At 39.5% G+C, this 72089-nt stretch overlaps 2 protein-coding genes and 1 long non-coding RNA gene across 9 annotated transcripts; 2 read left to right on the top strand and 1 right to left on the bottom strand.

Moving 5' to 3' along the window:
* The first annotated feature begins 15336 nt into the window (after window positions 1–15336).
* Window positions 15337–28676, top strand: LOC122310221. The gene is made up of 6 exons (XM_043124102.1): window positions 15337–15357; window positions 15994–16172; window positions 16460–16592; window positions 16899–17056; window positions 17159–17279; window positions 26094–28676. Exons 1-6 carry the CDS (start codon window positions 15337–15339, stop codon window positions 26496–26498), a joined length of 1017 nt encoding a protein of 338 aa, XP_042980036.1. The 3' UTR covers window positions 26499–28676.
* Window positions 28677–29124: 448 nt separating this feature from the next.
* Window positions 29125–36377, top strand: LOC122310629. 2 transcript variants are annotated; one of them, XR_006242650.1, is made up of 4 exons: window positions 29125–29582; window positions 34145–34229; window positions 34742–34798; window positions 34881–36377. It is a non-coding gene; the product is annotated as an uncharacterized LOC122310629 (long non-coding RNA). The 2 variants fall into 2 exon arrangements; XR_006242649.1 differs by lacking the exon at window positions 29125–29582 and adding an exon at window positions 29589–32553.
* Window positions 35736–43383, bottom strand: LOC122310628 (phenylacetaldehyde reductase-like). Of its 6 annotated transcripts, none has more exons than XM_043124701.1 (8): window positions 43220–43383; window positions 42614–42793; window positions 41306–41544; window positions 39858–40027; window positions 39247–39438; window positions 38137–38299; window positions 36406–36592; window positions 35736–36124 (listed from the first exon to the last, which is right to left on the bottom strand). In XM_043124701.1, the coding sequence occupies exons 1-8, from the start codon at window positions 43372–43374 to the stop codon at window positions 35980–35982; spliced, it is 1431 nt and encodes a 476-aa protein (XP_042980635.1). In that variant the 5' UTR covers window positions 43375–43383; the 3' UTR covers window positions 35736–35979. The 6 variants fall into 6 exon arrangements, with proteins under 6 accessions (XP_042980635.1, XP_042980639.1, XP_042980636.1 ...); XM_043124705.1 differs by lacking the exon at window positions 43220–43383 and adding an exon at window positions 41874–42028 and having other exon boundaries at window positions 42614–43170; XM_043124702.1 differs by lacking the exon at window positions 43220–43383 and adding an exon at window positions 41874–42028 and having other exon boundaries at window positions 41306–41770; window positions 42614–43165.
* Between the last annotated feature and the right edge of the window lie 28706 nt (window positions 43384–72089).

Below are 72089 nucleotides of genomic sequence, written 5' to 3'. Positions count from 1 at the left end.
TTAGGTGTTGTTTAAATAAGTTTTTGAGGTTAAAATCGAGTTATGGAATATTTGTATTTATCCAAAAGAAAGTTGAACAGAGTTTAGTCAATAACAGAAGATGTTATCATGAAATGTTAGCAGTCCGTCAGAACACATTTTCGCGATTGTTGCTAACCATTAGCAGAGTCCTACTATGACTATAACTCTTTCCAGACTTTCTATTTAAAGGGATTCAGTTTTGTATCTTTTCAAAGACTTTGAGCCACGAATTTCAGAGGGGATATTCTGAGCATTTATGAGAGAAAATTCACTTGATAATTTTCATGGAATTTTTCATATCTTCTTGAGTGTGATCATGCTTTGAGTGTGAAGGAACATCGATTGGATTTCAGCCTCTAGAGTTCCAGAAGGAAAGTCAACATTTGAAGATCGCCGGAAGTTCTGGCTGCTACTGTTGTAGAAGACAAACGGGTCGTTTGTCTTGGCAAGTAAGAGAGTCGAATTACAAAGGTTTTGTAATTGATTATTGCTTGTAATTGTTCTTCAAATAATAATATTGACTTTCTTGGGTTTGGCTGCCCCGTAGGGTTTTACCTTTAAAGAATTCTTTAAAGGGTTTTCCTTCGTAATCAATCGTTGTGTCTTGCAAGTTTGATTATTTATTTTAAAGTATTTGATTCGTTTCATAATCTTGATAATTGAGATCTAACTTATATGTTCAAGAAAATTAGTAGACAATTTCGTTGTCTACAGGGGTATGTTGGAAATTTCAGTAAGATATATTATTAAAAATTTAATTTAATTTTTATATAAATTCTTTATTTATTCACAATTTTTAAAGAACTTTAACTACGTATAAATCTACATACATTTTTTATTTTATTTAATGGGAGATGGTTATCTATATTTTTATATAGTGTTATATTTTCAAATAAATCGAGATTTAAATTTCTATTTTTACAGAGTTTTATATATCAAAAGGTTTTATCATTAAATAGCTTATAGAAGTTGCTTCTCACAAAGAAATTATGTGAAGAAGTCCAAACATATTAGTAGTTTAGCTTATAATCTAAATTTTTCATATATATATCAATCACAACTAGCTATAATTTCAATTTCATCAACTAGCTATACTTTTGATTTTAAATGAAATGAAATCTATTTGTGATTGAAAAAAAAAATACTGAACAAGATTGTGCTACTATTGACAAGACTATTTTAGAAGTACGTAAGAAATTCAAATAGCAATTTATATATATATATATATATATATCTTATATTAATAAGTGCCAATAAGCAATAGCTGTCGTACAACTTTTTTTTTATCAGTTTTGCCCCTGCTTTTTAAACTATTTACTGTCACTCAGTCTGATTTTTTGACAGTTTTAACGTTGTTTTGTATTTATTTTACATTGGTGCCCTATGTAGTCTGTGCCATTCTATTATTATGTTTTACACTTTTATCCTTACTTTTGTTACCGTAGTTTTGGATTTTTCTTGGTTTTTTAAGGTTGGGTTGAGTTGAGTTGAGTTGAATAAAATATTGTTAGAATATTAGTTGTAAATATTATGAGTATGTTGGGATTTAAAAAAGTTAAATTTTTTTATTATATTTTATATAGAAATTTGAAAAAGGTGTAATGATGAGATGAAGTGAGTTGAGAAGGGTTTGTTAAAAAGGGTTACTCGACCCAACTCGTATTTGATCCATACCGATTACCCATTAACCGATTACTTCTTCTTCCTCCTTTTTTTATTAGAGGAGGGAAGGGAAATAGCAACTCAATAAAATATAATTTATCACAAAAAAAAAAAAAAACCTTATTAAAATACAAAATTTTTATCACAAAGTAAAGTTTTTTTCTAATCTTTCCTACAAGCCACAGTACACGAAAAAAAACAATCAAAATCGACATAGGACGTAGCTATGATGCCCATCAATGGGGAAAAGTGGGTCCTAAGGATAGAAAGATGAAGTACAAATGCCACACCCACACTACAACTTGAGAAAAACAAACTCTTCGATGCCCATTTCCCCTTCTCTATTCCAAGCCAGACCCTATGCTTCTAAATCTACAACCAACTTTGATTGAGATCCACTTAATCTTTCGCACTGAGATATAGTATTAGTTCAAGTGCACTCCTCCCTAAAAGTTGATTTGGATTTTGCTAACTTGATAACATGAGAATTTGGGATAATTTGTACTATAAACTTGACCGGGACTCCAAGGAATTTGAAGAGTACAGCTTTGACATCCATCGGAGTAAATCTTCAGAGAGAGAGAGAAATTTTCTGAAACAAATGGACGATTACAGGGTTGGAAATCGAAATAGGTTAAAATGGGTAACAGGTAATACCCGTTTATGATTTTAACCGTAAACGGGCCGGGTTAATTCGGGGAAACAGATCGGGTCGGGTTTTTGGGCTTTTTATTCAGCCACTTTCCTTCTTATCGGATTTCAGTTTGTTTTGTTTTTCCACCGCCTGCCGCTTGGTATAAGGTTCTTTTAAACCGCTTGGTGGATTTCCAGAACTGCTTTGTGAGTTCCATAAGTCTTCCATCTGTTAAATCATGTAATTCGAAAATCACCGCTTGCTCTCACCGACTGAAATCTGGAAACTAAATATTTTCTTCCACTTCTGCTCTTCTCCATTCTCACTTCTCTCACAGAAAAATCTCTGTATGTTTCGAATTGCTCCTCCGCACAGCTTATCTCTCATAGCTTGTCTCTCTGTTTTGTCTTTTGGTTTTGGCAGGCTTGTGAATGTATTCCTAGGTTCGACGGAAACCACTTCTTCATGATCAACGGCAGCCAGCTCAACGGAAACTTGTCTCTGTTTTTTGTCTAATCTGCTTGTGATCTGATGCTCAGAGACACATGAAAATGCAAGACAATATGAAAAATCCTTAAACACGAGGAGATCAATAATTACAATGCAAGCATTCTTTGTTTTCAGGTAAATTACGAGCTTTTCATTGTTTATGCACTTATGCATATGCGGAGTTATTGTTGTTTGGGTGGTTGTTAGTGAGCATTTTAAATTATTGAAAGGGAATTGGTATAACGTTTTTTTTTCTTGTTCTTTGACATTCGTTGTTTTTGGTATAGTGAACTATTATAACATTTATGCATAGGCTTTCCTAGAATTTATAGGTAATTCACTAAAATTCCTTTATGAGTGGTGGATGATATTAATCTCATACAGCTGCAAGAGTTGGATTCTAATTTCTTAACAGATATAAAGCTATTGGCTTGATATCATGGGAAAGGCAATTACTGTTATATGTGTTCCTTAATCCCTTTTCATCAAGATTTTTCTATTTGAGTCGGCTGTTTGCAATACTATGAATGCTTCTCATTTTTTTGAAGGCAAAATAGGTGAGCCTTACTCTGTCATATGGCTTCTCTATCTTTTGAAAATTGCAAACTGGAAAGACAAATTGCAAGGTCTTGACTCTTTTGTAAATTGCAAAATCCTTTTGTCTTTCTGTACTCTTAACTTATGGTGCTTCAACTAATTAGTTTTATCATGCAACTCATATGTTATTTATCTTATTGGAATTAACTTTTTCTTCACCTCTTTCCTTGCTTCTTTTATTACGGTAAATTCAAACTTCAAACATGTAAAAAGAAGCATGGTGGCACCTTCATTTTTTTATTTTGAGCATGCATCTCACCATCTTCGAACTTCAGTTTTATAGCTATAGAGCACATCTGTAGTCTACCAAGCATGTTTATAACGTAGCCTGGAGATTATTATGTGGCTGCAATGTTTATAGAGTAGTTCCTTTTATTACCATGAAATTAATATCTCAAGTGGTACTGTTGAATAAATAATAATTTCAAGTGGTGACTATCACTTCTGATATGTGGTTCTAAAGTGCTTGAATCTGTTGAAATAATGGTAAGACTAATAAATTTTTGTAATTTGAACAAAAATTTTATCATGAGTATATTATGCCTAGAATGCTGAAGAAGATGTTTTACGTTATTCCTTGAGGAATGAACGTGCTTATGTCTGGATTAAATAACATGCAGTACAAGTTTTTATGTTGATGGCCGTCAATGGCGATATGATGAATCCCAACATCATGAGAGTGGCGAATATAGTATGGTCAACACATTACTTTTGGGTATGGATTACATGTATGTTGATAATAAAGCCTTTCGGCGTATGGTGAGTTGGTTATCCCATTTATTTGAAATCTTGGTGACTTGGCTACTTGCTACTCTTTTTGTTGTCTTGATGTCTTGTAAGGATTTTGTTGAACTCAATGTAACATACGAACCTAGAATTTAGGTTAATTCAGTTAGAATTATTTAGTTATGTTCTGATTATATTTATTCTTTTTATTAATTACTTATTTATTTATTTTCAGATACGTATAATTATCTTTTTGTTAAATCAGATAATGAACCAGATTAATTAGTTTTTAGGTGGTTTCCTTTTATCTTGTAATCTTTGTTATTATCGGATAGGTTTAAAAATTTTTGAAAAGATTCTAAGATCAAAACCAAATCAGATCTAGCTAATCCCCTGAAAACTCTAGCTAATCTCCTGAAAACTCTAGCTAATCTCCTGAAAACCCACGTAAAACCCTTTCCCTCACCTTTATAAAATCTCACCAGACCCTCAGAATAATGTTTCAGAAATTTTAGTTGACAAAGAGGGAAAAGAAAAGGATAGCACTCGTGCAGCCCCTTCTTTTCTGTTACCCAGCCACCTCATCAGAGCACCTTCAGATCTACACAGACACTGCCAGTCAACCACTTCGTTGAACACCCCACTATCTGGTAAGCCACTGCAGTCTGTCACCTTTTTCTCTCTCTCTTGTCACACGTTACCTTTCCTTAGCAAGCCTTAGATCCCATCGCTGGCCTGCTTTCTCCAGCAAATGATTATTTGCTTTGTACATATCCTCTTATTTCTTTTACTTTACTGAAAAGCACATGCAAGTTTTGGTTATTACACAAATGCCCTTCAACCCACTGCACCTAACCTTTCCGTAAACTGCCTCATAAAGGAACTTTTGGTGAAGTTACCTCTTTACCCTCTAGTAACTAGGCAGACTTTATATTTTAAACCTGATCTTATATGTGGGCTATTTTTTCCTTGTGGGTTGGGCTTGAGGTTTATTAGACATGTTTCATTAATATGGACTTTTGTTTTAAATTGGGCTTGATTCTAGTATATTTCAGAAACTTGTTTTAATTGATAAGTGAGTTGATTTCTTGTGGGCCTGATTATTTTTATTGGGCTGGTTGTATTTACAGAAACTGTTCTAGTAACCTTAAATGTTTTCTGTACTTGGGGCTGGGCTGAAACTTAAATCAGACCAAAGTTTCACTTAAATAAATGTATTAGTCTCAGACTCATTCTTTTATACAATATATTGAAGGGCTTTTAAGCATATTTTAAAGAATTCTTTTATATTGTTTCAGCTTGTTATCTTAGCTAATATTTCAATTGACCTTTAACTAAGTTTTATAAAATCATTAAGATTATCATATGAGCTTTGGAATAATATTATTTTAGGTAATCTTTTTTTATATTTGAATATTCATTATATTACCTCTATGGTAAGATTTTAAATAATTAGATTGCTACGACAAGTTTTCTAGAAAGATTAGTAACGTCTAGTGCCTCGTATAGGTCACGAGCTACGACGTGAGTATTCGGAAGCAGCGCTAAGAGGTAAATAATATGGTCATATAAATGTATGTGTAATGTAAATATTATAATTGGGTATGATAATATGTTATGGTTTTGATGGTTATCTACGTTGCGCTAAAAGCCAAGTCAAGGTTAGATCGCTTTCATGAACTTCTATGAACTATGATGATTTACATGAAAGTAAGCCTATATATATGTTGAGCCTTTATGGATTGTTGATTGATGGATTGAATGTTACTAACATCACATGGAAGCCATGATATTATCATATAATAAATTAAGATAGGTATTCTATGAATTAAAATAGCCAAATCATGCATGCTTCATTCATGTAGTGCTTAGACCATGTATGCCATGTATTGTTCATGCAATAACTTAAGTCAAGCATGCCATGTAATGAATAGCCAGATCATGTATGCCATATTCATGTAGTTTTGAGATCATGCATGCCATGAAATGTCATAAAATGATTAAATCATGTTAGGCCATGTCATGCTATGCTATACCATGTACAAGAATATATCATGTTATGCCATGCCATGTACAAGAATATGCCATGCTAGAAAAGTCTATGAAGTCCAAGAAAATTATCATGCATTAAGAAAGATAAGCATTTTAAGGTAACACGGACCCAAGCGTGTTTACCATAGTTATGCTAAGAAGGTACCACGGACTCAAGCGTGGTTATCACAAGTTAAGTGGAACACGGACTCAAGCGTGTTTCACTCCATGTCATGCAAGTTAAGTGAACATGGACCCAAGCATGTTTCACTCCATGTCAAGCAAAGATAAGTGAAACACGGACCCAAGCGTGTTTCACTCCATGTCAAGCAAAGATAAGTGAAACACGGACCCAAGCGTGTTTCACTCCATGTCAAGCAAGATAAGTGAAACACGGACTCAAGCGTGTTTCACTCCACGTCAAGCAAGATAAGTGAAACACGGACTCAAGCGTGTTTCACTTCATGTTATGCAAGTTAAGTGAAACACGGACTCAAGCGTGTTTCACTACATGACAAGTTATGTGGTGCCATGGACTCAAGCGTGGTTCACCATGAAATATGTATAATTCAAGATAAACAAGTTACTCATGCATTCACGTTTCAAGTTTGCCATGCTTATGAATGTTTCCATTCATGTTAATCCATAAATGTTATATGGAAGTTATGATAAGGCTTTAAAAATCAAATTTATGCTAAGCTAGATAGTATTTACGGTATGATGTATTATTTACTGAGTATTCGACTCATTTTGTTGTTTGTCTTTTTGTTTTCTTCTATGTTGATTGCCACAGATGGTGATTATGATGATGCAGAGCTGGATGGCCAGGAGTAGATTTAGTATATGGACTTAGAGATGAATAAGTGTCTTTTACACAAGGATTAAGTTTCCTTTATGTCTTTTCAATAACTAGTTTTGTTTAAGACTAGCTCACTTTTGCTTTATTCAGTTTCAGTTTTCAAGACTATTTATTTCCTTTCTTTTAAGTCTATTCCAATAAGTGAGGTATTTCAGAGTAATGAGTCTCTTTACCGGGCATTTTATCATGTTGGTTAGTAACGTCTCTATCCTACGGGAACGGGGTGTTACAATTGGTATCAGAGCCCAGGTCGAGAGATTCTGTAGACTCCTTTTGTTTTTATAAAAAATAAATAAATAAATAAATAAGTTAGGATAGAAATTACCTAGGACAACTCCTGGCCAGCTCGAGGTCCACAAGGATCTTTAAGATTATGTTTTAATTATTGCTTTGCTTGATTGAGTGCTTCATTGTTGATTGATTGTATTAGTTATACTCATTGCATGAACGATGTTTTTAGAATGGCACCAGTTACTAGACATAATGAGCACCCTGAAGGCTCCACAGAACCACCACCGAATGAGCCTGAGGTATTGGCTGCTGCTGCTACCAGACTTCTTCGGTACCTTGCTGATGATCAGGGTTTAGGAGTGAGGAATCCCAGGGTCGGTTGCACCCTAAACCAGTTTACGCAACAGCACCCTCCGACTTTTGACGGCAAAGCAGAAGCACTTGATGCAGAGAGTTGGATAAAAAGAATGGAAAAGATTTTCAGAGCTCTGTTCTGTACTGACGAACAGAAGGTAGAGTATGCCACTTATGTGCTGGCTGATGAGGCAGATGAGTGGTGGACCTCGACCCGGGAGCTATTGCAGCTTGAACTTGGTGAAGGGGTACCCATCACTTGGGACCGCTTCAAAAAGGCCTTTTTGGACCGATTCTTTTCTCCTGCACTCCGGGAGGCAAGAGCTAGGCAGTTTATTGACATAGCTCAGGGAACCATGACGGTGGAACACTATGCCGCCACTTTCGTGGCATTATCGAGGTTTGCAAGTTATCTGATTCCTGATGAGGAAAAAAAGTGTGAAAAGTTTGAGCGAGGCTTGCATCCGAGGATCCGAAGTCGTCTGATACCCCTGAGGATCCGTAACTTCACCGACTTAGTTACACGGGCCACTTTAGTTGAAGAAGACATGAGGGCGAATGCAGAGATCTTCAATCAAAGGAAACGCCAACAACCACTTCCCGAGCCCAATAAGAACAAGAAGCCTGCTCCCAGCCACCGACCACAGTCACTTCAGACTATTCCAACAAACCCGGTCTGCAAGATTTGTGGGAAAAGGCATTAAGGAAATTGCTTAGTGGGTCAGAACGCTTGCTTCAGATGCGGGCAACCAAACCATATGGCTCGAGATTGTCCAAGGAAGATTGTGTCACCTCCAGCTGTAGGGGGTGGCCAGAGGGCTACGGCACCGGCCAGAGTTTTTGCCCTTACACCAGGAGATGCTGAGGCATCTAACGACGTGGTTACAGGTACCCTTCCACTATTCTCTTGTTTTGCTACTGTTTTGTTTGACCCGGGTGCCACGCACTCGTTTATAGCAAGTGCTTATGCATGCTTGGATGTGAAAGTACCTGAGAGGCTTGACTGTCCCCTATCTGTTGCGACACCTACCGGTGAACACGTAGTATGTGACACCATACTTAAGAATTGCCCTATAGATATTAGTGGGAGGCACCTTCTAGCAGATTTGGTAGTTTTTGATATGATGGGGTTTGATGTAATTCTGGGAATGGATTGGTTATCCCGAAATCACGCCTGTGTAGACTGTTTTAAAAAGGAAGTAGTTTTCAAAACCCCGGGCAAAGAGGAATTTAGCTTTTGTGCAAGGAGAGGAAACTCCCCACCTCAACTGATCTCAGTTTTGCAAGCAACCAGATTACTAAGACAGGGATGCTTTGGGTTTCTGGCTAGTCTTGTAGCACCACCTGTAGAGGGACCCAAGCTTGAAGATATCCCCGTTGTCAAGGAATTTCCGGATGTGTTTCCAGAGGATCTTCCAGGGTTGCCCCCAGACCGGGAGGTTGACTTTTCAATTGATCTCCTACCTGGGACAGCACCCATATCGAAGGCACCTTACCGTATGGCTCCAGTGGAGTTGAAGGAGCTTAAGGAGCAGTTGAAGGAGCTGTTGGAGAAGGGTTACATCCGCCCTAGTGTGTCACCATGGGGCGCACCGGTTCTTTTTGTGAAAAAGAAGGACGGTTCGATGAGACTTTGCATTGATTATCGAGAATTGAATCGGGTGACAGTGAAGAACAAATACCCCTTACCAAGAATTGATGATTTGTTTGACCAGTTACAAGGGGCCCAAGTTTTCTCCAAGATTGATCTACGATCAGGCTACCACCAGCTCAAAATCAAGTCAGAAGATGTTTCCAAGACGGCGTTCAGAACTCGTTACGGACACTATGAGTTTTTAGTCATGCCATTCGGTTTGACAAATGCCCCAGCAGCCTTCATGGACATGATGAATAGAGTGTTCAGGGAGTATGTAGATCAGTTTGTTGTTGTGTTTATTGATGACATTCTAATCTACTCTAAAAGCCCAGCAGATCATGAAGGACATTTGAGGGTTGTGTTACAGATATTAAGGAAGCAACAGTTGTTCGCAAAATTCAAGAAGTGTGATTTCTGGTTGAAAGAGATTACCTTTTTGGGGCATGTCGTGTCAAAAGAAGGAATTTCAGTAGACCCGATGAAAATTGAAGCAGTTGTGAACTGGGCCACGCCAACCAATGTTAATGAAGTCAGAAGCTTCTTAGGTCTTGCAGGGTATTACAGGAGGTTCGTCGAGGGGTTCTCTAGTATCGCAGCCCCGATGACTAAGCTGACGAGGAAAAATGAGAAATTTATATGGACTGAAGATTGTGAAAGAAGCTTTCAGGAGCTGAAGAAGAGACTAGTCACAGCTCCTGTACTCACTGTTCCCTCGGGCAATACAGGATTTATCATTTACAGTGATGCTTCTCTTAAGGGTTTGGGATGTGTCTTAATGCAGCATGGGAAAGTTATTGCCTACGCTTCTCGACAACTCAAGAGTTACGAAGAGAATTATCCGACGCATGACCTAGAGCTTGCAGCTGTCGTGTTTGCCTTGAAGTTATGGAGACACTATCTCTATGGGGAGAAATGCGAGATTTATACCGACCATAAGAGTTTAAAGTATTTCTTTACTCAGAAAGACTTGAATATGAGACAGCGCAGATGGTTAGAACTTTTAAAGGATTATGATTGCAACATCAACTATCATCCGGGTAAAGCTAATGTAGTGGCAGATGCCTTGAGTCGGAAATCGTCCTCTAGTACCCTCACTTCTATGTACACCTCTCAGAAGCACATTCTTTTGGATATGGAGAGAGCAGGGATAGAGATGATTATGGACACACAGGCTCGGTTGAGCAGTCTGACTTTGGGATCATCATTAATAGATCGGATAAAAGTTGCCCAAAATAGTGATCCAGGCTTAGTGAAGATCAAAGGAGAGGTACCAGAAGACAAAAGGCTGGAATTTTCAATATCTGGGGATGGCACTCTGAGGTTTAAAGGAAGAATTTGTGTTCCGAATGTTAAAGAGATTAGAGATGTGATTTTGAAAGAGGCTCACCGCTCACTCTATACAGTTCACCCTGGTAGCACTAAGATGTATAGAGATTTGAAGCAACAGTTCTGGTGGAGCGGTATGAAACGTGAGATAGCTAATTATGTGGCTCAGTGTTTAACTTGTCAACAGGTCAAAGCAGAGCATCAGAGGCCATCCGGGCTATTACAACCACTCCTTATACCAGTTTGGACCTGGGATGAAATTGGTATGGATTTTGTTTCAGGATTTCCTAAGGCACCAGGGGGTCAGGATGCGGCATGGGTGATTATTGACAGATTGTCAAAGTCAGCTCATTTCATTCCAGTTCAGATGACGTATTCTACAGACAAATTAGCAGAGTTGTATGTACGCGAAATTGTCAGGTTGCATGGAATCCCTTCAAAGATTGTATCAGACAGGGATACTCGTTTCACTTCAGTGTTCTGGAGAAGTGTACAGAAAGAGTTAGGGACAGAATTGACCTATAGCACAGCCTTTCATCCGCAAACAGATTGGCAGTCAGAGAGGACAGTGCAAATTTTGGAGGATATGCTTAGAGCTTGCGTGATGGACTTCAAGGGCAGTTGGATTAAATACTTACCCCTGATCGAGTTTGCATACAATAACAGTTACCAAGAGAGCATTCAGGCGGCCCCATATGAGGTTCTTTATGGTCGTAAGTGTCGGTCACCCCTTTATTGGGATGAGGTTGGAGAGCGTAGAATCCTTGGGCAGGAAATTATTCAAGATATGTGTGAAAAGATAGCTGTCATTCAGAAAAGGCTCGCCATTGCACAAGAACGACAGAAAAAGTATGCAGATCAGAGGCGTCGAGAGCTGCATTTTGAGGTAGGAAGCAAAGTATTCTTGAAAATTGCACCGATGAAGGGAATCATGAGGTTCGGAAAGAAGGGCAAGTTGAGTCCGAGATATTTAGGCCCCTTTGATGTACTGGAGAGGATTGGAGCTGCAGCTTATAGGTTGGCTCTTCCACTGCAGTTGTCTGCCATTCACGATGTTTTTCACATCTCCATGCTTCGGGAGTATATACCAGATCCGACACATATTTTAGAATACGAACCCCTCCAAGTTCGTGAGGATCTCACCTACGAGGAGTTCCCAGTTGGGATCCTTGCACAAAAGACTCAAGTCCTCCGTAAGAAGACCATTCCGAGGGTCAAAGTACTTTGGAGTAACCACACAGAAAAAGAGGCTACATGGGAACTGGAGGAGGACATGAAGAACAAGTACCCATACCTGTTCGATTGAGGTACGTAATCTCGAGGACGAGATTCTTCTTAAGGAGGGGAGATTGTAACATACGAACCTAGAATTTAGGTTAATTCAGTTAGAATTATTTAGTTATGTTCTGATTATATTTATTCTTTTTATTAATTACTTATTTATTTATTTTCAGATACGTATAATTATCTTTTTGTTAAATCAGATAATGAACCAGATTAATTAGTTTTTAGGTGGTTTCCTTTTATCTTGTAATCTTTGTTATTATCGGATAGGTTTAAAAATTTTTGAAAAGATTCTAAGATCAAAACCAAATCAGATCTAGCTAATCCCCTGAAAACTCTAGCTAATCTCCTGAAAACTCTAGCTAATCTCCTGAAAACCCACGTAAAACCCTTTCCCTCACCTTTATAAAATCTCACCAGACCCTCAGAATAATGTTTCAGAAATTTTAGTTGACAAAGAGGGAAAAGAAAAGGATAGCACTCGTGCAGCCCCTTCTTTTCTGTTACCCAGCCACCTCATCAGAGCACCTTCAGATCTACACAGACACTGCCAGTCAACCACTTCGTTGAACACCCCACTATCTGGTAAGCCACTGCAGTCTGTCACCTTTTTCTCTCTCTCTTGTCACACGTTACCTTTCCTTAGCAAGCCTTAGATCCCATCGCTGGCCTGCTTTCTCCAGCAAATGATTATTTGCTTTGTACATATCCTCTTATTTCTTTTACTTTACTGAAAAGCACATGCAAGTTTTGGTTATTACACAAATTCCCTTCAACCCACTGCACCTAACCTTTCCGTAAACTGCCTCATAAAGGAACTTTTGGTGAAGTTACCTCTTTACCCTCTAGTAACTAGGCAGACTTTATATTTTAAACCTGATCTTATACGTGGGCTATTTTTTCCTTGTGGGCTGGGCTTGAGGTTTATTAGACATGTTTCATTAATATGGACTTTTGTTTTAAATTGGGCTTGATTCTAGTATATTTCAGAAACTTGTTTTAATTGATAAGTGAGTTGATTTCTTGTGGGCCTGATTATTTTTATTGGGCTGGTTGTATTTACAGAAACTGTTCTAGTAACCTTAAATGTTTTCTGTACTTGGGGCTGGGCTGAAACTTAAATCAGACCAAAGTTTCACTTAAATAAATGTATTAGTCTCAGACTCATTCTTTTATACAATATATTGAAGGGCTTTTAAGCATATTTTAAAGAATTCTTTTATATTGTTTCAGCTTGTTATCTTAGCTAATATTTCAATTGACCTTTAACTAAGTTTTATAAAATCATTAAGATTATCATATGAGCTTTGGAATAATATTATTTTAGGTAATCTTTTTTTATATTTGAATATTCATTATATTACCTCTATGGTAAGATTTTAAATAATTAGATTGCTACGACACGTTTTCTAGAAAGATTAGTAACGTCTAGTGCCTCGTATAGGTCACGAGCTACGACGTGAGTATTCGGAAGCAGCGCTAAGAGGTAAATAATATGGTCATATAAATGTATGTGTAATGTAAATATTATAATTGGGTATGATAATATGTTATGGTTTTGATGGTTATCTACGTTGCGCTAAAAGCCAAGTCAAGGTTAGATCGCTTTCATGAACTTCTATGAACTATGATGATTTACATGAAAGTAAGCCTATATATATGTTGAGCCTTTATGGATTGTTGATTGATGGATTGAATGTTACTAACATCACATGGAAACCATGATATTATCATATAATAAATTAAGATAGGTATTCTATGAATTAAAATAGCCAAATCATGAATGCTTCATTCATGTAGTGCTTAGACCATGTATGCCATGTATTGTTCATGCAATAACTTAAGTCAAGCATGCCATGTAATGAATAGCCAGATCATGTATGCCATATTCATGTAGTTTTGAGATCATGCATGCCATGAAATGTCATAAAATGATTAAATCATGTTAGGCCATGTCATGCTATGCTATACCATGTACAAGAATATATCATGTTATGCCATGCCATGTACAAGAATATGCCATGCTAGAAAAGTCTATGAAGTCCAAGAAAATTATCATGCATTAAGAAAGATAAGCATTTTAAGGTAACACGGACCCAAGCGTGTTTACCATAGTTATGCTAAGAAGGTACCACGGACTCAAGCGTGGTTATCACAAGTTAAGTGGAACACGGACTCAAGCGTGTTTCACTCCATGTCATGCAAGTTAAGTGAACATGGACCCAAGCATGTTTCACTCCATGTCAAGCAAAGATAAGTGAAACACGGACCTAAGCGTGTTTCACTCCATGTCAAGCAAAGATAAGTGAAACACGGACCCAAGCGTGTTTCACTCCATGTCAAGCAAGATAAGTGAAACACAGACTCAAGCGTGTTTCACTCCACGTCAAGCAAGATAAGTGAAACACGGACTCAAGCGTGTTTCACTTCATGTTATGCAAGTTAAGTGAAACACGGACTCAAGCGTGTTTCACTACATGACAAGTTATGTGGTGCCATGGACTCAAGCGTGGTTCACCATGAAATATGTATAATTCAAGATAAACAAGTTACTCATGCATTCACGTTTCAAGTTTGCCATGCTTATGAATGTTTCCATTCATGTTAATCCATAAATGTTATATGGAAGTTATGATAAGGCTTTAAAAATCAAATTTATGCTAAGCTAGATAGTATTTACGGTATGATGTATTATTTACTGAGTATTCGACTCATTTTGTTGTTTGTCTTTTTGTTTTCTTCTATGTTGATTGCCACAGATGGTGATTATGATGATGCAGAGCTGGATGGCCAGGAGTAGATTTAGTATATGGACTTAGAGATGAATAAGTGTCTTTTACACAAGGATTAAGTTTCCTTTATGTCTTTTCAATAACTAGTTTTGTTTAAGACTAGCTCACTTTTGCTTTATTCAGTTTCAGTTTTCAAGACTATTTATTTCCTTTCTTTTAAGTCTATTCCAATAAGTGAGGTATTTCAGAGTAATGAGTCTCTTTACCGGGCATTTTATCATGTTGGTTAGTAACGTCTCTATCCTACGGGAACGGGGTGTTACACTCAACGTCTTGGATATATCAACCTGTCTATTTATGGGCTTCACTTAATTAGTATGAACTGTGGTGTGCTTAATTCTTAGTGAATCTCCCGCACATTTTGAAGACTAAAGCAAGCCTTTTTACTTTTTAGTCAATCATGGGAATTGAGTTCTTCAAGTACATGTGCATGTGTCATGGTTAATCATTTCTTTTGTGCTTTGTTGTATCTTAATACTATGTTTTTGGCTCTTGTAGGCTGTCTTTCTACTAAAATGTTGTTATTGTTGTCGTTCGTTGTTGTTATTATCTACTAACAAATTAGAACCAGACTGTTACAATGCAGGCCTGAGTTGCAGATGGTCCACCGACCGAGGTGGTGCCAGGAAGATCAACGCTGATTTATAGGCCTCCCATCAACATATTTTTGTATTATTCTCTACTTAAACTGGCAATGAGTTACTTCCTGACCCAGGCAAGGTTTGGATGCTTGACCATTTGCTTTCATTTGAGAGGCTCAAGTTCCTGTCTTTCTAATGGTAACGTGAATCAATTTCTAATCCAGAAACATTTTGCTTACATGTTGCCCTAGATGTTGATTTACCTGTGAAGCAAGCATTTAATATACTGCATGAACAGTTATTTTTTTAAAGATTGAAAATAAGTTGAAATTGCTTTTGCTTAGTTTGAAATATTCTTTTAAGAAAATGTGATTTGTTATTGATAAAGGAAAATAATTATTAATCGATAAAAAAGGGAAAATAGTTTTTCAAAAATTTATTCTCTCTTTCCATCAAACCAATGTGCATTGATTATCTCAAGTGGAAGAGAATGGCGAAAATATTTGCACTTAATTTGCATGGTTTGAATATTTGTGATGAAAGATGATTTTAAGCTTATTTCCATGCGTTAATGACTTATTTCTTAATGAAGATTTTCCTTGCTTTTGAAGAATATATCTCCCTATTGCCAGGTCCCTAAGAAGATAGAGGGTTCTTCCACAAATAATCACTTTGAAGATCTCAACTCATTTGAGAAGATCTCATCAGATTACTCTACTCCACAAAAAATGCTTCAATTTAAAAAGCCTAAGAAAAAGAAATCCTCGTAGAAGAAAGAGGAGCTGGATTTAGATGTCCTTGAAGCAGAGGCTCTATCTGCCGTTCTGGGTGTTGGGGATCTTGGTTCCCAGAAGGATGAAAGGAGGCAAGCCACAAGAGAGGAGCAAGAAAGAGCTGAGGCTGAATTGAGAAACCATGCATACCAGTCAGCCTGTGCAAAAGCTAATGAGGCATGGCAATGATAATGTATTCTTCCATTTCGAAAATTTTACTTAATTTTGACACTTTTTTGGATGAACTGTTACTGCTATTAACTATGTATGTGAAGACATTTTATTTTCTGTTAGGGTTTCTTCCATCTTCCGTTGCATTACGTACATGGTGAATAACTTATTTAAAATTTTTTTATTCCATTTCTTATTTATATGCACTATAAATTTTATGTTGTTTTTTCCACTATAAATCTATCCTTGTTTGTTTTGATGTTTAACTTTAATTACTAATTCAAATTCTCAGGGTGGCACAAAACGATGTATTACTGGAAGAGATAATTGGAAGCAGTTTTGGATTAGCTTCAAGCAGCTCTACGGATCCGATCATAAAAATATCTGAAATCGCAGAAAGACTGATAATTGCTCCAGCAATGACGGTATAATTTCCTTTCTTTTAAGGCAAATATCTTATTTTAAAGAATAAAATTCATTTGTTTACTCTTTAGAATGATTTAATTTTATTTTTTTGAGACATGGAAATTGGAGGTTGGTTGGGATGAAATGGAGATGGAGGATGAGAATTTGTGAATTGTGCTGTGGATTTGGGACTGTGGATATGCTTAAATTTAAAATGTTGATTGTTTGTTGAGTTTAATTCATGTGGTAATGATGAATTTCGAATCCTTCTATATGGTATGATTTGGATGTTGGTTAATGCACGTAATTATTCTGTCTTAATGCAGAAATCCACATTGTTGGTTAAAGGCAAATTTAGAATGGTTGATTTTCATCAATCATTCCATTACATGTCATGCGAGAATTGCAATAAAGCAATTGGCTACGAGCGCGGCGAAAACTTCATATGTTATAGTTGCAAGAACATGACAATTGCACAGCCAAGGTAAACATTTTCATCATATTTTGAAATTAAAAATTTTAACATGATAATTAGAACATTTTAATTTCTGACATAAAAAAATAATAATTTATTCATTACTGTCAGGTGTCTAGTTTGCTTAGATGTGTATGATGACAGCACATTGACACCAGTGGCTATTTTTGGGTCTTTGGCAAAGCAAATTTTGGGATGCATAACGATTAATCTTATAGAACATAGAGGCAAGGTAAAATCTATACATTCAATTACGTTTAAAAAAATTGATACATTATCTTCTTATATGTTTTTCATCATTACAAGAATATCTATCTTATCTTGAAGATATTGCAAATAACATTGAAATAATGAATGGATCGTGTTGGGCGCGCAAATGAATGAATCTGGGAGGTTACGTCAAAATAGGCTTACTGTATTGTTTGTTAATAATGTCCCAGGAACATAAGAAAGAGTTTCCAGACCTTTCTTTTTAAACTTTCAACTGTTATAATATATAAGTACAAAGTGCTCATATATAATTGTAATTATGTTTATGGGAGTTCTGTGTTGTATTTATGAAATTTTGCAAACAGTATGTATAATGTTTATTATGAGCAGGAAAAAATTTGTTAGAATATAGATGAAACTCTGTCCGTTTATAGCTAAACTGGAAAATTTTAAAGTTGTGAAACCTATGAAAAATATCAATTGGGCACACGTGCATCGTGACAGCATGATACGTCTCCACTTGCCTTATTTATCTTTTATGAGTTGTCTACATATACTTCCTTATTTAGATAGCAGATGTTCCATACTTAGACAGATTCTATACATAGTCATAGTTTCCTTTCTTGTAAATAGATTTAATTCCTGTAATTTAGCCTTGATTCCAGCCTTGTATCTTGCACGCCTATATAATGAAAGGAAATCCTCACTAAGGAGGTATTGAATCCACTTGACATGATATCAAGAGCCAACCCTTAAGAAATATTTTTGGTTCATTCTTGTGGGATTTTTTTTGGTTGGAAGCTAGTGTTGACTATGTCAGCACTTTCTGTGAGTTGTTTGCTTGTGGCTGGGCTGCGATTATTTTTTTTCTTGGTGGTGGGTGACAGTTTTCATCCCGTCGGCAATCTCTGTGCTGGTTTCTTGCTTTCGTTGTCGCTAGGCTGTGATATTTCTTGGAGTTTTGTAGCTTTCGGCAATTTCTGTGATAGACTTGGGCTTCTTGGAAGTCTTTGTGGTAGCTTTCAGCAGTTTCTGTGCAGGAGTTGGGCTTCTCGGCAGTTTCTGTGAGGTTATTTTTTTTAGTTTTCGACAACTTTGGTTTTTTGATTCACGGTAGTTCCTTTTCTTGGGTTCTTGGCAATTTTAATTTTTGGTGCTTAGTAGATACGTGCAGTATTATTCTTGGCTGGCCCTTTTATGAGCATCATGTCTTCAGACTCTTTCACTGTGAAATTCATGGGTAAGAATTATTCTTCCTGAGAATTTCAATTTCTCCTATTTGTTTTGGGGAAAGATTTATGGGATCATATAGATGGTAGTGATCCCGCTCCTACTGAGCTTCCTAAGTTGGCTCAATGGACGATTAAAGATGCTAGGGTGATGACATGGATTTTAGGCTCTGTTGATCCTCTTATTGTTCTCAATCTGAGGCCTTATAAGATTGCTCAATTTATGTAGGAATACTTACGAAAAGTATATAATCAAGACAATATTAATTAGAATACGAGATTGCTAGTTACAATCAGGGCGATCTCTCCATTCAAGATTAATACTCTTTGGGGAGAGTTTATTGACATGATTTATGCCAAGGTCTCAGAAGCTTCTCTCTCTGTTGTGCAGGCCGTTCATGAGCAAAGCAAGCGTGATCAGTTTTTAATAAAATTACGACTTGAATTTGAGGCCACTCGCTCCAATTTGATTAACCGTGATCCTGTGCCATCTTTGGATGTTTGTTTTGGGGAGTTACTTCATGAGGAGTAGCGTCTTGCCACCCAGGCCACTTATCAGGATGACAAAATGATACCCAATGTTGTGGCTTATGCTGCTCACGGGAAGACAAGGGACGGGACATGCGGAACGTTCAATGCTTCAGCTGCAAGGAATATAGACATATTGCTGCCCACTATACAAGAAAATCTTGCAACTACTATAAAAAGCCAGGGCATATTATTAAAGATTGTCCTACTCGTCCCCAGAATCGTCAGGTTAATGCTTATCAGGCTACTGTGGGTTCCTCTTCTTCTGCTACTGCGGGAGATTCTCCTACTCTTACTACAGAGATGGTCCAGCAGATGATTATTTTAGCATTTTTAGCCTTAGGGCTGCAAGGTAACGGTTCCCTTTCATCCTTCTCATGGCTTGTTGATTTAAGTGTGTCTAATCACATGACTAGCTCTTCTAATACTCTTAGCAATGTTCGGTCTTAGGTTAGCGACATTTTGCACGGTGGTTTGTTGTTTTTTATCCTGGGGGCAACACACGTCATGGGTCTCATTCAAGTTTTAGTTATTGACTCTAAGCAGTTTACAATTGCGAAAGAGGGGGTCAACTTGGTTATCACAGAAAGGTCTTGGAAGGTGGTGGCTACGATTACACTGGGACCTGCTTCGACACAATGGCTGGCCAAGGCCATGGTTTCATGCTCAAAGTTAGAGAAAAATGATTTCTACACCACAATAAGGGAAGGTAACCGAAGCTTCATTGCTCAACGGTGTTGCAATGAAAGAGGCCTCTACTTGGCAGTGGTGGAATTTAGTGGTGGAGGGAGGAGGAATTTTATCTTTGTCCCAAAGGAAGAGGATAATGGATGGAGGAGAATGGGGGAGGTGTTGCAGGAGTCCTTAGTCGTCAATAGAAGTTTTCACAACAATGGAGGAGTGGAGAGGCCACATACGGAAGCTCAGCCACAGCCTCGTTCCTATCGAGAAGCACTGATGGTGGCGCAACCCTTTGAACATCGGTTTGAAAACAAAGGCAAGAAAGGATACAGTAATCCGAATACGGGACAACCCTCTGACAGTGAAAGACGTCTAGCAATTTGCCAGGGTAGTGGTTGCGGAAATGAAGGTTGCGTGACAGTAGGGGAGACGCTGAAGCTTCTTCTGGAAGCTAAGTCTCAGTTATGTGATTTGCAGGCTAAAGTAGACTTTTTAATAAGGAAAGAAAAGGGGGCCGAATGGTTATGGGCCTTCCTTGGGCCCGAATGGGACACTTGATCTACAACTTGTTAAACCCACACCAGAACATATGGGTCCCCTCCAAACCAGCCCCATTGTAGGCCCGTCCCAGCCCAACCAGCCCAACCCTTCTATATGCCAATCTCAGCCCAACCTGAATTCTCGGCCCAGCGGGCAGCCCCCATATGGAGAATATGAAACAGCGACCCGCAAGCTTCGTCTGGACTTGCTCCAAAGAAGAAAGTATCGGCTGTACCGATACCGACGGAGAACCCAACCCAGGTGGAACAGACAACGCCGGCGCTCACAGTGGAACAGATTCTGCCGTCAAGGGATGCCGAACAAGAGGACAGCAGGCATTTTTCTTCATTTCTCCCTGATCTTCACGAACAGAACGTAACAACAGGGGGCTTCGATTTTCGTTCAGACCAGATAGAGGCTCCTGTGGCATCGGGCGAGCTCCTTGACACGTTTTTCCCTGATTTACAAGCTCAGAAAGTAACGACAGGGGGCACGTTGATTTGTTCAGGCCAGATGGAGGCTCCCGTGGCTTCGGGCGAGCTCCTTAACACACAGAGCACGCTGTTTATGGGTAAGGAGTCAATGTCACCCTCAATGGAGGCTCCCTTAGTTTCGGGTGAACATCTGGATTTTTTTCCAGAAGGTGGAGATGGCAGGAACTTGGGAACTAGGGAGAATAGATCAGAGGGGAGCTCACAATATCACACAGACATCGTTATGGTCCCGTCTCGGATACTCAAATGGTTGCTGCTGAAGAGAATAATAACGTGGACACTTTGACTGAATGGGGAAGAAATAATTTATCTGGGGATGATAATGAGGTTGGTGACAGGAACCCTTACCCTTTGAATTGTTTATTACCCATAGACTTTGAGATGTCGGATTGGGTCCTTAAAAAGGTAGAGGATATACAACATGTGGTGGGAATAAAGTGTGTGGGTTATGAAGAACAATTCATGGCGCTTCTCACGGCAATAGAGGTGGGTCATGTACATACAAAAAAAAATGGCTCCAAGAAACAGAGGGAGCTTAAGAGGCTTGACTGGTCTTTGAACGAGGGGAGCTCCAGCCGTGATAGAACCAAAGGGAAGGGTAATGCTAATTTGTTATGAAGCCAAAAATTTTATCATGGAACGTTAGGGGGTTGAACGAGATCAACAAACGCCTTCGCATAAAAAATTTACTTCGAGAATGGAGGGCGGATGTCGTTTGTTTACAAGAAACTAAGTTGAAATTGGTGACTAGAAAATTAGTGAGAAGTGTGTGGTATTGTCCGTATGTAGACTGGATTTATTTAGCCTCGAATGGGGCCTCGGGTGGAATCCTTGTAATGTGGGACAAGAGGTGGGTCATGCGCATACAAAAAAAAAATGGCTCCAAGAAACAGAGGGAGCTCAAGAGGCTTGACTGGTCGTTGAACGAGGGGAGCTCCAGCCGTGATAGAACCAAAGGGAAGGGTAATGCTAATTTGTTATGAAGCCAAAAATTTTATCATGGAACGTTAGGGGGTTGAACGAGATCAACAAACGCCTTCGCATAAAAAATTTATTTCGAGAATGGAGGGCGGATGTTGTTTGTTTACAAGAAACTAAGTTGAAATTGGTGACTAGAAAATTAGTGAGAAGTGTGTGGTATTGTCCGTATGTAGACTGGATTTATTTAGCCTCGAATGGGGCCTCGGGTGGAATCCTTGTGATGTGGGACAAGAGGTGGGTCATGCGCATACAAAAAAAAATGGCTCCAAGAAACAGAGGGAGCTCAAGAGGCTTGACTGGTCGTTGAACGAGGGGAGCTCCAGCCGTGATAGAACCAAAGGGAAGGGTAATGCTAATTTGTTATGAAGCCAAAAATTTTATCATGGAACGTTAGGGGGTTGAACAAGATCAACAAACGCCTTCGCATAAAAAACTTACTTCGAGAATGGAGGGCGGATGTCGTTTGTTTACAAGAAACTAAGTTGAAATTGGTGACTAGAAAATTAGTGAGAAGTGTGTGGTATTGTCCGTATGTAGACTGGATTTATTTAGCCTCGAATGGGGCCTCGGGTGGAATCCTTGTGATGTGGGACAAGAGGGTAATGGAGAAAATGGAGGAGTTTGTAGGGGAATTTTCAGTGGCTGTATCTTTTAAGATGGCAGAAGACAATTTTATGTGGGCATTTGCAGGTATATATGGGCCCAATGCTGACAACATTAGAAAACTTTTATGGGAGGAAATAGCTGGAATTTGGAGCTTATGTGGGCATTTGCAGGTATATATGGGCCCAATGCTGACAACATTAGAAAACTTTTATGGGAGGAAATAGCGGGAATTTGGAGCTGGTGGGTGACCTCCCCTGCTGCATAGGTGGCGACTTTAACATCACAAGATTCCCTAGTGAAAGATCGGGAAACAGTCAACTAAGTCCAGCCATGACAGAGTTCTCAGATTGTATTTTTGATTTGAACTTGGTGGACCTCCCACTTGTAGGTGGCCCTTTCACATGGTCCAACAACCAGACTTACTCTCGACTAGATAGATTCCTAATTTCGCCGGATTGGGAATGTCATTACCCGGAGGTATCTCAAAAGAGATTACCACGTCTATGTTCTGATCACTTTCCTATTTTACTGGATGGAGGTGGTATTCAAGGTGGTCGGCGTTCTTTTAAGTTTGAAAACATGTGGCTTAAAAGTGAAGGCTTTGTGGACAAGGTAAGACATTGGTGGTCTTCTTATCAGTTTCATGGCACCCCCTCTTTTATTCTCACAGGTAAATTAAAAGCTCTAAAGAACGATTTAAAGCTTTGGAATTCTCAAAGTTTTGGAGATATGGGAGAACAAAAGCAAACCATGACCGAGGAGATTCAGATTTTTGATAGAATCACCGAAGAAAGAGCCCTCACCCCAGAGGAACTTTTACAAAAGACAGAGCTGGTTTCAGAATTAGAAAGAATATTATCTTTAGAAGAGATTTCTTGGCTTCAGAAGTCAAGAGCCCTTTGGTTAAAAGAGGGGGATCGAAGCATGAAATTTTTCCATAGAGTGGCCAACTCACATAGGAGAAATAATACCATTGATATGTTGAAAATCAATGGTAGAGATTGCACAGAAGCTCCAGTGATTAGAGAACATGTGGTGAGTTTTTTTGATAATCTTTTTTCAGAACGAGAGGGATGGAGGCCAACAGTGGATGGGCTGGACTTTGATTCTATTGAACCACAAGTAGCATCATGGTTAGAAAGAGCCTTTGAAGAGGATGAAGTACATGATGTGATTAGGAAAATGGAGAAAGATAAAGTGCCAGGACCAGATGGTTTTTCGATGGGGTTTTTTCAAACGTGTTGGGAGGTTGTGAAAGAAGACATTATGAACGTATTTCAAGAATTTTTCCATGCTGGAAGATGCAAGAAAAGCCTGAATGCTACTTTTATTGCTTTTATTCTGAAGAAATTTGGGGCCTCGGAAGTGAAGGATTTTAGGCCCATTAGCCTTATCAACAGAATCTACAAAATTCTAGCTAAGGTGCTGGCTAACAGACTAGGGGAGGTTTTAGGAAAAATTATTTCTAAGCCTCAAAATGCTTTTGTAAGGGGTCGTCAAATTCTGGATTCCGTGTTAATAGCCAATGAATGTCTGGATAGTAGACTAAAATCTGGTATTGCAGGGATCATTTGCAAACTGGACATGGAAAAAGCTTACGACCATGTAAACTGGAACTTTCTCCTATATCTTTTGCAGAGATGTGGCTTCGGGGAGAAATGGCACATGTGGATCAGATGGTGTATCTCAACGGCAAAATTTTCAGTCCTTATTAATGGCAGCCCAGAGGGTTTCTTCGACAGCTCTCGAGGTTTAAGACAGGGAGATCCTTTGTCCCCACTTCTCTTTGTTATCATCATGAAGGCCTTAAGTAGGATGTTAACAGCTCTGGTTGCCAATGGGTTTATGGCTGGTTTCTCAGTGGGTGACTCGAATAGAGGCTTTATTTCTATCTCTCACTTGCTTTTTGCAGATGACACACTAATTTTTTGTGAAGTAGATAAAGAACAACTTAGGGCATTAAAGGCCCTTCTTCTATGCTTTGAAACAGCGTCGGGTTTAAGGGTGAATTTTGATAAATCAGAATTTGTGCCAGTCGATAGAATCAGTAGTATTCAGCATTTGGCTAACAATTTGGGTTGTAAGGTGGGTTCTCTCCCTATGACTTATTTGGGGCTACCGTTGGGGGCTGCTTCACGATCCCTACAAATCTGGGATTTAGTTATTGAGAAAGTGGAAAAAGACTGGCAGGGTGGAAGAGACTATACTTGTCAAAAGGAGGTCGTGTGACTCTTATCAAAAGCACTCTCTCTAATCTACCAACTTATTTCTTGTCTTTATTCCAAATCCCAACCTCTGTGGCTTCACACATTGAAAAACTTTATCGGGATTTCTTATGGAATGGGATGGGGAACGAATTCAAATTCCACTTAGTTAAGTGGGAAAAGGTATGCAGACCACTCTCATCAGGTGGATTGGGAATAAAGAACTCGAAAACGTTTAACCGAGCACTTCTTGGTAAATGGCTTTGGAGATACAATATGGAACTGGAAGCATTATGGAAATTAGTTGTTGACTGCAGACATGGGAGAACGTGGGGTGGTTGGTGTACTAGAGATGGGAATGCCTCCTATGGGGTGAGGATTTGGAAACACATCAGACGAGGATGGGGAGTTTTTGCAAACCGTACTAGATTCTTGGTGGGGGAAGGGACTGGTATAAAATTTTGGAGGGACATCTGGTGTGGGGAGACGGCGCTGAAGGATGCTTTTCCCACCGTGTTCCGTGTGGCATGTGAGCCAGAAGCTTCGGTGACAGATTTTCTGGTGCATTCAGGGGATCAAGTCCAATGGAATGTCACCTTTATTAGAGCAGCTCAAGATTGGGAAGTAGACAGTTTTGAGGCTTTTTTCAGATTAGTGTATTCCACGAAGCTGAATGGTATGCGAGAAGATAAGTTGTGGTGGACACCTGCGGGTAAGGGGAACTTTTCAGTTCGCTCATTCTATAAATCCCTTATAACCACACCAAATAGTCAGTTCCCTTGGAAAAGTTTGTGGAGAAATAAGGCACCTCCCAAAGCACTTTTTTTCGTCTGGTCAGCGGCCCTGGGTAAGATCCTGACGACAGATAATTTGCGTAAACGTCGGGTAATCATTGCAGACTGGTGCTGTATGTGTAAGAAAGCCGGAGAGACCGTGGATCATCTGTTGCTACATTGTGAGACAGCGGGAGCCTTGTGGTACGAAGTGTTCAACAGAATCGGGTTAAATTGGATGATGCCTGCTATGGTGACTGAGTTATATTGGCTAGTTGGGGGATGCCGGGTGGATTACCACAGATAAAAGCCGTGTGGAAAATGGTTCCAATCTGTGTTATGTGGTGCATATGGCGAGAGCGCAATGAGCGGATATTTGAGGACAAGGAGCGGACACTAGTGGAGCTTTGCTCTCTTTTTTTCTCTTATTTAGTCCTCTGGGCCATCGCTGTAAACTTTAATGGCTAAAATATGCACGATTTTCTTTTGTCTTCTTTAGCATCTTAGATAAGTTTTATCTCTTGTATAACTTCTTGTTTTACTTGGGCTATGCCTATTCATATTAATACTATCGTTTACCTATAAAAAAAAAAAGAAGCAATGTTCGGCCTTATAATAGCTCATCACACATTCAGATTACTAATAGTAGTCAGTTACCTATTCATACTGTTGGGGATGTTAATTCTACTGTTTGGGATGGTTTTGTATCACCTCAGCTCTCTACTAGTCTTATATCTGTCGGACAGTTGGTTGATAACAACTGTGATGTTCGTTTAGCTCGTGATGGTTGTCTTGTGCAGGATCAGGTGTCTTGCCATACACTCGCGAAGGGGCCTAAAGTTGGACGTTTATTTCCTCTACGTTTTTCCCTTCCTGCTGTTATTTCGTTTGCTTGTAACACTGTGAACAATAAGTGTGAAGTGTGGCACAAACGGTTGGGTCCTCCTAATTCTATTGTTTTATCCCATGTAATAAATTATGGTTTGTTGGGCAATAAAGATAACTTTTCTTCTCATCTTTCTTTTGATTGCTCTACATGCAAATTAGGTAAAAGTAAGTCTCTTTCTTTTCCTTCTCATGGTAGTCATACTGAACGTTGTTTCGATTTGATTCATAGTGATGTGTGGGGCATTTCTCCTGTTATCTCACATGCCAATTATAAATACGTTGTTACTTTCATTGATGATTATATGAAGTATACCTAGATTTATTTTCTTTATTCTAAATCTAAAGTCTTCTCTGTTTTCCAACAATTCACTGCTTATGTTAAGACTCAATTTTCTTCTCGCATTTCTCGTCGTGTTGTTTTCTTTGAAAATTAGTCATTCTTTTATTCTCATGTTGAGTCTTTGCTTGCGATGCATGTCTTGCCTAATTTTGATAACTTGGCTTCTTCTCCTGTTCGCTTCAAACCTGGTCTTGTCTATGAAAGACGCCACCCTACTTTGCCCCTTCCTGAGCCTAATCCGCCATCTGAGCCTGCTCCGACTGAATCTTCTACAAGTGATCTGGACACTCTCACAGTTCCTCATTGTTCGACTAGAGTGTCTCATCCGCCTGATCGGTATGGTTTCTCCCATACCTCTCTTCATACTACTTTGTCTTCCATTCCCATTCCGTTAGGATATTCTGAGGCAGCTAAACATGATTGCTGGCGTGTGGCGATGGCCAACGAACTTTGAGCCCTTCAGGATAATCATACATGGAATGTTGTCCGTTGTCCTGCTCAGGTGAAAGCTATTGGTTGCAAATGGGTTTATTCTATCAAGTTGCATTCTGATGGGACTCTGGATCGGTATAAGGCCCGGTTGGTTGCACTTGGCAATAGGCAAGAGTATGGGGTGGACTATGAGGAGACTTTTGCTCCAGTGGCCAAGATGACTACGGTGCGGACTATACTTTCTGTTGTTGCCTCTCAAGGTTGGTTTCTTCATCAAATGGATGTCAAAAATGCCTTTCTTCATGGCGATCTTAAAGAAGAGATATACATGACCATTCCACCTGGTTTGTCCTCTTCTTCTCCATCGGATGTCTGTAAGTTGAAACGCTCGTTATATGGGTTGAAACAAGCTCCTTGAGCAGGGTTTGATAAATTACGCTCTACTTTGCTTCAATTTTCTTTTAAGTAGAGTCAATATGACTCTTCTTTATTTTTCTGTAATACATCGATTGGCATTGTTCTTCTTCTGGTTTATGTTGGTGATATTGTTATTACTAGGACCGATTCACCCAACTGCAGCAGCATCTTCAAGCCTCCTTTCATATGAAGGATCTTGGTCCTCTTACATACTTCTTGGGGTTGGAAGTTCATACTGATCCATCTGGCATTTTTTTGAATAAGCATAAATATACTTAGGATCTGATTACTTTGGCTGGTCTTCAAGATACTTCTTATGTGGATACTCCTTTGGAAGTAAACATGAAATATTGTCGGGACGAGGGTGATCTCCTCTTCGATCCTACTCTATATCGACAATTAGTGGGGAGCCTGAACTATTTGACTATTACTCGGCCTGATATTTCATTTGTTGTCCAGCAGGTTAGTCAATTCATGCAAGCTCCCCGTCATCTACATTTTGCTGTTGTTCGTCGTATTATTCGATATCTTTGTGGCTGTCCTAGTTGTGGCCTGTTCTTTCCTACTGGGACTTCTCTTCATCTTGTGGCTTACAGTGATGCTGATTGGGCAGGATGTCCTGATACGCGACACTCTATTACAGTCTAGTGCATGTTTCTTGGTGACTCATTGATCTCTTGGAAGAGTAAGAAACAGGATCGTGTTTCCAAATCTTCCACTAAATCTGAATACCGTGCGATGTCTGTTGCTTGCTCTAAGATTCTTTGGCTTCGTGGTCTCCTCGCTGAGCTTGGTTGCGCTCAGTCTGATCCTACTCCTCTCCATGCTGACAACAGTAGTGCCATTCAAATTGCTGCCAATCCTATTTTTCATGAACGCACGTAACACATTGAGGTGGACTGTCATTCCATTCAGGAAGTATTGGACACTCGTATCATTTCTTTTCCTCATGTTTCTACTGACCTCCAGATCACTGATGTGTTTACTAAGGCCATGACACGACAACGTCATCAATTTCTTGTGGATAAATTGATGCTTCTTGACCGAACAACATCAATTTGAGAGGGGATGACAGCATGATACATCTCCACTTGCCTTATTTATCTTTTATGAGTTGTCTATATATACTTCCTTATTTAGATAGCAGACATTCCATACTTAGACAGATTCTGTACATAGTCATAGTTTCCTTTCTAGTAAATAGATTTAATTCCTGTAATTTAGCCTTGATTTCAGCCTTGTATCTTGCACACTTGTGCCTATATAATGAAAGGAAATCCTCACTAAGGAGGTATTGAATCCACTAGACACATTGCATGTGTTGCTTTACTAGTATATATATATATGCATGTATGTGTTTGCGTAAAATTCTCACGTCGTATAGCATAACTCAAATAGAAATATATAAAGAAACTACTAAGCCTGATTTGAATAGAAATATGCTTTTATCTTATGTCATCCCATTATATCTTTTATTATCTCAACTCAATATCCAAACACCACAAACATAAATACTTTTCGATTTTAAAGCTTGAACTTTTTCATCTAATCATTGCCTAATTATTACAACTTAACTTTCCTAAACTTCTAAACAAAATATAAAAAAAACAATCCAACTTTTTCTAATCTTAAAATAAAAATAATATTAAAAAATTATATTCTAATAATATTTTAATTTTATAATATTATTATTCAACTTATTCTCCTTTTTTTTTTTCAAAATCTATAAAGTATTTTAACTCAAACTATTTCTAACTCATCTCATCTAAATTCAAATATATCACTATTATTCAAAAATTATCTTAACTAATATCATCTCAACTTACTATCCAAATTACCAGAACTTAAATAGCTATCAATCCAAGAACTTGTTTGAAAACAAATCCACGCATTTAATTTGTGGATGAAAAAGTATTATAATATTTAAATATTCCTTTATGTTTATATTGCATTCATGAGTACAGCTGGTTGCGTATAATGAGCCGACCTCGATCTGAGTAGTGAGTGATCTAGTCTCATTCGTTTAAGGTTTTTTTCCTTTTTCATAAGCCTCATTCGTTTAATGTTTAATCTGTTTTTAATGTGGTTGCTGGGTTACCCATTTTCAATATTTCTTGTTTCGATTCTTTAACTCTATCGTGGGTCGCTAGGTCAACGCAACAGTGGGTCACCCGTTATGGAGATTTTTGGTTTCTACATCTGGATATTTTTGGTACGATTCTAGAGATTTTTAGTCTAGCTTTGGGAATTTGTGGTTGTCTGTAGAGATTTCGATTTGATTTGCATGAAGACTGAAACCATTGTCACCATCTCTCTATCATCCTTAATTCCACCAAACTAAGGTGCAGCATTTCAGGCCATCTTTACCATAAAATTACTGCCATGCTTTTTTAAGGGCAGCAACCAATATGCACATATGAGCAACCACATCTTCACAACTATGCTCTATCTTACTTCAACCAACTGGTAAACCATTTTAGCAGCAACAAACATTGTTCACATGCATTTCCCTAATAGTTTAAGAAACCATGCATACAATTTATATCCATTTTGTGGTGCTAAAATTAATCATCAACCATGGATAGAATATAACTACCAAAGGTATAAAGCCATAGGCTATATGACTGGTATTGACTGGTTTTAATTGCAACTACTCAGAAGGGGATTCAATATGTGTGTTAGTATACCCAGTTCATGTTTAATTGACCTAACAGCAGCCACACAATAAAGCAACTAATTTCACCAGCAATAACTGGACCATACACAAGTTTCTAACTCAATAAAAGTGAATGCACCACTCCTTGTAATTAGAAATGACAACAAAACATTTATCAACATTGTTCAATACTGATAAATTGTAATTACCATGCAAGATTATATAACCTACCATTTATTTATAGGATTAATTCATGATTAGTCTGTAAACAGCCACCAATAACTGCACAGTTATGCCAAGAAGCAAAAATGGTCTAAAATGACATTACCTATTTATGAACTTCCAGCTTTAACATCCAATCTCGAGTCGAACCATATATATTCAGATCACTGTATATTTGTAGAAGTCGATCAACTTTTATATGTTCACACAGCCACCAAGGTAGCAACCAACCCCAACTGAACCCCTCGAAACCTGTGATAAAAAACAGAATTTGTTATTCTTCTACATCTGATTTTGCATTACTACTTAAATGAAAATAGTTTAAAGTTAGATACTTACATGCATGAGTTGCCCCAACAAACCACCAAAATAATATTATCATGTGTCCCCCTATTAGTTTACAGGGACATGGATTTTACAGTACTCCATTTCACATCTATACAAAATACTCTATGGGTACTAAGATATATCACAAGCCCAATAGCTCTCACACCTGCTACTCCGCTAGCTCCCACAAAAAATTATGTCTAACCTCCCACACCTATTAACAAAACCCATCCACTATATTAACCCCAAAAATTTCCAATAAATGTTACTTTTTTTTTTTAACATTTGGTCACTGAGTCTCCCCTTGAGACTCTCCCGCTGACTGCTGTTTAGCCGACAACCACCTCAAGATTTTGTTAGTTTCAAGTTACCTCTCCATCATTTTAATCATATCTCCTTTCATAACCTCTACAGTTGTCTTGTGATACTCAGCGTCTTTCTGATGTCATTCCACTAAGGCAGCGTATTCTTTATCCCGTTGATGGTCATGTTCTCTTGTTGACTCTAGGATGACCATTTCACCCAGGCCTCTTGCATAGCCAGCTCTATGCTCGAGTACCTCCCTAAATATAGCTGCCACTGCCTCTTCCGTAAATTCTTCAGGTTCCAACCCATTCATTTTTTCAACCATCTCTTTCTGCACATACACACAAGTCTGTTATATGGGGGATTGATCCCTTGCTGGAAAATCACATCTATTAACCAAGCATTAGCAACAAGTTCAGCTCTAGCTTACATTTCTAATTGGACTGAAAAGTAGAATGACTCACATGAATATTTTCTGTTTCAATAGTCATGAATTGATTCCTCTTCTTCGACTAGCAAACATCTTCGTAGAACTCCACCAAGTTGACCCCTTTAGAAAGCTATATGTCGAAAAAAAATATGGTCATCGCAAAACAATTCATGTTGGCCAAAAACATTACCTAAACAAATTTTGGATGCCTTAATCAACCCCAACTGAAACAGCCTCATCTAAATTTTTGTAGCTCTATAAATTGTCAACTTAATGCCCATATAACAACAGTGTACTGAATTGGTTTAGCTTGTCACCAAGTCCAATGTATTAACAAACCACAATGCACCTTCGGTAATTTCCAACCTTGACATGCATGACTGGCTAGTGAAAATGGACTTGTGTCCCATTAACATGCTACTCAGAAATTGATATACAATATATACTAGCATTGCCATCCAATGCAGCTCATGATTATGCACAACAGTTTATGCCATACAATAATTTGCTAATTTTTCATGTTAAGAAATATACCCAGCCTATGTGTATATTTTTTAAAGATCACAAATCTTATACCTTTTCCTCTAGAATCCTTGCGAACGATTTCCTCCCTACTGTATGATTGATGTTGCGCTTTTTGCGATTCTCTCTATTTTGGTTGGATATTTTCTGCACACAACAAGCCAATGTCATGAAATATGGTTAACATGAATTCATTCCTTCAATGCCTATGTCTAATACAAGAATAGAAAAAATGGAAACGATTGAAGACATTAGAATACATACCTTGAATGAATCACTTCCCCACCTATCACATAGTTTAGCCCATACTATTGGGTCGACCAAGATTGACCTGGATGCCAATGCCTCCTCATGGCTACCATATGAAAGATACTTTTTGTGCAAGCCATGGTGAAAAGCATTAAAAAGCTTACGCAATGCTTTCGTAATTGCCATTTGATGATTATAAAGATCCCAATCCAATTCGAAGTTACCCTACACATATGGTAATTGTTAATGTCATTTTCATATTGCCATACTATAGTGGAATTTTAAATAACATGAGTAAATGGCTTACTCGGACTCGCTCAATCAACTCGTCATTCTCGGCCTTGGGTACATCGGTCCATTGTCGATAACTCATGTCCACATTATGTTTCAATATCCAGGTGATTCGCGTCGTAAACATCTCGGCATTTTCATAACATGGGGCCATCTCTCCATCGTCGTTTATTTTCAGAGGTATTTTACCGTGCTTTTGAAGTTTGTCGAACTCAATGCACTTCGCAGGTCCCCATCCAGGTTTCTTCTGTTTGACTGGCTCCATTACAGGCATTGTGGTGGGCTTCGCTAAAAACTAAACAATCAGATAAACACATTATCCTGTTAAGGAGTATGTAATCTTGGCCTACTCCACATATCCTTGTTCACAATTAGCAACTTTTCAAAAGATTGGCAAATCATTTAGCCTACCAATATTGTCTCTCTGACTCTCAGGTCCCGGCCTTGGATTTGGATGTGGAGAACCCGCATCACTTGGAGGTTTGGTAGAGTCATCGTCACTTGGCTCATCAGGGTCTCTAGGGGTTTGTGAATTTATAGGGGGTCGACGTGGTCGGCCTATAAATGCGTAAGGTTCAGGTCGTCGTCGTACAAAAGGATCCCATCCTCTCCCCCTTCCTCAGACACTTTATGCCATCAACTCTCTTGAAATTCCATCGCACTTGACAGTGTATCAGCAATTATAGGTGTTGGACAGGGTTGAAAAGCACATTAGAACATAATATGACAATATCATGAGGCATATTCATGCAATGATGATTACTGGAACCTCACTAAATAACAACCCACATAACTTCAAGTACTACTTTTCTAGCATATTGCTTAGTAGTAAAATATTACCACAACACATACATGAAATAATAACACAATCCATTGCAGTCATCCTCCTATATTATGCTAACTATTAAGCTTACTAGAACTTGTAATAAAGATACATGTGTTGCAGCAAACAATTAGTGACTATTTGAGTGTGCGATGAGCTTTAAATGACCAAATTTTACCTCTTGTGTTGCTGCTCCTCATGAAGACTCTACTCCAGATTGAGACTGCCAGGCTATAATATGCAGAAACAGTATACTCTCCACCAACACTTTTGGCAAGTTAATGTGTCAGTTATCCATTCAAATGACTATGATAGTATAAAGCAGAAAAATAAGCATGCACGTATTTTGCCTGACATGGTCTATTGCCCATTAATTGTTGCAAAATTTAACTAATTAGCAGGATACCAAAGGTATACTAAAGCAAAATCACCACGTCTAGCTTACTTCATGCCCACTTCAAACATTAACTGTCACCCATACCCTACATAAACAGTCCAGCTAAGTCAACTATGTGCTTTTCTTGTCCCCCCAGGCCATTAATGTTAAGTATTACTCTCTCATAATTACTCTAAAGTGAGGTTCCACCATAGTCTCTCAACGATAAACTATAATGCCTTGAAACAATTAATGAGGTAATTTCATCCAAGTTTTCTGGGCATGCATGCAGTTGTTCAGTTTATTTATTCCTTGCCACTATGTTCCAACTAGCATATTAGTGATGTAAATTTTTTCCCCTTTCCCCATCCTCCTCCTGTGGCTATATTGATAGGTTGGTAGTGTACTTAAAGCTAACACAAAACCAAAAGGAGGATGTGGTGCAAACTAGACTATGGTGCAGGAAGTTGCACCCTTTAAATCGAAAGTTGGATTCCTTTAAACCGATTGCTTCACTCCAGCACAAATGTCTCTCTACATCATTTATGCATCTACGTTCACTGATCTTGTAGGTAATCTAGATGTTGCATTCTGTCCTACAGTTGGTCTGCAGACAGTAGGCTTCTTTTGAGTGGCAGTAAAGATTCCACACTCAAGGTAACTTCTAAAACTGTTACTCTTTCTTCTGGTAGTTGCAAGTCTTGAATTGACTAAGAGCTTTTGGCTCCTCAAGGTGTTGGAAAAATAGTTCTAAAGTTGGGCATTACATAAACAAGAATAGATGTATAGGGATTATGCATTGTCAAAAAATGGTGTCGTGGAAATGTATATAATGCCATCTCTTTAAGATTTGAAGAGATCGCAGAATGCTATGCACTGCCATAAGGTTTGTTTTATAGCCTCTGACTGAGTTTGTACTTTGAGATTGTGATTGAGTTTGTAATCACGAATAACTTCTTCTGTACCAATAAATGAAGTACCCCAGCACCTACGACTTGGAGAATGAACAAATTGTAGTCGATTATGTATGAATAAATTTTTGAATTTGTGTAAACACTACTAAAAAGCATGTATATGTAGATGTGGACCTCAGTTGATGTGGTGCTAATTTTTTTGCCAAGGATGAGCATATACATGACCTTTGATTGAAATTTATTAAAATTGTCTAGCTATGGGATATCTGGGCACAAAAGTTGAGACAAGACCTTCCAGGTCATGTAGATGAGGTATCTTCTATGTCTAAAAAAAAGGTCTTTCATATCTTATTCTGAATTTTAAATTGACATGTTGGTTACTGCTTTTGAAAAGGTTTATGCTGTTGATTGGAGTCCAGATGGTGAAAAGGTAGATTCAGGTGGTAAAGATAGAGTATTGAAGCTATGGATGAGTTAAATTGACCGAACCCCAATACGTAATTGATCGGTGTGCAACTATTGCGATAGCTATCAGATACCATATAGTGTTTTTGCACTACTTGAAGTGATAAGATTTTATTAATAACCGCTCACTCTCTCACTATCACAAGTTGATGCCATCTCCCGCAATGATGCACATTAATGATGGTTCTTAAAACTATTTTTTCCAACATGCTAAGAGATGCACTATTCTGGAAGGCATCACTCACTCTAGTCCCACATAAGCCAAAAATGGTGTTTCATACACTAACTATCTCGCAAGGAAAGAGAAGTGAACGATTAAAATCTTTATGATTGGTCCTCTATTTAAAAACGACACATTTAGACTTAAGTTTCAACATGGATAGATAATCTCAAAATAAATTGTGAAATGGCATAAAATGCATACAAGTAATTTGAAGTAATTTTGCTTCCAGAAAATATAACTTTGAAAATTTGTCCTTGTTGCAGTTGGAGTTTCAGTACAGTTATTGTGCACTTGTTTTGATCGTTTGCCTTGTTTCATTGTTTCCAACTCTAGGATCGTCTCACCCTTGTGTCCAAAGTTTCGCAATTACTTTAAGAACAATGAAGCTTCCTTGTAATTCAAAATGGGCAACGTGAAGTAGTTTCATAGCCATAAAAACTTACAGTTGCTCTTAGTCCATGACTCTCTTGCCCTCAAGTTTGTGAAGTACCATTTGTTAAATCAATACTGGCTTATTGGCATTAATATTACTTAATAATAAAAAACAGAGATTTTAGTATATAGTAACTAAAACAATTTCAATACTATCATAGGAAATATACTCGAAAATGCATAAATATTATGTTTGAAAAGCAAAAGTGTAGAAGTTACACTTGCTTTATGAAATCATTATTATGAAATGCATTCTGCAATATTGCAAAAATAGGCAGTCCAGCTGATGCCAGTGATGTTTGAAACGTAAAAATTGAAGGGTAGGCAAAGTTTATTTATAACAACTTAGCATGAGTTGCCTATGCGCTATGAATCAGATATTGAAGAAGTTACTCGCCCTCAAGCTTTCAAAAGTGTCCTTTAAAGTCACCTCCACAGGAGTGAAGTTAAGGCCTAAACTTTCTGCTCTCTCCCTGGATACCATGTAGGATGATGCAAAAGGATGGTCATCTCCGCATCTACAACATAAAAAGTGTAGGTCAATTTGTGTCTGAATTCTATTACAGCGGTAGTAGCTGTTATATGTTATAGAACACACTATCTAATTAACAGGTTGCATAAACCAAGTACAAAAGCTTCAAAACCGTCGGTTTGAGGTAAATGGCCGTTTAGAAAAGAGTTATAGTTATCTTTTTGTCCTGTAAGCATGTATGACATAGTAAATCTTGAATGTGTAACCAGTGTGAATCGAAAATTGACAAGTTGATGCTAGTATTGGATATATGGATACATCGCTTACTTTTCAGGAATGTTTATATCAGGGAAGAGTTCATGCATAAGCTTCACAAACTCAAAAAATTGGAGAACTCTTCCAACTAAACAATATCTTCCACTGGCTGATGGATTCTCGAAGGCTAGTATATGTGCATTAGCAACATCTCTAACATCAACCCATCTGGGAGACATAAATGGAATACTTTCAGCACCTGCATAAGAGAAATGTCAACTGCTTGCATCACAAAAGATTGTGCCTTTTAGAAGAGGGAATCAGGCAGACACCACTTTCTGGGAAAAACTAAGACGTTTTTAAAGATTATCAGCCGTATAGTTTCCAAAATTACCTTCAAAGGAAATGCATTTAGATCTTGATAACTTTCAATTTTTTGAAACATCCCTAAAGAATGAAATTACCATTGAATTATGATTCCTTCTTTGTAAAAGAAAAAAAAAAATCTTTAAACCAATCCTTTATAACTTTTACAAACAGTCCGAAGCAAAGTTGCATGCCACATAGTCGTTGCAAGAGTTCCATCATAATGAAGAAGACAAGTAATTCCAATAGATGTGTATAAGTACTAAAAATCGTTCAAGATGAAATTTGTAAGATTTATTTAGTATTAAGTTGATATAATTGGGATGTTATGCAGTGAGATAAACCATCTGGTGATCGACTTTTCAATTTTTTTTTATTTATTTTATTTTATTTATTTGCTTATTTTTTTTCCTGCATGTAATACCTGTAGTAGAAGCTACACCCATATTTTCTGCCTTTCTGTCAAGGCTGTGGGTGAGCATAAGTTAGGTCTTGCCATCTTTACCTTGACCTTCCATATGAAGCACCTTAAGAATGAGCAGTCATCTATTCCCATGTAATTGTTATAGTTTCAAATAACTCAGGGATTTGTACATAATAAGATTCAATATATTACTTCTAATGACAAATTTAAATCGTTTGGGAAAAATAAAGATGGATGAAGGGATGATAGCATGATGAGGATGCTACACTGGAGTACTCAGAATTCAGGAAAACAACATGAGTTCACGAATCGAGAGTAAGCAACATGGAAGGAAACGGCAGGCCACCCCTTTCATTAAAAGTACTGAAATAATAACTGATTTATTTTGGCAAATAGTTACTAATAGTTTGAGTAAGAGCTGCATTTGGATACAGACAACCACTATAGGAATAAACGTATCATGCATGCTATTGCTATTAATCCTGCTATTTAGCATATTCATTTTATTGCTCCCACTCAACTATATAGAACTTTTCACATGGTTCTTTCCAGCAAAAGAAAGTGACCCAGCACAAAACAAAATGCATGCAAATTTTCTTTTCGAGGTTTCTGCAGCGAGATGTGCTATCCTATGAACTATGAGAAGAAGAATAGAAAGTAAATAACAAATTAAATATTTACCCACACAATTCCAATTGAGAAACGTTTTAGTCACAAAGAAATCCCACAAAGTAAATCCAAAAACTTATGTGAGTTGATGTGATCTGTTAGATTATAAATATACTTTTATTTTTAAAGTATATCTAACGTATCATATGAAGACATTACAAATAATTGCATACACCTCAAAACAGGTTGCCAGAGAGTCAAACTTAAATAGGTTAGACGCATGGCAAACACTTTCCACCAATTAATAAGCACAAGTATTTGTTACTATTCAAATAGAAAGTTAACCGATCAAAAACAATATTCAAATAGAAAGGTAAACAATAATTTCACGGGCCGGATAATACCTTTCGCAAGTTTGAGAAATGGCTCCAAACTTGTATTGATAATTGGCTGTAAAAGGGGACCACTCACCCACCCAGGATGCATTGCTACCATGTCAATTCCATTTTCTTTGGAAAATTCCCAAGCAGCCTTCTCTGCCAAGGTCTTTGAAAGCATATACCAAAGCTGAAGAAAGCAATTATTTTTAGGAGACAGAAAATTTGTGTGGCTGCAATATAATTAGCCACTATCTAAGACTGCTGCTGATAAATAATATATGTTACACAACTAAACCGAATACAAAACATTTGAACACCATATTTACTAACGCAAATACGAGGAGGCATGGAAGGCATGCTTCCGATAAAATTCTTCCATGCCCCCTGGCCCCAGGGCAGTGGGGGCAGAATATTTAGGGCATATACCACTGCTTTACTTTTATCCTTTTTCCCTCAATACAAGCTTCTAGAAGCCAATAGAGAATTGGATGTTCAAATTAAGATTCTGCCATAGCCAACACTTGGCTCCAGTTCAGGGGCAATGGTTCACTTAATCATTCAAATATAGTGACAGAGACACAGAGCATAAATAAGTTTTAATGGAAAACAATATGTTCTTCAAAGCTATCAATAACAGTTTGATGCAATATAATTAATACTAAAATTATTAAAAATAACAAGATGAAGCATAGAAAACAATGCAAAGTGTTTCAGACTCTAAAAATCCCAAATAATCTAATATTTACTGATGTGACATTTCAAATGGTTTTATACTTAAATGACCTAATTCATAGTTATTTAATACAAGATTCGATGACATGGCTTAACAGAAGCAAAGCTCCTGCTTCAAAAAACATATAGCTTTTCGATATGAATAAGGTCACCTTACAGGGCTACACCCACAGAAGATAGGAGATAAACGATCAAGAGGAAAAAGGAAACAAAAGAAGGAAATAACAGACTAACATATTGTCTGCACAAGATAACTTGTCCCAGGCTTGCCCTCATATACGTGCCATTATGGTTTAAGGGAGAAGCAGTCACAAAATCATTTTAAAGTCCTCATATGTAGCTTCAGCAAAGAACTTGAGAAAAAGATAATATGTAATAAGAAATTAGCATATATATGTGAACCTTCGATTCCTCACAAAAAGCTGGATCTGAAAACCAAGTCTCATCAACTAACACATCAGGAGTAAGGGGTTTTCCATTGTATACAACCGCTGCCATTGAAGATGTTATAACCACCCTTTTAACAGATGAAACTTTAGCACATGATCTAAGAACGTTAAGTGTTCCCTTCACAGCTGGCTCAATTAATTCAGCCTGAAAGGAATTATAAACAAAGGCATTTGAATTGGGTAAGTTGATAATGCACCAGTGCATTTAAATGTAAACTCTTGCAAAGTATCTGGACAGACTATGGCATTTTTCCATCTTAAATTTGAATGAGTTCAAAGAGATGCTAACAAAGACTTGCATGTGAACATTAGAGAAGATCTATTGGTAGTATTAATTGTAGATAAAAGATGTATCCAATAAATATCAACAAGCATATGTGAAAGCCCAAGAGGGCAATTTCATCTGAATAAACCCATGAAAGAATAAAGTCACATCATGGACTAATTCAGATTATAAGGGGACTTGAAATTCATCCACTTTTGGTAAACAGCTAAGCATTATACGACCCATTGGGATAATACATGACATTTGCATTGGTTCAATTAGCATGAAACAGAACGAACCTGAGGATTGTTGGCACTGAGATAAACAGGAGTGGCTGTATGAAAAACGCCCTCACATCCATCAACCAGGGAATCAAACGATCCTTCTTCCAGTAAGTCTGCTTTAAACAAATGAAGTCTTTCCTTAGCTCCATCCAGCATAAGCAAGTGTTCTGTCTTCTTTGGGTCATCTGTGGCACATATTTAAAGTTGAACCCATAAAATGTCTACATATAGTGCATCCTTTCAGGGGGGAAAATCATCCATTTAGTTAAAGTATTATTCGATCAGTCAAAGTATGGATTAGAGATATGGCTTGCAAAATGAAAAAATTCCAGCGTATGGGTGGAGAGGATAGAGAGGTCATGGAGCGGCTCGCATGTCTGATTATTCCTATTTCTTCAAAACCTATTAAATTAATTGCATGGAGTCCTCCGGACAGAGGAAGAATAAAGCTCAATGTGGATGGAGGTTTTTGCGGGAATCCGGGTGAGGCTGGGGGTGGGGGCATTCTTCGGGATTATAATGGCGACGTCATTGGGGGCTTTGCGCATACATATGATCATGCCACCAATACCTTTGCTGAATGTAAAGCTTTGTATGATGGACTTCGGTTATGTTGGCAATTAAATTTACGGGATGTGTTGGTAGAATCAGACTCTGTAGTTATTGTTGGTTGGTTAGCATCTGGGATATGCAAGTTTTGGTTCCTTTGGGATTTTTGGGAGGAAGTACAAAGCATGGTACGTGAGCTCAATGTTTGTTTTCGCCATAAATATAGAGAAGCCAATATGGTGGCAAATTTTTTGGCAAAGCAGGGATCGCAAGGTTTGATGTCGGATTTTTATGATGCGTCTTCCATTCATGGGCAGATTTGGGGTTTAATTCGATTAGATAAAATTGGCTGGTCATATTTGAGACGGTGATCTGTGACGTTTTATTTTAGCTTTTGATTTTTTGGCACTTGAGTGTTGGTTGTACATTTTTGTTAAAATTTTTCGATGGCCTTTGAGATTGTTCCCATGGTATTCTTCCGCCATACTTTGAGGGTTTTTTTTTTTTTTAATATATCCATTTAGCATTACCAATATTCATATCTTTCCCTTCTTAAACATCAAGTTTATGAGATCCTAAAGAAGTTTTAAAGCATCTAATTTTGAAAGCAAAAAATAATCTTTTCTTAGTGATTATAAGGAAGTTTGGGGCAAAGTGAACCGACAGTTGATCGAAGCTGTTCAACTACTTTATAAGACTACAAGAGTTGGTTCCAAGATACTCAAGAAGCTTTTAAAAAAACAGCAGAAAATATATGTAGTATTAGCCGTATCCCTCTCTCATGGCAAAGGAAAATCCTATACACTCCCAACTCAAGGAGCTCAAAATTAAAGAAAACATCGATTATAGAAGAAACCCTTATGTACTCTGACGAGAGAATCAGATAATATGTGATAATAGTTTTGAGTACTTACTTGGGTCACGAACAGAGGCATTGACAGTGTATCCGCGTTGGAGCAAGAGTTTCACCAGCCACGACGCAATGTATCCTGACGCTCCGGTTACGCACACGACCTTCTCTGCTCCACCACTCATTCTTTCTCCTTGGTACCTTTTCTGCACCACCACTTTTTCTGTCCCTCTTCGCACCGACTTCTTATAAAACACCATTTCCGTGTTTGTATCCGGACGCAAGCCATGACGCCATACAAACCTGCTCCAATTACATTTTGATTGACCACCTTGCCGTAAAACACAAATTTCTTCGAGTCTATCTATAAAAATATAAATATTCATGTTGCCGTCAACGAAGCGGTGTATCCGGACGCAAGCCATGATGCAACATTGCAACCAGTTCCACTTACATCGACCACCTTCCATAGATCACAAAATTTTCCCCAAATTACGTTCAATTCAATATCTTCCAACGATTGATACTTCTGCATACGTGATAAACACTTTTTTTTTTAATTTAATTTAAAAATCACAATTTGTCCTTTGAACCCATGAAAAAAATACAATTTTTAAAAAACATATGCTAACCTGCTTGGCGGAAGAAACTTCTCCGACCACAGATGGGGAAGAGAAGTTGGATTAATCATGTCTTCGGCATCACTTGGTAGCATGAATGCACCCCGATGGTGCCATCGTGGTCAATCCAAGTGCACCATTCGAGATATTTTCCACCGATGTCAGTCCTGGAATTCACCCGTTAGGGAGATTTTTGGTTTCTAGTTCTGGATATTTCTGGTATGATTCTAGAGATTTTTAGTCTAGCTTTGAAAATTTTTAGTTGTATGTAGAGATTTCGATTTGATTTGCATGAAGACTGCTTGTGTTTAATTTGATTTGTTGTAACTTGTAAGAGTAATTTAATGATCAGTTTGGATATATGGCTATGACATTTTAACCTAACACATGATGTCTCTTGCGGGAGCATTTTGCTCGGATTAACATATGTAATAAGGACATTTCAATCTAACACGACATACGTAGATGATGAGGTATCAAAACTGCGTAATTAAATTGTTAAAGTGATTAAATTGTTTAAATGATTAAATTATTTGATCAAAATGAATTAAATATTTAATTATATAGTAAATTATAATATTTGAATAAATTAATAAATTCTGATAATTTGGACTTGAAAATATTTATAATACAGTGCTTCATATAAAATTTAATATTTTAAATTTTACTACTCTCATATAGGAGTAATCTGGAAAATACACACAAAGTGCAGCACTAAAAAAAAAGAAAGATCAAAGCAGCGTATCACGTACGTTGGACGTGGAGCACGATCACGCCAATCACCAAACCTGCACAGTGGATCACGCAGAGACAAGCTGGGAGCCTGGGACGGCTGGGACGCAAGCTGCAGGAGGTATACACCGAAACACACTCTGGAAATGGAAGCAGAGCACGGACAGCAGAGGGGCACTCGCCCGAAGCAGGAGCACGATCTGGGACCTCAACGTAGAGCAGAAACCGGAAATCAGCAAGAGAGAGAGCAATCCACAAGTAAAAAAAAAAAGGCACGCTGGGCAGATTCACACAAAGAGGCATTTTCGATTTTCTACAAAATTTTTATTTCTTCATTTTATCTCTGTTTTTTGCTGTGTTACGGGGGGAAGACATCTGGATTAATGGGGGGAATCTTTCATGCGGCACTTTTCTTTTTGTTTTTATTCACTGGGTTCAGACGGCGAAGGGGCTTGTTATGGACCTTGTTGTATAGAGGATAGAATAGGGAATTTGTACAAACTGTGTACAGCTTGTGTTGTATGTTGATTGTAAATTCTGGATATTAAAAATATAAGTGAATGCTATAGAAATGGAAATGAAGGATGCAGGGAAGATGTTTGATAGAAATGCTCATAGAGCCATACATATTATTGAGGAAGTCTTCGAGAGCCTTCCAACCTCCATACGTGGATTCAAATCCAAAATAATTGTCTAGAATGAAGTTCCACTGCCTCCTGCACTCTCTCAAATGCTCTCTGACATAACAACCCTCTCCAATAAGAAGATAACACATACACATGAAAATAACGACTACAGACTGTAAATAAAAGTAACTAAAAGCTGAAAAAAATGCACATTAAACTAAACGGTGCGCTTCAAGTCCTCTCAAACGGTGCGCTTCGAGTTTCTTTGACTTCATTTCTTCAACTAGCTCGCATAATCCACAAGCTACGGTAAGTCATCCTCTTCCCGACAGCCACTTCTTCCCTTTCAACCCTTCCACTAACAGAGATCATAACAATCTCTCCCCTTTAAAAGACATTACCTACAAGGTGGGGGTAGAGTTCCTGTATCTTCCTCAACAATTCTCAACTGTTATCTTCAGTTGGTGCCCCAACCCATTTAATTAGGACTTCGGTGACAGCCCTAGGACCTTGTCTCTTCATCTGGCATTCTACTACAGCTTCTAGTTCTGGTTGAATTTCTCCTTGAGTGTTGATGGGTGGTAAGGAAGGTAAGGTACGAATCTGGACTCCAAGCTTCCGCTTGAGGCAGGAAACATGAAACATGAGATGAATTCGGGCCTCAGGTGGTAATTCAAGACGGTATGCCACCTTTCCCAGTCGTTGGACCACCTTGAAAGGTCCAAAGAACCTCGATGATAGCTTCATGTTGTGACGGGCTACGACGGTCCTCTGGCGGTAGGGCGTCAAGCGGAGGTAAACCCAGTCTCCCACCTCAAATTCACTCTCTGTTCTTATTTTATCTGCATAAAGTTTCATTCTTTGTTGTGCAAATTCGAGATTAGCCTTGAGTAGTGCCTTGATTTGTTCTCTGGTTCTAAGATGTTGATCCCAGCTTCATTTGTGCATGTTCCTGATACGTAAACCATAAGCTTAGGAGGAATATATCCATACAATGCCTCGAATGGGGACATTTTGGATGATGTGTGGTAAGAGGTATTGTACCACCATTCTGCCCTAGGTAGCCATTGAACCCAAATCATGGGTTTCAACCCGGCATAATACCTCAAATAGCCCTCCAAGGTCTTGTTAAGGGCCTCAGTTTGGCCGTCTGTTTCAGGATGGTAAGCCAAACTATACTTCAGTGTTGACCCCTGTAATTCAAACAAATTCTTCCAAAATGAACTTAGGAAGGTTGGGACTCTATCCGAGATTATGGCCTTGGGAAGACCATGTGTGATACTCCGTTTTTATGTGTATTTTCACTGAAGGAGTATTTAATTTAATTAATATATTGGTTATTTTATTTTAATTTATTGTATTTTAATTGTTTTTATTTTAGTTTGTTGTGGTGTTTAATTTATTTTAGTCGTTTTATAGTTTTTAAATTTGTTTTCGTCGGATCAGTTTTTAGACTCCGGAGGTGAGGATTGGACCTCATTTCTTTTCCTCCTCTTTTCTTTTTCTTTTCTCTTTTTCTTTTTCTCTTTTTCTTTTCTTTTTCCTTTCCTTCTTTTCTTCTTTCTTTCTTTTCTTTCTTCTTCTTTTTCCCCTCCTTCCCGCGTGCATGACCTCTGTCTCTCTCTCCCATCACTGTCCAGCTCCTCAGCCTAGACCTGCCACTGGTCGGCGACGTGGCCGGCACCACCCACCCAGAAAGTTCCCCCTCCGGTCGGTGAACCTCCCCACCAAAAATCAGTCCCTCCCGTGCCGTCGTTAGCCACCTAGAGCCCATCTAAGCCGCGGCATTTTTAGCCATTTCCGGCGCCGTCGCTCCACCTCTGACCACCATCTTTTCATCACTTCATCCCCTACCTCTTGCCGTCCTAACTCGCCCATTTCCGGCCCTGATCCGTTGCCGGAGCAGCTCCCACGAGCTCAACTCCGATTTGCTCTTTTTTCGCTTCTACCGCCACCCACGACCAAAACTCACTTCCATTAGCTTCATAAATATCTCTAGGTCATTCCTTATCAATTTCAAGTCTTGGTTTGTCCCCATTCGAAAGTGGGTATTTTATAACCCACGGCCACGGTGTAAAATACACTGTTACGTTACTTTTTCTCTGCCGTTTGCAACGTCGTGATCCTTCGAAAATACCTTATAGCCCTGTAAGTATTTTCCAAACTCTATATTAGATTTAAATATATTATTGCTCTTACAATTATTTATTTGACTGGTTGGTTAATTCCGGACTAAGTCCGAGGAGTCGGGGGTCGGATGGATTGAGGACAGAGTTGTTTGATTTTGATGATATTGTGATTGGTTGGATGATTTGTATCTTGAGGTGTGCATTGCATGATGCATTCATGTGCATTTATTAAATTGAGAAAACTGACTTTATTTGTGTAAATAGATTTTCGGGTGCTTGTGTATCACAACCCCAAGTCGGGATGAGGTATTATCTCGGTGGAGCTCCTCTGGTCATTCGGGAGTGGATAATACTGAGTGACATCCCCTGAATTGTTGCTGGACGACGACCGGATCGCACGATATGGTAACGCTGTCGTGTCGACTCCGTAGTTCCTAGGCTGGCGGGGACTAGAGGATGGCCTGGTCCAGGTACGAGCTGGGCGCGAGAACTAGGTATCGCTCGTTTAGGTGTCACATGCGTAATTGTTACCTGCGGTGTGACACATGAGCCAGAGTGTGCGGATGATTCCTAGGAGAGATCATGGTGCATGCAATAATTGGATCGGGTTTTTGGATATTGGATATGTGCCATTTTCTGGGAAAATGGCGAGGTTATGTTTGAGGCTTTGTGATCAATTTTCTGGAAAAATGGTAGTTTCTTGTTTTGGGCCATTATCTGGGATAATGGCAAGGACTGATTTTAAAACGTTATGTTTTGGGCCAAAATGGGATTTTGACATGCGTGGAAAAATGTGGTTTTATAAATTATGTGCATTTGCATTCTTTCATGAATATTGTTTGAGTTTAATATGTTTTTATCTTGTGGCGTTTGGATCTTTACTTACCTGCGGCACCATTTTAGTACCATAGATTTTGATGCAGAGGTCGAGGAGGAGGAGGAGGCTGAGCCCGAGAAGGCAGCTCCGCCGAAGTATTAATTTGGAGTTTATGCTTTGTAGTTTGGTGTTGAAACAATATTTGTGGCTTGTAATATTTATTATGTATGTTTTGAACGGGTTTGTATTAAATAAAGAAAAATTATGGTACTTAGTTATGAGACTTTTGTTATCCGCTGCGTGTTTTTATTTGCACAATTGTTGCATATATACACACTTGGCACTTGGCGATAGGGTGGTGACCCGTGTTGTCATCATCCCAACGTCTTGATTTCTACATGTCCGTACGTAGGATTTGGGGGCGTCACAGGTGATATCAGAGCGGTTTGGCTCTGGGTAAAACCACATGTCCCGTAAGTGCAGTACCAAAAAGTTTTTAAAGTTGTGATTTGAAATTTATCTTAAGTAAAGTTTGCTATTTGATTTTTCTTATTTGATTTGAATTTATTTGAGTTAACTTGTTTGTATTTATTTATTTAGTTATGTTATTGCATGCTAGTATATTTTATTTTCTTGTTATGTGGTTTCGGTTTTAGTTTTGGTTTTATGCTGTTGGTTTTTTTCGTTTCTTAAAGGGGGTCAAAGGTTGTGTTGTGGCAGGAAAATGGTGAGGCCAAGAAAGTCTACTCAAGAGCCTCAGGACGATACACCGAGAGATGATACCATCACCCAAGCGCTAAGGCAAATGACCGAGTTCATGTAGCAAAATTTTAGGCTACAACAAGGAGGGCCTTGGCCACAACAAGGATGGCCTAGTGGAGTGGCGCAAGCTGGATGCACCTATGAGCGCTTCCTAGCGCATAAAACTCCACCCTTCACGGGAGAAGAGGATCCACTTCGGACTGAAAAGTGGGTCAGAGATTTATTTGGTCAGACAAGTGTGAGAGAAGTTTCCAATAATTGAAGAACAGATTGACAACTGCACCAGTGTTGGCACTTTCAGAATCGCACAGGCCATTTGTAGTTTTCAGCGATGCTTCTAAATTTGGATTGGGATGTGTCCTTATGCAGGAGGGACGGGTTATTGCTTATGCATCTCGTCAGCTAAAGGATCATGAGAAGAATTATCCGACGCACGATTTAGAATTGACTGCGATTGTTTTTGCTCTTAAGATCTGGTGGCACTTTTTGTATGGGGAAGTTTGCGAAGTATACACCGATCATAAGAGCTTGAAGCACTTGTTTTCCCAGAAGAATCTGAACATGAGGCAGAGGCGATGGCTAGAGTTAATCAGTGACTATCAGTGCGAGATCAAGTATCACCCGGGGAAGGCAAATATAGTTGCTGATGCTTTGAGTCGAAAGTCACACTTGGAAGATAAAGTCGAATCGTCAGGATTGGATTATTTACTTTTCAGGATGAGAAGACTCCTTATTGAAAGTTCACGGCAAGAGAAAGTGTTATCTTCAATTCTTGATATTCGAGTAGCTGATTTTGAGGAATTGAAGACTCTTCAAAGGAAGGACCCGAAGCTGTTGGATATCAGAAAAAGAGTCAGAAAATCTAGAGGGCCGTTGCATTATAGTATGGATAAAGATGGAATTCTTCGGTTCTGAGATTGTATAGTGGTCCCCAAAGATTCAGAATTCAAGGAGCGAATTACGGCAAAAGCTCATGTGGCCCCATATTCAATTCATCCTGGCAGTACGAAGATGTACCGAGACTTGAAGAAAAATTATTGGTGGGAAGGAATGAAGAAGGATATTTCTTTGTATATTGAAAGATGCCACACATGCCGTCAAGTCAAGGCCGAACATCAAAGACCACGGGTATGTTCCAACCCTTCTCTATTCCTGAGTGGAAGTGGGACAACATTACGATAGATTTTGTAGTGGGCTTACCAAGGACTCCTAGTGGAAAGAATTCGGTTTGGGTGATTGTTGACCGGTTAACTAAGAGTGCTAATTTCTTGCCTGTTAATAACACCGATTCCTTGGGTAAGTTGACTCACTTGTACGTAAAGGAAATAGTGCAGTTGCACGGCATACCGAAGAGTATTGTGTCGGATCGGGACCCAAGATTCACATCTCAGATTTGGAAAAGTTTGCAGGCAGCATTGGGTACTAAGTTGAAGTTTAGTACTGCATATCACCCTCAGACGAACGGCCAATCAGAGCGCACTATTCAGACCCTTGAAGATATGTTGCGAGCATGTATTATGAAATTTTAAGGGAGTTGGGAAAATCACTTGCCGCTCATAGAATTTGCTTATAATAATAGCTTCCATGCGTCCATTCAGATGGCTCCTTATGAAGCTCTTTATGGGAGGAAGTGCAAATCGCCATTGTGTTGGGATGAAGTTGGGGAGAATAAAATAGTTGGGCCCGAAATAATTCAAGAGATGCAAAATCAAGTCTGGATTATAAGGGATAAAATGGCGGTAGATCATTGTCATAAGGAGGAGAGAATTATCTTTTGAAGAAGGTGATTGGGTTTATCTCAAAGTCTCTCCCATGAAAAGAGTTAAGCGTTTTGGTAAAAGGAGGAAACTGAATCTGAGATATGTTGGTCCTTTTCAGATTTTGGAGAAGGTAGGATCCGTTGCTTATAGAATTGCTTTGCCAGAACATTTTGGGGAAATTCACGATGTCTTCCATGTATCATCCTTGAAGAAGAGTTTTGGACAACAAGAGCGTATTCAGTTGCAACCGGACCTCATTTATGAGGTTGTTCCTTCACAGATCATGGATTGGAAAGAGCAACAGTTGAGATCCAAGACGATACCTCTGGTAAAGGTGGCATGGGGAGATCCGTTAGCTCAAGATTTCTCTTGGGAGAGAGTAGCAGACATGAGAGAGCAGTACCCCTATTTGTTTGAGTAAATGACGGTACGTTTCTTAAACTTGGTTTCAGTGGAATCATATGGCTTGTTTCAAGTTAGTGTTTGATCTTGCAAATTTCGAGGATGAAATTTGTTTTTAAGGAGGGGAGGATGTGATACCCCATTTTTACGTGTATTTTCACTGAAGGAGTATTTTAATTTAATTAATATATTGTTTCTTTTATTTTAATTTATTGTATTTTAATTGGTTTTATTTTAGTTTGTTATGGTGTTTAATTTATTTTAGTCGTTTTATAGTTTTTAAATTTGTTTTCGTCGGATCAGTTTTTGGACTCCGGAGGTGAGAATTGGACCTCATTTCTTTTCCTCATCTTTTCTTTTTCTTTTCTCTTTTTCTTTTTCTCTTTTCCTTTTCTTTTTCCTTTCCTTCTTTTCTTCTTTCTTTCTTTTCTTTCTTCTTTTTCCTCTCCTTCTCGCGCGCACGACCTCTGTCTCTCTCTCCCGTCGCCGTCCAGCTCCTCAGCCCAGACTCGCTGCTCGCCGGCAATGTGGCTGGCACCACCCACCCAGAAAGTTCCCCCTCCGGCCGGTGAACCTCCCCACCAAAATCAGCCCCACCCATGCCGCCGTTAGCCACCTAGAGCCCATCTAAGCCGCGGCGTTTTTGGCCATTTCCGACGCCGTCGCTCCACCTCCGGCCACCATCTTTTCACCCCTTCATCCCCTACTCTTGCCATCCTAGCCCACCCATTTCTGGCCCCGATCCGTTGCCGGAGCAGCTCCCACGAGCTCAAATCCAATTTGCTCTTTTTTCACTTCCACCGCCATTTCCACCACCAGCCATGGCCAAAACTCACTTCCATTAGCTTCAAAAACATCTCTATGCCATTCCCTATCAATTTCAAGTCTTGGTTTGTCCCCGTTCAAAAGTGGGTATTTACAACCCACGGCCACAGTGTAAAATACACTGTTACATTACTTTTTCTCCGCCGTTTGCAACGTCGTGATCCTTCGAAAAATACCTTATAGCGTTGTAAGTATTTTCCAAACTCTATTTAGATTTAAATATATTATTGCTCTTACAATTATTTATTTGACTGGTTGGTTAATTCCAGACTGAGTCTGAGGAGTCGGGGGTCGGATGGATTGAGGACAGAGTTGTTTGGTTTTGATGATATTGTGATTGGTTGGATGATTTGTATCTTGAGGTGTGCATTGCATGATGCATTCATGTGCATTTATTAAATTGAGAAAAACTGGCTTTATTTGTGTAAATGGAGTTTTAGGTGCATGTGTATCACGACCCCAAGTCGGGATGGGGTATTATCTCGGTGGAGCTCCTTTGGTCACTTGGGAGTGGATAATACTAAGTGACATCCTCTAGGTTGTCACTGGGCGACGACCGGATCGCACGATACGGTAACGCTGTCATGTCGATTCCGTGGTTCCTAGGCTGACGGGGACTAAAGGATGGCCTGGTCTAGGTACGTGTTGGGCGCGAGAACTGAGCATCGCTCGTTTAGGTGTCGCATGCATAGTCATTACCTGCGGTGTGACACAGGATCCAGAGTGTGCAGATGATCCCTAGGTGAAATCATGGTGCATGCAATAATTGGATTGGGTTTTTGGATATTGGATACGGGCCATTTTCTGGAAAAATGGCGAGGTTATGTTTGAGGCTTTGTGATCCATTTTCTAGAAAAATGGTGGTTTATTGTTTTGGGCCAAAATGGAATTTTGGCGTGCGTGGAAAAATGTGGTTTTATAAATTATGTGTATTTGCATTCTTTCATGAATATTGTTTGAGTTTAATATGTTTTTATCTTGTGACGTTTGGATCTTTACTTACCTGCTGCACTATTTTGGTACCGTAGATTTTGATGCAGAGGTCGAGGAGGAGGAGGAGGCTGAACCCGAGGAGGCGGCTCCGCCGGAGTATTAATTTGGAGTTTATGCTTTGTAGTTTGGTGTTGAAACGATATTTGTGGCTTGTAATATTTATTATGTATGTTTTGAACGAGTTTGTATTAAACAAAGAAAAATTCTGGTACTTAGTTATGAGACTTTTGTTATCCGCTGAGTGTTTTTATTTGCACACTTGTTGCATATACACACACTTAGCACTTGGCGATAGGGTGGTGACCCGTGTTGTCATCATCCCGACGTCTCGATTTCCACGTGTTCGAATGTGGGATTTGGAGGCGTCATACCATGTAGGCGTCATACCATGTAGCTTGAACACCTCCTTAAAGAAAACTTGAGCTACTGTTGCTGTTGTATAGGGATGAGCTAGAGCCATATAATGGCCATACTTGGTAAATCTGTTCACCACTACTAAAATCACACTGAATCCCTGTGAGATTGGTAGGCCTTCTATAAAATCTAGGGAAATTTCTTCCCAAGCTCTCTCGGGTATAGGTAGTGGCTGGAGTAGCCCAAGAGAAAGTACATTTTCAGCCTTGTTGACTTGGCATGTATCACACTCGCGTACCACCCTTTTAATGTCTTTCTTCATACCCTTCCACCAAAAGTCTCTCTTGGCTCTCATGTAGGTCTTCAAATACCTCGAATGGCCTGCTTGGGGGTTCTCATGAACAAATTTCAGAACCTTCTCCTTGAATGGGGACTGGGGGTCAAGCATCACCCTTCCTTTTTTAAGTATTATTCCTTGCTGAACAGTAACTCCTCTAGGGATCTCTTCCTCAACCTGAAACTTAGACAATAATTGTTCTAGTTCCATGGAAGAGCCAACATACCCTCCAATTTTTCTGAGTTGTCCTCAATTTCTTGTCTTCTAGAAAGGGCATCTGCCACCTTGTTTTCCTTTCCTACTTTATACTCGATTCTAAAATCGTAACCCATTAATTTGGTGATCCATTTTTGCTAGGCCGTGGTTCCCACTTTCTGTTCCAGTAAGAATTTAAGGGCCTGCTGGTCTGTTTTAACGACAAATGCTTGGCCTAACAAATAAGGTCGCCATTTTTGAACTGTTGTAACCAAGGCCAACAGCTCGTTTTCAGAGGTGGAGAGGTCTAGCGCCTTCCCCTTTAAAGCCTTACTCAGGAAGGCTATTGGTTGTCCACACTACATCAATATGGCACCTAGGCCCCCGTAACTAGCATCACATTCAATCGTAAAAGGTTTAGAAAAATCTGGTAATCTGAGTACTAGTGGTGCTGTCACTGCATATTTCAGCTTTTGAAAAGCCCGTGCTGCCTATTCATTCCATACGAATGCATTTTTTTTAAAGGTCAGTCAATGGGATTGCAATGAGCCCATACCCATGTATAAATTTGCGAAAATACCCTGTTAACCCTAAGAAGCCTCTTAAGGACTTAGTGTTCTTTAGGGTAGGCCACTCCACCATGGCTGCCAACTTCTTAGGATCTGCCTTAACTCCTTTTCTTGTCACAATGTGACCCAAATACTCCACCTTCGTCATCCCAAATTGACACTTAGACCTCTTAGCAAACAATTGATGATGTGCGAGAACTTCCAGCACCTGTTTAACATGCCCAATGTGTTCTTCCCAGCTGCAACTATAAACTAGGATGTCATCGAAAAATACCAGTACAAATAGACATAGGAAAGGTTTGAAAATTGCATTCATCAAGCCTTGAAATGTTGACGGTGCGTTGGTAAGGCCAAAGGGCATGACCAATAATTCGTAGTGGCCTTCATGAGTTCATCAGGCAATTTTGGGAATATCCTCCGGTACCACTCGAATTTGATGATATTCGGACCTAAGGTCCAACTTTGAGAACACTTATGCCCCATGTCACTCATCCAAAAGTTCATCAATGATAGGAATGGGGAACTTATCTTTCACTGTTTCCTAGTTCAAGGCCCTATAATCCACACATAGGCGCCAACTCCCGTCAGATTTTCTAACCAAGAGTACAGGGGATGAGAAAGAGCTGAAACTGGGCCTTATTACCCCTGTTTTAAGAAGCTCCATCACTATCTTTTCAATTTCTGCCTTATGGTAATACGGGTATCTGTAGGGACGAGTAGAGATTGGACTGGTGCCTTCCTTCAAAACAATTCGATGGTCATGATCCCTCGTAGGGGGTAGCCCCACTGGTTCTTGAAAGAGTGACTCAAACTATAACAACAATTGGTCAATTTCTGGGCATTGTTTGCTGTGTATTTCCTACACTTCATGAGAAATTAATTGCAGCAGTATAGCCTTGCCTTTTGTAAAGCTACTCAACTCCATTTTACTTCCTTCTACAAAGGAAGTCCCTGTTGGCTTTAACCCCGTTAGAGAAATGCCATGTGTAAGTTAGAGAAATCCCATGTGATGGGACCTAAGGTTTCCAGCCATTGTACCCCTAGGATAGCATCACACCCCGCTAATGGTAAAATACAATAAGAGGGGCTGAATTGAGACCCCTGGACTTTGGTAGCCACACTATTATAGCTTCCTTGGCTATGTATGACAGCCCCATTAGCTATCCTAACCTTCACTTGTTCCCCCCTCGTTAAGGGTATATGATTCTTTCTAACAATGAAAGGATCAAGAAAGTTGTGGGTACTTCCCGAAGCCACCAAAATCACAGCCATACCAGTCACAATTTTCCCATACAACCTCATAGTGTTATGACAAGGAGTGCCCGTTATAGCATTAAGGGAAATTTCAGGCTTACCTTCGGATACCGAGGTTAATGCTACCTCGCTGGAATCATAGAACACGTCGTCCACCTTATCATCCTACACATTCTCCTCTGCAAACATGAAGTAAACCTTTGGGATTTTGCATATGTGCTTAGGATTCCACTTTTCGTCACAATGCCAGCATAATCCACACTTCTGCTTCTCATCCATTTGAGTTGAGTAGACTTTCTTGGGTTGGGGTGAATATTTCTGGCCTTTATTGGAAATGTTGGTAGTTTGTATGTTTTGCACTCTCGTATTACTAAATGGAGTGTAGCTCCTTTCTGCTGTTGTAGGTACCATTTCACCCCAACCTCTTGCAAATTTTTTGATATTAACCGCATATTCCTCTTGAATTTTTGCCAGGCCAAAGGTTGCCCCCAGATTCAAAGGATTCAGCATCTTAATGGGAAGCCAAATTTCATCTTTCAACCCACCTAGAAAGCAACTCAGCTTATGTGGGTCAGTAAGCCCTCTGAGCCGATTAGTCAATGCTTCAAATTGGGTTGTATAAACAGCAACCGTTGAGCTTTGTTTGAACTTGGTGAGTGCCTTCATCGGGTCTTCGTAAACGGTTGGGCCAAAGCGAGTAAGTAAGCCATGGGTGAAAGTCTCACATGAAGTAATTTGGCCACTCTCAAGGGCTACTTGGTACCAAGATAAGGCATCCCCTTCCATGTGATAAGATGACATAAGAAGGCGTTGAGCTGGTGGAGTTTGATGAAAATTAAAGTACTGCTTGGCCTTAAAAATCCATGCAGTTGGGTCCATTCCAGAAAAATGGGGAAAATCTAATTTCACTCCTCTGTTGGGGTTTCTGCACTGGTCATTGGTTTCCAGTTCAAGGTCCACGTTGTTGTTGCACTGCAGGTTCAAATTGGTGGCCATGTTGCGAACCAGAGCAGCAAGTTGAAGAACTTCTTCATGGAGAGTTTGGAAACGAGCATCTTGTGCTTCATTCCAGCGGTATTGTGCATCCTGCCTGAGGACAAGCTCTTGATGTTTGGTTCGAGTATTGTCAGCCATGGAGAATTGGAAGGCTTGTGATACCACTTGTTATGGACCTTGTTGTATAAAGGATAGAATAGGGAATTTGTATAAATTGTGTACATCTTGTGTTGTATGTTGATTGTAAATTCTGGGTATTAAAAATATAACAGAAAGCTATAGAAATGGAAATGAAGGACGCAGGGAAGATGTTTGATAGAAATGCTCATAGAGCCATACGTATTACTAAGGAAGTCTTCGAGGGCCTTCCAACCTCCATACACTGATTCAAATCCAAAATAATTGTCCAGAATGAAGTTCCACTACCTCCTGCACTCTCTCAAATGCTCTCTGACATAACAACCCTCTCCAATAAGAAGATAACATGTACACATGAAAATAACGACTACAGAGTGTAAATAAAAGTAACTAAAAGTTGAAATAAATGCACATTAAACTAAACGGTGCGCTTCAAGTCCTCTCCAAACAGTGCGCTTTGAGTTCCCTTGACTTCATTTCTTCAACCAGCTTGCATAATCCTCCAGCTACGGTGAGTCATCCTCTTCCCGATAGCCACTTCCTCCCTTTCAACCCTTCCACTAATAGAGATCATAACAGGGCTCTCTGGTCTCTCTCGGTTTTTATTTTTTTCTTTGTGTGTTTCTAGAATTGATTCATTCGACATTATTATTTTTCGGCGGGTGGGCTTCCTGGAGAGGTGTTCTTCGGTTATTTTTCTTTTGTTTATTTCCCCTCTCCTTTTTATTTTACTTCAATTTTCGGTAAACTCACAAATATTTAAAGACAACATCCATTTTAACATATTAAACTACATTTCTAAGCCTAGGTTTTGGGAAGTAACCCAGATTTAGATTAAAGTTGATTACTCATACTTCATCCATTGATTTCTTTTTCATACTCTATTGCTTTGTGAAACAAGTTATATTTGTGAAAGTTTGGAATTCTTCTTTCTAATCTTGATTTGTTGTTGATGTGAAGCACAACTAATGCTTGATTGTGACATAAGACTTCATAGGTTTCTTTCATCTTACATTGACCAAACTTGTTTTGCAACTTAGTAGGAAATTTTGGATAAATTATAAACTGGACTTGAATTGTTTTAACTTCCAATCATTATCTCTTTGAATGAGTAAATGATTGAATAAAATGGAATGTGAGAAATATTCAATTCTAATTCATGCATTGGTGAAACCTGAAGCTTATATGTTTGATAAACTGTTTCTTAGAATCCCCTTTTGAAATCTCAAGTATTTTCAGTTTAGATTTTTGGCACTTTCTTTTTTCTTAAACTATTTTCTCTAGCATTTATTTCTTACTCATTTCTTTTAATCTTACAAGCATTCATAAAATTATTCTGTTAAAAAAAGTAGAGAAAAGATCCAAAGTATTCTTCATTAATACACTCCACATCAATACATAAATTCCATTTTCTGTTTCTTTTCTTAGTTGTGTAAGTAACCCATTTCATAAACACGCTCTTCACACAAACACAACTCATTATATACTTGCTCATCATGAACATTGGTGTCCCTGTAGAAATAACCTTGGAACTCATCCATAAATTGCTTTGATAGTTTCTACACTTGGAAGACAGATTTAGAAAGCCATCAAATTTTTGAGTGACTAAATTATATAATTTTAACACCTCATCAATAGACAGATATCTTTATCCAATTCATCACATGAATTCTTTACTAGGTAGAATGTAAAAGTTCTTTTATGACGGATAGAAATAAATAATAGATATTACTTAAAAAATAAATAAATTATAGATAAAGAAGTATAGATTCTGCTAAAAAAAAAAATAGAAATCCAACTCATAAATGGGTACATCAGATGTAAGTACTGTTGAACATGAAAGGAGTGCAGTCCAAAACACATGAAGAGCCCATTTTTTGTCTGATAAAGCCACCTCAGGAACACACTGGCTGTTGTAAGCATAGTGACATGTTCGTCGAGAATGTCCAACAAACTATCCTTGTAGTTTTTATGATATTTTGTACACGTATTTGATGGATTCGACTAGGGATATCAGTTCCTCTCCTCTTCTTTTCTTTCAATGTTCATGCGGGACCCATTCATGAAATAAAGAAAAGAAAGCAGCAAATGGCATGGGTCGAAGGCAGAATAGCAACATGGGCACTCGTTGCAGCAGCATGGGCAAAGCACGGAGACAGCAGTACATGGGGTCACCACTGCAGCATGGGCACGCACCAACGGAAGACAGCAGCTGGAACATTTTAGCTTTAGCATGGGTTGCAGATGGAAGCATGGATACAACAGCACACAGAGACTTCTTTGGATTTTGCTAATACGAATGGCCAGTGGTGGAGCCAATAATTGTTTTTAGGAGGGGCGACTTTTCTATTATATGACACATTTATATAAAATAAAAAGAGATTATTATTTTTTTTGATAGAAACAAACATCTTCATTTGACATAAATAATTATAGACATTTATGAAATCATAAGGTTTGAGAAAGAAAGTTTAGAATATAATCCCACCACATTTCAACATTCTCAACTCTCCAAACATTTCTAGCTAGCAAGCTGTTGAGCTGCCATATTGCCCTCTCTATACACGAGTAAAAAAACAACTTGTAAAGTAACTGCAGCACTTCAGTAAACAGATTACCAAGCATGGAATTTAACATATTATTTTGTTGCAAAGCTTGGACTAACATCAAACAATCGCTCTCAATCTCAATATGCGAAATTGCCATAGTGGAACACAGTTGCATTCCTCTGAAAACAACAATCAATTCAACTGCTTCTAGTTCATCCACCTCTAATTCAAGTTTAGAAGCAGCCATTACAATTTTTCCAGCTGAGTCATGTAGAATAACACCTACCCCTGCCTTATGAAAATCTAAAAACATAGCTCCATCAGTGTTGAGCTTAAGTATCCCAGGAGGAGGAGGCTTCCAACTAAAGTGATGTCGAGTTTGAACCTGAGATTTAACAGAGACAGATTTATAACTATGCAAAAGTTCCAAAGAATGAGTGATTGCATTTCGAGGACTTAAACCAGTGTTATCAAATTTCAACTTATTTCGCCTATACCAGAAACCCCAAGCAAGACAGAAAAATAGATCCAAGTTATTAACGTCCTTGCCATAAACAACAGTCATTACCAACTTAGAAAAACTAAGAGGTGTAAGGTTAGCCAAAGAAGGAAAATACTGAACCCATGAATCTCAAAGGTAGCCACACCTCAATAATGCATGCAATAGAAATAATAAAAATATAACTATATATAAAACTATCTCAGTATTTGCTACATATACATAGAAAAATAATAATAAAAACACAATTTCATATATATTTCAAATTTTTGATGATAATTTTTTATAGAATAATATTCATCTATTATTATTTTTGTAATGAAATATTTAGCATTTATTTTCATAAACACTATCAAGTGATTTTTTAGAATGTTATCTTTCATTCTAGTAAATAAGCTAGTTTATCAAGTGTCATATAAAATTTAGATATTTTCTTGTTATATTAATCATAAATGTTATAATTGAGACCTTAAATAATTTTTTTCTTAATTAATGAAGTCTAGAAGATAAAACTTCTCAAATAGTTTTATATAGATCATCAATTTTAAATGATTTTTCTTGTATTTTCATGTCATCAATTTAAATGATTTTTCTTGTATTTTCATATTAAGAAATCATTAATTGCTTGACAAAAAACTTTGGGATCCATATTAATAAGTTTATTATTTCTCCTAAACATAGTTTTAATTTAGTTTTGGTGAGGATACATACCTAAAAATAGATAGTATATAGAAATTATACAAAATTTTGAGACTATAGGAAAAAACATTAGAGTGGATCATTTCTAAGTACATTGAAATTATGAGGATTATAAATTTTTTTTTAGGGGGGGAGGTTGGGAGGGGGCATTTTTATATGTATAAAAGTATAAATAAAAATTAGGGGATATCTTTTCTAGGTCTGCCACTATGAAAAACTATAAAAAGGAACTGAAGGAGAGGAGAACGGGGGAGTAGTGTAGAGAGTTTTCAAGTTTTTTTGAGTTCCTCTAAGGAATGAAGAAGGGAGTTTAGTTTTCGAATTTTTCTTAGAGTTTATTTTTATTTTGATGCATTACAATAAAAACATGTTTGATTTCAGCTTTGTTATGAACTAATTGTACTTTTCTAGAGCTTTGATGTAGTCTAGCTTTGAACACACAATTTAAATTTCAAGTTATTTTATTTTTAATATTTTTATGATTGAGTGTTTATTCCTTGTTCTTAAATTTTGCAACTTTTTGGTCAATTATTGTTAAATCTATTGAATCCCAATGACTGAGAGGTGATTTGTGATTTTAGCTCTAGTATTAGACACTATTAGTTGAGTGAAAGTAGAGTACTTTACCGTGACTAGTGTGATTTCTTTAAGAAAAATCTAAAGAACTTAATGAGTTTCCAATTAATTAAATTCACATAGAGATATGGAGTTATTAGTTGGAGATATTTTTAATATTGTTCGAGAGAAAATATTGAATAGTTAAGGGATTTTTATCATCAACTTGGGATAATTGGAATTCTATAACAAGTAAGAATAAATTATGTGGGATTTGCTAGGTGAAATCAAATGCTCTAGATTTATCTTTATTATCTCTACAACCTTAAGTTTCATTCTCTTTTCTTTTAATTCATTTTCATCAAGGACTTTAGTTTAATGTAGTTGGTAAAAATCTTTAAAATCTAAGTTCTATTTCCAAATAGGAAATAATTTGGTAAATTTCAATACTCAATAGCATAAAAAGTCCCTATGGGTTCGACACTCTTATCTTTAAAACTTTACTAATTGTTGCGATTTTGTTCATTTGCAAATATCTTCACACCACTGGCAACCAAGAAGAAAATGTGGGCTCCGGGGTGGTATGGGGCACCTCTAATGCTAAAATCAGTGGGCGTTTTTTGTCTAGATTTATGGAGAATGAAGTGTAAATCATGTGGAAGAAGAAGAAGAGTCCCCCCTGTTGTGCCTAAACTTTGACTCAAACTAGTGAACCAAAAATTCAGGGCAGTTTTACCTACAAGTATACAGGTGTTGTAGTACCTAATAGGGTTGAATCTACAAGGATTGACTTATATGATAAGGAAAATAAACTCAAACAATGAAAAGAAATTATTAAAAGAAATGTGCAATCAAATAGAAGAAAAAATTACCATGATAAAGATTTTTAAAGTAACAGAGTAAAACTAAAATGATAAAATTAATTGATATGGAGAATGACTAAGGTTTTGAGGATCGGTCTAATAATTTAGAATATTGTTTCTGAACGATTTACTTCAATTAAACTAAAACAATGATTCCGTTTAATCGGAATATTTAACATTTAAGGTCAAGAAAAATAGTCACTAATGATTAAGCAAAAATGATTGATGGTTAAAACATTCACAAATCCATTTGAATATCACAGGGATTTTTCAAGCATTCAATGTATTCAGAAATCACAATGAATCAAAATAAATATATAGATGATCAAAATATCCAACAATTAAACCATTCAATTGATCGAACTCACAATATAAATTCTAATATTGGTTCGAAAACAATGTTTAAATCATTAGACTTCACATCTAACCTTAGTATAAAAATTTAGTCAACCATGTTTATCACAAGAGCCATGGATATTAAAAAAACATTCTCCATAGAAAACTAAAATAAAATACACAATCCAGCACTCAAAAACAATCTAGACAAGAGAATAAAAATGGAGAAAGGATAGAACCCAAAAATAAAAACTCCCTCAAAACGGAAGCCCCTACGTTCCTTTCTCTTTCCAACATTCAAAGCTCCAGGCCTTCCAAAAGTGAGACCACGTCTCTATCCAAGAACCCAAAATTTCCAAAGCCAAAAATAAAATAATTCTCTCTTCTCATCCGTGCCTTTTGCGGTCTCGCAGTGTTCCCCATCCAAAAGCCCCCAATGGAAAATAAAACCACTTCTATTTCCACTGAAAAGAATGAAGTGCCAGCCCACTAGAATTCAAACTCTTCTTGTCAAACAGAGGACTCTCCTCCTCTGCTCTCTCTACCGAAAGTTCCTCTCCACATTCTGTCTCTAGCATCCTAAACAAAAATCCCAAAAAACAATGAAAACTCTCCTCCAATTCACTCTCTCCGTAAATCCCCTTCTCCTCTACTGCCTCCCCTGTTCTCAAAACCCTCACGAGAAAAAAGAAAAGCTCCCCCTCCCTTCTTGTGTGTAGAGTAGCTGCTTGTGTAGAAGGTCCAAAAATTATTGCCCCTGCATTGCGTGTCAAGTTGTCAAGGAAAAAGTAGAGTTTCATTCCCTTTTTGTGTGCAGCGTCCGTCCAAAGCAAAGAAAGTTGTCAAGCCAACATGCTGATTGGTTTTACATTTCCCTCAAAATATTTCTTTATTTTCACACGTTGATTCCATGCCCATGATGTCTAAACATATGCGTAGAGGTCACAGTTAGAAGTAGGGGTCATTATTTAAAAGTAGTAAAAATAAGAAAAAGAAATAACATTGATAGAAAATCAAAATAAATTAAAAACTAAAAATAGAATATCAAAAATATATTGTGCATGCGAGAAAATATTGTCCAATTAAATCATAGGTTATAAAATTAAACATAAATCATGATATTAATCAATTTAAATCACAATTAGGATTTATGCTTATTAACCATTTTTTCATCTAAAACCAATTATAATGTCACGAACTAATTAAAATGTATTGGTTCTAAATGTATGAAATATGCAATATTTCAGCTCAATCACCCCCCTTAGTAAGGGCAGAAGTATTTATACCTAGCTCGGGCTTGGCCACAGAGAGAGATCATGAGGCATCAATCCGTACTCATATTAGACCTACTGTAAGCCTCTCCGCCAGGCAACAATGTGTTAGGGCAGGGTCATGCTGACCACTGGCACCCTAGGGAGCTCGTTGTTGCGTGTTTGGTCCCCGGTGAGCATTGAATGTGGCATGGTCTCGGCTGTGGTGTGCCCACCTTCGTATCCCATTAAACGCAGCAGGTCCTTGAATCAAGCCTACCCCATTCTTGGACATGTTCAGCTGCTGGTGCTCAGGGGTAGGCATTATTCTCATCCTTATTTGCAGGGTCCTGTTGGCCACTCAGGTGTCAGGGGATTCTTCATGGTCACGTGCCCTACATCTCCTACTACCGGGCTTTCTAGGTTGGCCTAGCGCGACTCCTCTCTAGTTCTTAGGACTTAGGCCTTCCTGTGCCTCTCGACTGGAGCATGTTGGGCCTGAGCTGGCCCCAGGAGTAACCCCCCTCACAGTACCCCACAAATGCTTATCACAAAGATGTGATGGGAATTTAAACTTCTTGTCACACCTTTCATGGATGCGTAACCTGTGATTGTTCATCTTGTTATTAATGCTAGAGGGCCTTTGAGCTTCCGACACCTCATTTATTCCCGATGGTCGGGCTAGGTCAGGCACCTCATTACGTTTTGCACTGAGGGTTGGTCTGTGTTTCCCATGCGTTCTTTACTACCCCCTTACGTCTGCTCTGACCTATATCAGTTGATTTTCCCAAGGCCACCATTCCCTATCATAAGTGCTTATGTCACCTCGGTTTTTGCAGCCCCTTTATCTTCCCAAAGGTTGATTTGACCGGTGGGGGGCCCATGTCTCGAGCTGTGCATTGGCTCATGCTCCCCATGCACTCAACGTGGCCTCTTTTGCTTGGGCCAAGTCACATTAGTTGGGCGTACAAACCATTTCGTTGGCGTCATTAATGTTAGGTGACCATTATCTTCCACGCACCCATCAGAATCCCATGGCTATATAAGATTCCTCTCCATCCTTTTTTTTGCCATTGTTGCCCCTTTCTTCTTTGAGTCTTCCCTTGCTTCTTAAGCTCTCCCTCATCGTCTCCTTCCTCATTGTTCCCCAGGCCTTCCTTAGTGATCCTCTTCCTTCTTTGTCCTCCAATTTTTCCTTTTCTGTCACCTTGCTCCTCCTTTGTCCTCCAAGCTTTATTCTTCTGTCGCCTTCTTTCTTCTCTTCTCCTCAAATGTTTTCATGGCCCTGAAAAGTTCTCCACTCCTAAACCACTGGCACCAACATTGATGTTTGAGCGATTCAGACAAAATACAACATCTCTGCCTCAGTGGTCCTGGAGGTTCCTAGAGAAGGGGAGCATGTCGTGGATCCTGACAGAATGGCATCTCGCGTGACCTTCTATCCCCAAATGTTCATAAATGGCCTTCGCCTCCCATTCTGTCTGCCCATCCACAATGTCCTCAACCTCTTAGGGTTAGCCCCTGTGCATCTTCATCCAAACACCTGGTGACTCTTGTGGCTAGCTGCATTATCTACGAGAGGGCACTTAGTTCTACCATAGGGCACTTGTTCATGTACCGCGTCAACCATCTCGATGGGAGCATATGCAGCTTCCAGGTGCATGTGTCTAGCCAAAAAATAGCCAACCTCGAGCAGCGACACTCAAGCATCGAAGACTGTGCTCGGAAATACTTCTTCAATTTGGGTGATCTGGTCATTCATCGCTCTTTACAAGAGCTTGTCCATCACCCTGACTCAGAAGAAGGAGGCCAGATTAGCGATGGTGTTGTCCAGGGTGTCAGCCAACCTTATCGACTCTGGGACTGGCCTGGCTCTCTTCGACGTCAACATTCGAAGCTACTTGACTTTGCCCGATCCCTTGTACATAGTTGGTAGGGACTTTTTGGGTGACATCCTATCATCTCGTAGCCAGAAGTGTTCATTTAGTCCCTTCAATAGCAAGTGGCAAAAGATGCGTCATTATGAAGCCTAGGGGTTCCCCGAAGCGGGGCCAGTGGATCCTGCAGCGGAGAAAACACTCCTAAGGTAGGGATGGTTGGAGGATCTAGACCCTCTCCTTCTCACAGGGGTCGAGAGGTGAGGACTAAGGGTCTTAAGAGGAAGATGGGGAATCCTGAGACCAAGCTGAGGAGTCCAGGGACCTCGCTCGGGGGTTCCACGGTGAGGTTAGGTGGTCTCTAGACCAGGCCCAAGGATCAGGACACGTGGATCCCGTGCGTCTGAAGATTCCAATCCCTTCACGAAGCGATCGAGCAAGAGGCTTGGAAACTATGACCCCTTTCGGCCCAGGTACACTCTTACACTTGTTCTTTGGGCCTTTCTTTTTCCGCCTCTAGTGGTCCCTCACATTGCAGGCCATAGAGTAGCTGGCGGGCATGGTTGTTGAGGAACGTGGGGATCGCGAGAAGATGAACAAGGTGCTTGAGTCTCTAGTTGGTCTCAGCAGCCATAAACTCAACCAGGCAGGCCGGGAGCTTGATAGCCTCTTCGAGCAGAAAAATGAGCTCACCGAGGAGTTTGAGGACATGAGGAAGTGCAACAAGCTCCTCACAGAGGATGCCCATAGGCGTAAGGTTAATAAGAAGGTGGTGAAGTAGGAGCTGGCTGGGGTCAAGGAGGAAATTGCCTAGTGGCAATGAGAGTGCAGACGCCTCCAGGATGCTCATGTCGAGACCACGGGGGATCTAAATAAAAGGGTGGCAGAGTTGGCTTGGAAGAGGTTTCTAGAGCTTCAATAGAAGTAGGCCTCAGTTGCTAGGCAATGCTTGAAGCTGCTATGTTGGAACTTTGAGCTCAACCAGGAGGTTTAACGTCAGAAGGCACAGATACAGAGGGCCAAGGACGGGGCCAATGCCCTTATGACTGAACTGGCCGTGAAGTCAAACACCATTATGGCTCAGAATCTTGAGATCTCAGTCATGAAACCCAGCAGAGAAGCCACCGCCAAGTACCTTGGGGGGATTAGGTCCCAGATTGTGAATACACGGGCCTGGGTGTATGGCTATAGGGAAGGTCTCAAATGGCAACGCAAACATCTGCAAAGCATCCCTTGATGGATCTACACACCCTGAGTTTGGCCTCGCTCCTTATAGACCCCCAAGTGCATGCCTTTGTCAAGAACTTTGGGAAGCCTAGGTTCCCTTTGTACCCTCTGGGTGCTCCTCCTTCTCCCCAGTAATCGGAATTGTATGGGCTTTTAAGCCCTTTTAGATGTAGCGCTTTTGTTTCCTTGTAAAAAAATTTCTTTTGGCTTGTAACTCCTACTTCTATAAAAGATCTTTCCTTTCGTTTGCTATGTAGTTCTTTGAATCTCACTCATTATTTTCCTTGCTTACTAGTTTTTTTTTGTGTGGCCCTAAGGGCAAGGCTTAGGACGTGTTGAGCCCGGCCTCAACTTGTAGCAAGTCTAGGGACTCAAATTTTCTTGGTCATGAGACTCAATAAGTCTAGAGACCTATATCTGAGTAGCCATGAGGGCAGAGCTTGGGATGCTCTGGGCCCAGTCTCATCCTCGCAGCGAATGTAGAGACTCAGCTTTGTTGAGTGGGAGATCAACAAGTCTAGGGACTCGGCCTTAATCCTTGGCGAGTCTAGGGACTTGAATTTTCTTGGTCACAGGGCTGGACAAGTCTAGAAACTTGTATCCGAGCGGCCATGAAGGCAAAGCTCAAGATGCTCCGTGCCCGGCCTCAACCCCATGGAGAATCTAGGGACTCAACTTTGTTGAACAAGAGATCGGCGAGTCTAGGGACTTGCCCTTAACCCGTGGCACTAGGGACTTGAATGTTCTTGGTCATGAGACTCGGCAAGTCTAGAGGCTTATATCTAAGTGGCCATAAGGGTAGAGCTCGAGATGCTCCAGGCCCGGCCTCAACCTTGAGGCAAATTTATTGACTCGACTTTGTTAGTTTCTAAATTTGATGACAGATAGTTTGAGGTGAACATCCACACATCTTCATTTATTGGATAAATTTTACATGGGTGTTGTTCTCTATTTCTAAGCAAAGTATTTATTTAGGTGCTCGGCATTCCACAGGTGAGGGAGTTCATGGCCTTGTCTGTCTTTGAGGTGGTAGGAGCCGGGTTGATTGTTTATGGTTACTATGTATGGGCCTTCCAATCGTGGCCCCAACTTCCCTTCTTCCTGGGTAGTCATGCTGGTTTGCTTCAGCACTAGATCACCTACTTAAAAAGAATGTAGCCTTACCCACTTGTTGAAGTACTGCTCTACCTTCCTTTTATTGTTTGTCGTTCACACCATTGCCTCTTCCTGCCTTTCCTCTATGAGGTCCAGGCCTTCCTCTAATATTTCATTGTAGATGTCTAGGTTGAAGTGCTAGACCCAGTATGTGGGCATCCCTACCTCCACGGGAGTCACTGCCTCGCTCTTGTAGGTGAGTGCAAAGGGCAACTCCCTGATGGGGGTCCTGACGGTCGTTCGATAAGCCCATAATACACCTGGAAGTTCTTTAGCCCATCCCCCTTTGTGAGCTCCCAACTTTTTCTTAACGGTGGATAGCAGAGTTTTGTTGGTTTCCTTAGCTTGGCCATTGACTTGTAGGTGTCCTGACAATGAGTGCTTGACTTTGATCTTGAGCTCTGCGCACCATTCTCGGTAGTGTGAGTAGTCAAATTGCCTTTTGTTGTCTGATATGAAGCTCTGGGGAATGTCGAATCGGTAGATTATTGATTTCCACAGGAACATCATGATAGCCCGAGCAGGCTTCATGATGACCCACTTCGTGAAATAGTTGACTGCCATGACTACGAATTTTAGCCCTTCTTTGGCTGCTAGGAACAGGCCGATCAAGTCTAGTCCCTACTGCGCAAAAGGCCGTGGGGCGGTGATAGAAGTTAGCACCTTTGGTGGGCAGTGTGGCACTGGCATGTGCTCTTTGAATTTTGGGCACTTCCTCACAAAGTTCTCTGCATCCCTGAGGGAGTGGGGCCACATAGTACCTGGCCTAGGTCACCCTTGCAGCCAAAGCCCTTTCGCCTGAGTGGTTGTCGGAGATTCTCTCATGAATCTCTGCTAGCAGGTATTGGGCTTCATCCAGTGAGAGGCACCGAAGGAGAGGTTTGGAGAAACCCATTCTATACAGGAACCCTCCCAATGAGGTGAACCATGCAACCCTCTTCTTGACTTTGCACCCTTCTTTCGAGTCACCTGTTAGTTTACCTTCCAGTAGAAATTTCATGACGTCTAATGAAAGTAGTGGAAAAGGTCGTGCTCTTTGTAGACTAGCTGGAGGTACATCTTCAGCTTCTCTCCCTTCATGGCAAACTGTCCCAACACCTGATTGACGACCACTTGGAAGGTTGCTTTAACCTTAACTTCCTTAACCCTTAATAGCCGAGCGACTAGCATCCCTGCTAGCAGTACTTTGTACTCAACTTCATTGTTGGTTGCTTCGAAAGCCAATTTTACAGCATAGTTGTGTTCTTCTCCATGTTTGGTCACTATGTGCACCCCTACACCCTTGCTAGCCCAGTAGGATGACCCGTCCACATAGATCTGCTAGGGCTTTCCTTGGGGTGCAACTTGTACTTCTTCTAGAAAGCTGGTGAACTCTGCGACGAAGTCTGCCAGCACCTACCCTTTAATTGTTGTACAAGGCAGGTACTCTATATCGAATTTATTGAGCTCAATTTCCCACTTGGTCAGCTAGTTTGATGTGTCCGACTTTTATAGGATCTTCTTGAGGGGAACGTCGGTGAGCACTTTCATTGGATGGGCTTGGAATTATGGTCTTCTTGCGGCAATTACTAGTGCAAATACAAACATTTTGGTTCATAAGTACCTAGGCGCGGCCCCGTGGATGGGTTTAATACCAAACAACATCATTTCAGTTGAGTTTGAAACACAACTATAGGCATAAAAAAAACATCATTTGAGACAGGTATAATCTTAAAAAATAATGTTATATGGCGTCGGCTAGTTTAGCAGTTTGAACCGACCTCAAACTGTGAATGAATCCACGTTTGTCAGTTTTGTTAAAATCCTGCCACCCGCTGACCAGTTCCCTATAGGTTTTGGCCAGTTCTAGCCTCCGGCTGTAGGTCTGTGTCAGTCACAGTCAGTTTTGCAGTTTTTTGTACACCCCTAATCAAGTCAATGCCCAGTAGTGGGAAGCTGTCTTTCGCGCAAGCCTTGCTCATGTCGATGAATTCGATGCACATCCATCACTTCCCACTTGCCTTCTTCACTAGAACGATATTGGAGAGCCATTCAGGGTAGTGAGCCTATCGGATGAACTGCGCAGCCAGGAGACGGTCCACCTTATCGACTATAACCGTATACTTCTCAACGCTAAAGCTTCAATGCTTCTATTTAACTTTTTGGGCCTTTGGGTCCACACAGAGGTGGTGCCCAATAATGGAGTTGTTGATCCCAGGCATGTCCTTATGACTACAAGTGAACATATCCTAGTACTCAATGAGAAGTAGCTTCAAGACCTGTCTAAGCTCGAGGGCCAACTTAGTCCTGAGCCGAACCATTCACTCGAGCCTTTGTTGATCCACCATCACCAGTTCCAAGGCCTCATTGGGTTCCTCCTACAGAAGTGCCTTCTCATCCCGGACCTCTTCATCCTACTTGGCCAAGACTGGTGGCGAAGGTGCTCGACTACCTCCCCTGCTTCCCCAATTATCCTGACTTTCTTGACCTCATGCCTTAGTTCCCAGGCATAACACTCTTGGGCAAGCACCTGTTTATCGTGAACCTCCTCCATTCCCAAATCAGTGGAAAACTTCATCTTGAGGTGGTAAGTGAAGGTTACCTCCCATAGATTCTTAAGGGTCGGGTGTCCCATTATCGTGTTGTACAAAGAGGGAGCTTAAACCACCAGGAAATCAACCATGGTTACAGAGGTCCTAGGGTCCTTCCCGGCCAGGACAGATAGGGTGATTGCTCCCATTGGTTAAACAATGTCACTCGTGAATCCTTTGAGAGGCATGGGGGCCGAGCACAGTTGGTCTGGGCTAATCCCTCATCCCGACGAAGGCCTCACAGAATAAAATATCTGCCAAACTGTCGTTGTTGATCAAAACCCATCAAGTCGTGAAGTTCACGATCTGTGTAGTTACCATCAATGCATCATCGTGAGGGTGGAGAAGGCCTTCTTCATGCTTCTGGCTAAAGGTATAGTGCTACTCTTGGGCTATCCTCTGGCCTTAGTGAAGACCCTTCCTGTCGTAGAGTCCTCCTGATATCGTGCTCTTCGGGCATGTGCCCTTGGGGCTAATGAGGGGTTCTTCCTCTTGCGTATCCCCCCCTTGATCTTGCAGATCTCCCCAACTGGGTGTTTGGCCTCATAGGGGTCTTACATTGTGGGTCCTCTGAGATTCTCTTCTAGCCCTTTGTCTCCTTAGGCTCACACTCAGTCTGTGCCCCAGACGACTGCCCTCGAGCACTCCTATTGGTCCTTCGACCGTTGCTGCTAGTTCTGTAGGTCTTCCAACACTTCCCTCATTTGTCTTAGAGTATTGCAGTCCTTAGTGCTGTGCTGGTCCATCATGTGGTAGGTGCAATACTGGCGGCCCTCTTAGCCCCATCATGGTTCCCTCATTGGGCTCAAGGCTCATTCCCCTTCTCTTTGTCTTTCGTGCTCCCTTCTTTCCTCCTTCGCGGTTGGGCCCTCCCTTTTGAGTCCACTTGCTCTAGATCAGACCATCGTGGAGCTGTCAGGGCCTTGAGGGTGTTTTCAGCATTGATGAGTCCATAAACTCCCGTAGGGGTCCTCTGCGCTATCTCGGTCATGAATGGGTTTTGAGGCCAGATTCGTCCTAACAAGGCCACCAAGGTGATCTTCTTGTCCTGGTCATCTGTGGTTATGCGCCCCCCAATTAAATTGGAAGAGGTACAACTTCAAGCTTTCACCGTCTTGTTGCTTCACCATCAAGCGGTAGGCAGCCAAGCGCTTTCTCTTCCAGCTCACCATGAATTGTGTCATGAGGAGGCGGGCCAGTTTGTCAAAGCTGTCCATGATCCCCGATTGCAGGAATCTAAACCAAGCTTGTGTGGCTCCTTTTGGGGTCAATGGGAAAGCTCGGCAAACAATCTCTCTGGGGAGCCATGCAAGGTCATGTGGGCCTTGAACGTCTCCAGGTGCTCCAATGGGTCCTTGGACTTGTTGTACACCTTTATCTGAGGGACTTTGAATTTGGGCAGGAGAGGTACTGCCATAACACCTGCGCTATACGGCAGGTCGGTACTGATGAGCAGTTGATCCATGGTGGACGATGGGCCCATCCACTTGAGCATCTCCACATACTTGTCTCTAAGCCCTCAGAGTTCGAGGTGCATCTTGCACCTTTCTTCCTCAGTTGCGACATTCCTCGGGGCAAGCCATGATTCGACATGCTCGTTATCACTGAGTTTCATTCTTCCCGCTAGTGCTTCATTTGTTCGCCTAAGTGCCTCATTCTCCTATTAGAGTGTCGTCTCCTCCACCAGCTTCTTTATCGTATCTCACATCTCTATGAGCCTCTCCACCATTATTTTGCCTTATTCCCCTTCCCTTCAAGTGGTTTGGGGCCACGTTGTTGCTGGCATACAAAGTATATGCTTCTATAGGAAAAATTCCCATAAATGGCAGCACTGTTAATGTCGTGTTTTGCAGCCCGAGTAGTTCCATGGAAGCCCAATGCTGAAACCTGCAACCAAGAAGAAATGTGGGCTTTGGGGTGGTATGGGGCACCTCTAATGCCAAATTCAATGGGTGTTTTCGATGTAGATTTTTGGAGAATGAAGTGTAAAGTGTGTGGAAGAAGAAGAAGAAGCCCCCCCTAGTGAGGGTGGGGGTATTTATACCTGGCTCGGGCTTGGCCACAGAGAATGATCGTGGGGCATCAGTCTATATTCAGGTTAGACCTATTGTCACCCTCTCCACCAGGCAACACTGTATCAGGGCAGGGTCTTGTTGACTACTGGCACCCCAGGGAGCACCTCATTACGTGTCTGGCAACTGGTGATCATTGAATGCGGCCTGGTCTCTAGTTGTGGCATGCCTTCCTCCATGTCCCATTTAATGTGGCGTGTCCATGAATCATGCATGCCCTATTCCTGGACATGTTCAGCCGTCGGGGCTCTAGGGTAGGCATTGTTCTCATCCTTGCTTGCAGGGTCCTATTGGCCACTTCGATGTCAAGGGATTCTTGATGGTCTTGTGCCCTATAGCTGCTCCCACTATTGAGCTTCCTAGGCCGGCCTGGTGTGACTCTTCTCTTGTTCTTAGGCCCTGTGCCTTTCTGTTCCTTGCGGCCAAAAATTGTTGGGTTCGGGCTAGCCCCAGTAGTAATAGCCCCCTCACATGTCTCATCAAAGATCTCCTTCTCCATGATGCCCAATTAATGTTTAATTTCACCTTTCAAAAATTGTTGCAACCAAATAATTGTAATAGAAGTTAGTAGAAAATAATCACTTGTACCTATAAAAGCTCCTCAATGACATCTTTCATGGTTATTATGCCAATATGTCATGGTTATTATGCCAACAACGTCTTCTAGGATCTTTGGGAGTGGATTGCCATCTATCTGTAGAATGTCTGAATACATTTCGTTTGTCCACTTCTTACTCCTAGGTCCACCCTTATGTGAATTATCCAGACTGTTGGGAAAGCTCTTCCACTTCTGGTGTGATATCTTGCTCTTTACAATCTTCTCTTGGAAAGGTTTTTCACCATCAATGACTATTCTCACATCATCTGCTTGATCTATTTTTAGAGAGAGAGAGTTATCAACTAGGTACCAAGTTGGTGCCTACTTTTGGAAGGGTCCCTAGGGGACACTTCTACCGCCTAATTGCACTGTCTTACAACAACAGCCATGTGGCTATGACCTTTCTAAAACTCATTCAATATGTCATATAAGGGCAAAGTCTCTGGCATCCTGTACCCATAAAAAAAAAAAATACAAACAATGCACATCAAATGCTTCTAGAATAATATCAATGTGAACTTCATCAAACCTAGGTCAAATGAAACCTTCATTTTTTTTTTAAATAAGTAAAAGGAACATATGTAACCTTCCTCTTTTTTTATTTTTTCCTCTCTCTCTAAACAAGCATATTATAGATATATTAAATAGTTACATGATACACAAGTCAATAGGGTGGGGGGCCTCAACATTCAACCCAAACTAGCAAATACAACATGAGAAAAAAGAAAAAGAAAAAGCGAGATATAGGATGAAAAACTTGACCCCGTCCCATTTCCCACAAGGGGATGTAACCTTACTTTCAATCAATACTAAATAATACCTTGGAATCTAATGTATTGTGACACTCTTTACCAGCACTTCATCTTCTGGGTGCATCGCTAGCAAGTTCTTGACCTAAAACAATTTTTTAACAAGTAAAGGTACCACTTTTTATTAAAAAGAACAATTCTTGACCTAAAACATTAGAACATAAATGACAAGAAAAGTATGTAACACTTTAAAAGGGGATCAAATAGATTAAAGCAATGAAAGAAGTTATATAAATGGATTAAGTGTTAAACTTTTTGTACTAAACTTTTTGTATTATGA

The sequence above is a fragment of the Carya illinoinensis genome, chromosome 5 (genome assembly GCF_018687715.1).
Source record: "Carya illinoinensis cultivar Pawnee chromosome 5, C.illinoinensisPawnee_v1, whole genome shotgun sequence".
Taxonomy (NCBI): domain Eukaryota; kingdom Viridiplantae; phylum Streptophyta; class Magnoliopsida; order Fagales; family Juglandaceae; genus Carya; species Carya illinoinensis.
Note: the sequence above shows the minus strand (reverse complement) of the source record. Positions and strands in the feature narration are given on the sequence as shown.

Coding starts and splice junctions, on each gene's coding strand:
- LOC122310221 (XM_043124102.1), top strand. CDS start 15,337: ATGAGTTACTTCCTGACCCAG. Junction 17,057..17,158: donor ATGACAATTGCACAGCCAAG/GTAAACATTTTC, acceptor CATTACTGTCAG/GTGTCTAGTTTGCTTAGATG. Junction 17,280..26,093: donor TTATAGAACATAGAGGCAAG/GTAAAATCTATA, acceptor TGTCTTGTGCAG/GATCAGGTGTCTTGCCATAC.
- LOC122310628 (XM_043124701.1), bottom strand. CDS start 43,374: ATGTGTATGTGTTATCTTCTTATTGGAGAGGGTTGTTATGTCAGAGAG. Junction 42,794..43,219: donor GAAGACTTCCTCAATAATAT/GTATGGCTCTAT, acceptor TTGAGGTCCCAG/ATCGTGCTCCTGCTTCGGGC. Junction 38,300..39,246: donor CTTTTTGTGAGGAATCGAAG/GTTCACATATAT, acceptor TGCTTTCTTCAG/CTTTGGTATATGCTTTCAAA.